Raw genomic sequence first — 72,089 nt, 5'->3', positions numbered from 1 at the left:
TGCATGCTAAACGTGTTGAGCGCTCGACATTGAAGCAGTCTAGGTCGTTGGATAACAAGGAATACATGTGGCTTGATGACGTTTTATATTTAATTTGATACGGCTCTAGCAGAACATTCAATCGATCAAACCATACATTTCGTTCAGTCTGACTCCGACTTTAAATTATACGACGATCGTTATAAAATAAACGGAAATGATAAACGTTCGGATTTTAAGCATGGCAATCCGAATGTTTTTCATGGAAAATTTAGATTACGCGGCGGCGGCGGGGGCGTCTCGCGGTGGGAAGCGGCTCCTCTGCCGTGCTCTGTGTGTCGTCGGGCCACCGACCGATGGCGACGGCGGCGTCTTGCGCCGTTGTTGGCGTACTCCTGGACGTTGGCCTAGCTTCAAGGAAGGCCAAAATGTTCTGGACTTCGGAGCGAGTCAAGCGGTCGACAGCGGCCATCCATGCTGCTGAGGAGGGCACTGGCACCCGCGCGGGGACAGGCGCTGTCAACGGCGCGACGGAGACATTTGTGCACGGGCACCGGCACGGGCGCGCACGTCAGTGCACGCGCAGGCGCATGCGCTGGCAGGTGCACGGGCACCGGCACGGGCGTGCGCGTCAGTGCACGCGCAGGCGCATGCGCTGGCAGGTGCACGGGCGCGTGAATGTCGGCGGGGACCTCATGGAACCCTGTGGGATCAAGCTCGGCGACAATGTGCGGCTCCCAGCCCATCAATGCCACGGGGATGGGCGCTGGCGCAGTCGGGTCGACGGGAGCCGCAACGGGAGCGGGGACAGGCGCGACGTCTTCCCGCAAGGCCAGTTCAAGCTCGTCCCAAAGCGTCTTATGTTCTTGAGACTCCGGCTGGGTGTCTTCCTCGTGAAACTGGAACACTAAGGGCAAACCATCGTGATGCGGCATGGCGTACGTTTAGGTCAGGCTAGTTGGAGGTAGACGACAGGAGAATCGAAGAGGAAGAGAGAGGATTGTAGCGATACCGCGTAGTGCGGGGTTGATTTTAAACTACGGCGCCGGCGACATTAAAAGTGGGAGCAGTTGGGACGACGGTGGGTGGCGGAGCCTGGTCAAAGGGCTCGCCTCCCGATGAGCCTGCACAGCGGTCTGCTCGCACGCCTCCCTGACAGCCGGCGCAGCGGTCTGCTCGCACGCCTCCCGCCGACTCACACGCTTGCTCGGACGGCACCTGCCGATGAGAAGCGGGGACTCGTGGCGGCATGTAAACGCCCACGGTTTCAATAGTGAAAGCGTTCGCCTTAACGTGACAGGTCTTTGTTCCAAAATACCTTGGCTCTTCATTTGTGCAGCTTGTCATAAGCAGCTTGTCTCAAATTGAAGAAAAAACGTACGAAGTAATATTTGTGCCATATCACGTGACCATGCTTAGTTTCAAGAATTTATGCTCACTTTTGGATTTTCTGAAATTTAAGATCCAGGATTCAAAACAATATCATAACCTGCATCATGCAATAAATTTTCAAGCCGTACATTTGTCCTATTTTATTTCTTATGAAAGGATTTGGTCAAACATTTTGCTTAGTTAGACTTCAGACAAGTTATATATGCAGAGTAAAAGGATAATCCCTCCGTACGAGTGCATTGCTTGATATATTAACTCATGTACTAGGCATGAACAAACGGGCTCAATTATGTGCTCATCCTGGTGTAGTAGTAGTAGTACTAGGCAATGCAGTTGACAGGTGACCTTGACGAGCGGCGACCGAGGGAATTGAACCGTGCTCGGCACGGTAGGTAACGTTGGCTAGTTACTAAAGCATCCCTCCGTTGTTCATCGGTAGTCATTATGGACCGGGGACATGAGGGGAATTTCCTAGGGCTGGAATTCTGGCCGCCAGATATTTCGACTTGAAACGCTGAGGCTCGACTGATTGGGTTGCCTAATGTGCGTACCACGCATGCCACCGAAGGACACGAGCCCGGTTTTTTTAGGATCAACACGAGCCAAGGTCTGGCTGGTACGCCGTTGGGTCCTACCATTCGAGAATACGAAAGGAACCTTTTAAATTGCCGAACGAATCTATTTGTATTACAATGCCCGTATTTTCCTTGCAAATACTAATCTCAACATGGTAATTGATTTATGACGAGTTGTTGAATTAGAGTGAGTTTGTGATATAGTGATCTCAACATGGATTTCACATTTCATGGTATCCCTAGTAAGTTTTCCAATGCAAATTCAAATTTAAAAGATGAACAATATGGAGGTGAGAAAACTTTGTATGTATCAAGCATATGACCACACACACACACACACACACACAGAGAGACACACACGCACGAACACAACAACAATCCAATAAGTATAGTGCATCTATTTTTCCAAACCATGCATGTATGACATGAATTCAAAAATACTCCTTCTATTCCTAAATATTAGTCTTTTAGAGAGTTCAACAAGTGACTACATACGGAGCAAAATGAGTGAATCTAGACTCTAAAATATGTCTATATACATCCGTATGTGCCAGTCCATTTGAAGCCTCTAAAAAGACTAATATTTAGGAATGAAGGGAGTAGAATGTAAGACATCCATGGTCCTCAGTTCAATATTTAAAATGAACATGAAACTGAAACATGAATATTAAGTCTAGTACTACAGTACATGCAAATGTTGTGTTTAGGCGGATCTATGATTCTCGGGGGTCAACCCCTCGACCTTAGATAAAATTGTGGAGCTCTGTTTAGGGTTGTTTAGATTATATTTGTCCCCACCCTCCCAACCACCGATTGGTTGTGCACCCCCCACCCCTCCTCCCCGGGAGAATATCATGTGCCCCCATACCTTAGATGCTATATGTCGATACGAGTTGCTTGGAGCTTGTAGATCTGAGATATAGCAGCTCACATGATGTGTCTTAATATTTTTGCAGGAAACCTTGATGAGTTTGAGAATTGCACACAATTTTTACAAAAACTACTTAGATGCCCTTTGATCCCATATCCAACGACCTCGAAGCTCGTATCACCATAGCATCTAAGATGAAGGAGGACATCGTATTCTCCTGTATGTAAGAATATCATGTGCTACCACACCTTAGATGCTCTGGTGATACAAGCTCTTCGGAGGCGTTGGATTTGTGACCCAGCACCTCCTCGGTGGTTCGATGGTTTTTTGCAGAAAAGCCCCAAAAGAGTTCGGCCACTGCTTACAAGCACAAAGACTGCTCAGATGCCATTGGATCTCAGATCAAACGACCTCCAAGCTCGTATCACCATAGCATCCAAGCTGCGATAGCACCTTATGTTTTCTTGCACGGGAGAGTATGAGGTGCTCCCGCACCGTAGATTCTATGGTGATACGAGTTCATTGAGATCTAACGGCCCACAGTAGGAGGTTTGAATGTTTTTCAAATATACGACTGATAGAGTTTGGGAAATGCGCAGAAAGTACAAGTACTACGCATGTGCCATCTGATCACTGATCTACGACCTAGATGCTCATATCACCGTAGCGGGTAATTAAGCTATGGGGAGCACCTAATATGAGCACCAGGGAGCCATTGGATCAAAGATGCAGCGGCACACACGAGGCCTGAATGTTTTATTTGCAAAAAAAACCTTTGGAGAGTTTGGAAATTGCGCATAATTACAAAGACTACTCCCAAGCCATTGGATCTCACTTCCAATGGTGTAAAAACTCGTATCACCATAGTATCTAAGCTGTGGGGTGGATGTGATATTCTATGCCGCTGTCATTTTTGTTCGTAAACTTGCAAAATACGTGTAACTCGTGCCGTTACTTGTCTAACCGCGCAAAGTGTTTGTTCAAAAAAACCATCCTACACTGAAATATCGGAACAACACACGGGGGTCCCACTTGTCATTAATCAAATTTGGACCTAAAACTAACAAATCTGAAAGACGAGATTCGAACTGGCAACCTGGACTACAAAGCATAAGTCGATAGCCTGAAAAAACGAACGGTTGTTGGCTTTGTCCCATAACTTGATTTTATACAGTACTTGTGTTGAGTAGAGTAGAGGGAGTGCCTCGTCAACACGTGCATGACCGTTGTCTCACTTACTGGTGGGTCCCAGGTCTACGATCTCAATCTCTCTTCTCTCCATCGTCTAACCTTTGCACGGGCACACACGAAGAGCGGCGCTAGCTTGCCGTGGTGTTATTACAACTAAAAAAAGCTTGGAAAAATAGAAGAATCGCCTAGAACAAGAGACGTTGTGGCTGGTCGAGACGGAGCTAACCACATCTATCCTCCGTGCCACGTTTGCATGATGAAGCTGTGTGGCTAGTGGGGTGTTTTCGACCGACTGGCTGGGTCCCGAGGTCGAACCATAGGTACTACGTCTGATACAGTATATTTTTACACGCACATTTTTCCTCCGTGCCGAGACGTGGCACACCCTACCGCGCAGTTTCGGGGTCCTCCCGGGTGGTGCACGCATATATTCTTCCTGACGTGGGACGCCCTACCGCGCATTTTCTGGGTCCTCCTCGGTCATAGCGCCGAAGCAAGTAAACGAGTCGTCAAATCATGAAAGACCACCTTTCCCGCCGAGTACATCAGTGAAGCACGGTGGCTAGCTAGTTGGGCTAGTTCGACCGATTAGCTAGGCCGCCGCCACATTTGTTTTTTCACCCCTTTTTTTATCTACTTGCCGGCAGGTAAATTTAAATATCCACCGCGGCGTTGCTCTGGTGTTTGGGTGCGGCAGGATTTTTAATTTTTTGATTGACGGGAGCAGGCGCGGCAAGATTTTTAATTTTTTGATTGACGGGAGCAGGCGCAGCAGCAATTAGTCACGATGACTCCGCCTGTAAAAACCCACTGCTCCCTGATGTGAGAAGTCGTCGACTAGTGTTTTACCGTGGTGAAAACCAAAAGATTCCCCGTCCCTCCGCCTTCCCGTAGATTGCATTGCCTTTCAGCCGTTTCGCCCCCTTTGCTTCCTCTCCCCATTGCTTCTACCTGGTGCCATGGCGGCGCAGCAGATCACGGAGTCCGAGGTGAGGCGCCTGACACAGGAGCTCCATGTCAAGGATGCGGAGCTCAGGGCCAAGGACGTGGAGCTCCGTGAGCTCAAGGAGGAGAGGAGTGCCATGCTCCTCCGTTATGTGCGGGAGTTCACGGAGCTTCAAAAGCGGCAGGCGTCCACCACAAAGATGCTCGAGGCGTCGGCGGCGTTGCTGCAGAAAGCGGGAGATACGATAGGCCGTCAGGGGAGCCGGCTGGAGCGCGAGCGGGCCGATCGTGACGAGGTCCAGGATCGCCTCAGCCACTTGGTGAACCAAGTTGCCACGCACGTGTTGCGGCTGCGCGATGCCTACCGTCGTGCCAGCGCGACGATGCCGGCCGTCGGGCTAAACCCGTTCGACCACCCGGTCGACTTCAACGAGCTGCGGCTTCCTGACCTGGTCTCCTTCTTCACCTATATCTCCGAGGAGCTGAGCCGTCTCCGCGCGATGGTGGGGGCTGAGCTGGACAAGGAGGGGTTGCGGGCTGCCGTCGCCGTTGCCGGGCGAATCCTTTCAGGGCTCCGTCACCGGAATCCATTCGTGCCATTGGACGCCGTCTTTGACGAGCTGGCTCCCGTCGACCGGGAGCGGGCTCTGCGGGCGGTTGCACCCTGCATCACCAACGTCGTGCGCCTCGAGAAGCAGAGGGACTTCGGTGGTGTTTAGGCGCCCTCTGCATGGGCATGTCCATGTCTCGGCGCAACATGACCGTTGGATCAAACTCAGACGGTGCAGATCAGTCACTGTAGCACAAAGCGTGTGGGTGTGTTTGGTTGCATTCTCATCTCAATATAGTTGTTTCCTCTTCGTGTATTTTTGTCAACCTACTAGTGTGGACTCATGCACCCTTCATGCACTCTGCCAAACACCCAAAAGTGGGTCGAGAAGGGAACTTTTGCTCCCATCCCGTGCACCCTTCATACACCCTGCCTAACACTATTCGTGCTTCATATGGTTCATGTTTCGTGGAGTACTGTAGCACCGTACTCTCCGTGCGCTGTGGACCTAGTTCTGTTAACATTGATCTCACCGTTCATTCTCGACCGGACAGTCGAAAAAGCGGTACTATGTTACATATAGGAGTAGTTGACATGCGCACAACATCATTTGTTATCGTCATATCTTACTACACTAGCAACAAGATTGTGTAGTACTGACGTATGAACCACTGCACATGCCTAGTAGTAGGAGCACTGTGTATGTTCAAGTGGCTGCCGTGTTTCGCACTCCTCCGTCGTAAGAGTGGAAACGCTTGCTGTAATCATTTTTTTCTTCAGAAAAACAGTGGACACGCTCTACCGTGCGGATCCTCCTCCAGCCATGCACTAAATTACTCACTTTCGCCGACGTGTGGGACAGCCAGCACCTGGGTCCACCAGCCATGCACTAAATTACTCCGTAGTAGAGTGACGGTAGACTACCCCGATCGAACCGCCGCAGTAATGCCCAATGAGCCGTCAAATCACAAAACCCCCTCCTTTCCAGCAGTAAGTTGGACGGACGAAGCAACCATCATTTCACTCTTCTCTCTCAGCTTCCTCTCTTGAAGAAAACCCCCACTCGCTTCGCTTCTCCCTCATCTCGTTCCTCCTTTCACTCTTCTCTCTCAGCTTCCTCTCTTGGATGGACGCCGGAGCACCGGCCGACGTGATGTCTATGGCTCTGGCCAAAACCGTCGAGGCTCATGGTACGAAGAAGCGCAAGCACCCCGCCGAGACTACCGCAGACAAGCTCAAAGCCATCGCCCTGTCCAAGCCCCCCTCTCCGGGATCCCTCATTAAGCAAGTCCAGGTAATGTCTCTTGTTGACGATCTTTTTCTCGATCTTGATCGTGTTTTTTCATCTAACACGCAGTACTAGTACTGGTAGTACAACTTTCTGGGTGATCTTGCATGTGATTTTAGTGTGCCAAATGACGGTTCTAAATTCCTCTTTTGACCAAAACATGCGAGAGGTTGACACTGATTTCTTATAGATTACTTTCAACTACTCCCTCTGTCCCAAATTTCTTGTCTTAGATTTGTCTAGATACGGATGTATCTAATACTAAAATGTGACTTGATACATCCGTATCTAGACAAATCTAAGACAAGAATTTTGGGACGGAGGGAGTACTTTATGAACATCAATGCTACCTTTTAAGAGGGTATATTTGCCTCAGTAACTTGTGTTATGGATATTGCATGTAATCCCTCTGCTCTCATGCCTTTGAAGACATGTTCTAGTGTCTTTGTTCACTCATTTCTGTGCGTATATGTAGTCATATATGGAGTATAATATCGAAAATCATCTTATATTTCTGAACGGAGGTAGTAATAAAATATGGTTTCTGTTTGAATTAGAACCAGGTCCGCGGTGGAGATGAAGTTCTCAAAGTCATGCCGTGTGAACTGGAAGACCTGATGATGAGTTCTACTGCTGAACTATCCAGCTGCTGTGTCCTTGTCGCCACGTGTCCTGAACTAGTGTTTTCCTGTAGCATTGTTGTCAGGCGTGTTCTCGAGGCTGTACTTGACCACAACAATTTCCTGGCTGTGCCTTCGATTACGAAGGGTGTGGTTCTTGTAAAGCTTCCCAACAAATCTGATGCGGCCTGTCTTCATCATCATGTTTATGAGTGGAAAGACCACTCTGTTAGGTTCTCCAAGGTTGACAAGATGGTGATGGTGCATGTAGACATCTCACACGAAGTCCATGGCCTAGTCAGTTATGCGGGGTTCATCCCGTAGGTCGGTGGCAAGAAATAGTCTGCAGAGTTTAGTTAGTGCAACTTTGCTTGTCTGTAGTAAGTACTATTGTTCAGTACTTGATTTGTGTTTGTGAACCCTGTATTGTTTATTAGTACTGCCGCTTTTGGTGTGTGAACGGTCTATGTTAATGTCTGTCCACTCAATTCAGTCTGTATATTTTGAAGTATCCAGATCATATTTTTTGTGAGGACGGTTTATCAATTATGGTTACACTCCAATATCTGTATGCATTGCAGGGTTTATCGCACCCACCAGGATTTCCAGTCCCATGGATGTTCGGTCCATACGATTTGTCACGACCTTTGGACTGTCCTGCTTGTGGGAGTAGGCGGGGCCCCTGCATGCCACGCGTAGTTGGACGATCAATCTTCTGTTTAGTACTTCAACATAGTGATTTCCTGGTAAGGATTCACTCGTGTCACATCAAGTAAATCTTATTGATTTACTGTCTAAATCTTATTGATTTAATGTCATGTTTTCTTTCTTTCCTGCAATTTTACGATGCAGGTTTTGCCATGTGACATTCATCACAGAATAAACCGTTTGGTTTGCTCTACGATGGCTATTTTTGCAGGTTTCACTTCTTATGTCGTGTCAGTAACGAAGGCACTGTCCATCACTTATATTACTGGAAAAAATTGGATCAGTCTGTTGTCTGAGTACAAGTTGAATCCCTATGATGAACTGCAGTTTGGTTTAACAAAAACGCCACAATTAGTCCTTCTCGCGTTTAAAAGAAATTAAGAAAAAAAAACTGGATCACGGTCACGGATCCTAGTCAAGTTAGAAAGCTGATCATAGCAGACCAGACACGATCGCCGCTGTCTCGCACAGATCGAGCACCGGCAGTTGCTCTAGCACTGACAGCGGCAGCAGCTCAGTCTGATCCAGCTGAGGATTGGGCACCGACCGCGTCAGCGGATCAGTCTGATCTACCGGAGGATCGGGCATCGACACCGGCACCTGCTCCGACACCGGCACCAGCTCTACAAGGAGCACCATCTCCGGCAGCAGCAGCGGCTTCGGCACCTGCACCAACACTTGCACTTGCATCTGCTCCGGCCCGTGCAGTTGCACCGGCAACAGACTGGGCTGCAGTTCGCACTTCATATACCAAAGTCCTTACAAAAACCGACATGTCCACCTTCTTGGTAAGCATTGGCCGCCCAAGTGCTTCGTTCTTTTTTCTTTCCATGTTGTTTCACATGATTCACTGTGTTGATCTAACTGTTTGGGTATGTCTTCTTGTTTGCAAACAGAGAATTCCTAGAGCAACGAGGGAGTCGTTCAACAATCCGGGCGACCGCGGCCAAGTTTCTCTTACCATGCGCAGCCTTGGTGTGAATGAACCTGCTCAATATACCGTAAGTACAAAGGATGGTCGCATGATGATTGATGCTAAAGGATGGTCAAGGTTCAAATCTAAATCATATCTTGCGGTAGGGGATGATGTCAAAATCGAACTTTCTCGGCAAGGAGAGCTGGTCCAAATCAACTTTGAAATTCTTCAGTAGCAGCACGCAACTGCCGAACTGATCTATCCTCCGAGAGATTTTGATGTAATAATCTGGCATGGTGAAACAAGTGTCCTGTGTGTATAAGTAGTACGACAGTATTATTTATCACATGGTATATCGTTGATAGAATTGCAACTCTGATTGCTGGTTAGGAACTGTCGTTCGATTTCATTCCAACAGCTGCCGTGCTTTATTCAATTTTGTGTATTCGCCTTGCGACAGCATCTAAAACCAGCGCCGTACCGATCGCTTGCAATATGAAAAGCGCTGAGGTAGAACACATGGGCCCCCAAACATGCAGGGTCGGCCTGCGGCCCAAAGTCCAGAACCGTGAGCCTATCTGAGTATTATATTCTCAGCTGAACCCCCATAATGCCCGTGCGTTGCAGAGGGAGTATATTTCTCGGCAAGGTGAGCCTGTGATATAAAAGATTTGTATATTTCTTTACAGAGGGAGTATCTCTCTGTCAAAAAATATATTTATGTGTAACTAGTTACTCCTGTCTTTCTACTTCCTTTCGCTGATATGTGGGGCAACCGGCAACGGGGTCCACGTGCCATATGCACAAATTAGAGTGCACAACTTCACGGTAGACACACCCCGGTCGTAGCGCCGCAGTAATGCCCAATGAGCCGTCAAATCACAACCCCCCTTTCCAGCTTTAGCAGTAAGCTGGACGGACGAAGCGGCAATATTTCACTGGGCCTGAATCCCCTTCTCCCTCGTCTGCTTGTTCAGAGAAAACCCCCTCTCGGCGATTGCATAGGGTTTTCTCATGGAGAACCAGGTACGAATTCTTCATCCATCCCCGATAAATCCAAGTCCCTTGGTCGCAGGTAATCCTAGGATGGCAGCCGCCGCCGTTGATGCATTTTTCTTCCTACTGAATCTAGTGTGTTTCATTTGCAGTGCCCAAAGTGCGAGTACCCTACAGGTTTCTGCGCCCTCGGCGAGACGCCACACTTGTTCCTTCTCATCCTAACACAGCATTTTGAAACGCGCACAGTATGTTCCTAGAATCCTCTTTTCTATCCGGGAGGGTGGGGTTTTTTGAACATGCTGTGTTCTCATATTATTTTTCCTGCAGTGTATTATTTGCTCTGCCAGAACACATGTACTCAAGATGCTCGGCCTTGCCATAACTGAATACACTAGTTTAATGGTCACAGTGAAGACAAGCCATGGATATAAGTTCCGAGTTGGGTTCATGAACCAAGAAGATCGCTGCTTTTTTATGGCCGAACTTGGATAAACTTTCTCAAGTGTTACGGACTGAAAGTTGGCGCACGAATGTTGATGGAAATAGCAGAACCTGGTCTCATCTTCACTGCGATCTTCCACCCCGACGTCGTTCCAATTGTTCATCCATGTTAGTTTTGTATCTGGTTCTTGCTTGTTGCCTCGATTACTTCTTAATCCACCTATTCTGTCTAACTAATCACAATTTAACTTTAGAAGTAGCAACGAATCTCTCACGAAGATGCTACTTCTAACTAATATTTTCTTATAATTGGTGGCACGTGTAGGTTTTTTCAGAGTTAAGCAGTCTGCTCGTTTGTTACTCTGTAATAACTCGGCTGTTACTAATGGCACTGAAGTTGACTGGATCGACATCCACAAGTTCCTACACTTTATTGATCGTCTTGAGGTCCTTGTGGGGCGTTTCAATGGTGGAAGGCCACGTGGGATATGTGTGCCACTGCTGCACTCGTTGAACAGGTCCAACTGTGTCGAGAAACTTATGGTACGAGCTGTTTTCTGTTATATATGTTGTTCATAAACTATTGCTTATACACAGTTTTACAGCTGTGATCTTCTTGAAACAGGAACTGCCGAGTTCTATTGTTCCTATACAGATGCCTGACCATGGTCGGGTCAGACTTGCGCTTGGTCACAACATGATGTTTATGTCGACCTACTCAATTCCCCTTGGAGGTGAAAAGATACTTATTCATGGGTGGTCTCAAATAATGAAGGCCCGTCCATCTTGGAGAATAGGACAGAAGATTATGTTCATGCTTTTCCATGGCTCTAAAGCGAATATCCTGTTTATTGACCACGTTGCGAGATGAAGCCGCTTTCAGAAGGTTGTGGATGCGCGGGGTGGCGCCTGGGCCTTGTCCTGGGGCTTGGCGGCCTCACCCTTGGTTAACTGTAGGCAAAGTAGCACTGTTCGAGGCGTGCTTTGTACGGTTGAACCTGTATAAGTACTCATACTGCTTTCAGCTTTGGTTGTTAAGTGCCCCTGCTGGTTTCAGTTAAGGTTGTTAAGTACTCCTGCTGCTTTTACAGTCTGTCGTGTTTCTTCAGTCCTGTCTTCCTCCAGCCGCCAAAACCAAACCAGCGCCGGCGGGGCCGCCTGCTTCCGCCTCCCACGGCTGGCTGCGCCTCAGCGCACGCATCGCCGCCCCACCGTCTCCTAAATCGTTAACGCCGACGTCCTCCGCGCGCTTTGGTGCGCTCGCCGCGGCGCCGCCCTCTCGCGTTGTCAACATGGTCAACAAACAACAGGAATCGGCAGAAGTACGTGGAGAGGATGACAGTAGGGGCCCACCACGTCAGCGTATGGAAAAATAAAATGCTTCCTCCTAGTGTTTTCCTGACATCTGGGACCCACGACATTGTGAGCGTATATAGTCAATAGACAAGAGAACAGCACAAGATCGGCTGACACCTGGGACGTAGCTACTCGAGCAGTATTTTTTTTGTTTGGTATTGTTGAGACGGAGCAGGGTTTGAACTGGGCTGTGGCCCGTCTAGCCCAGGCTTATATTTTATGTTCACCATGTGACCAGCCCAGCTATTTTTTCTTTGTGAAAATGAGCCCAGTTTATTTTTTCTGAAGAATACCCAATCCAGGCCTACTTATTTTTCTACGCCCTGATGGGCTGCAACTCTTTCAAGACGCCTGCAAATCTTGAAAGTAATATGAAATGGGTTGTAAATATAAAAACAGATGACAAATTGGCAATTACTTTATAATTTCTGAATTTTTTCACATTTTCAGATTCCTATTTCACTGGGCATTAACCTAATTTAAATATATCTTCAAAGTACTTTAAATCTGGCTCGACATTTCGGTATTAAAAATAGTTTGGAACCCACAGAAATATGCGAAATTGGCCCTGGCCAACCAAAAAAACGACTGCAATAAATTGCATAAGAAGTTGCCATGAGCTATATATAAATTATTAAAAAAAGAGGGAGTGGTCTGACTTGTGGGCCTGTTTAGTTGACGCGTATGCAAGATTTTTTTAGTTATTATATACGTCAACAAACGATTCTAGCAGACGTAACCGTTGGATGTCAATCCAACGGCCGTCGTGTTTCTTCAATCTCTGATCTTCTTGCTCCAGCCGCCAAAGCAGCGCCGGCGGGACCGCCTACTCCCGCCTCCCGTGGCCGGCTGTGCTGCCGCGCAGGCCTCAGCGCCCCCTACTACTCCCACCGCTGGCCAGGGCATCCCTCTACTCACCCACACCCCCTGTTATTCTGCGGCGACGGCAGCCTCACACCGCAGCCGAACCGGTGAACCCTCGTACTCCTCTCCGCGCGGGCTTCCACTGCCGCGTCTTCCCCGGCTCCGCGTCGTCCCCTTCCTAGGCCTCGCCGTCGTCCACCGCCGTGGTGCTCTCGGCGCGGCGTGGTCAATGTGGTCAACGACCGACTTCCATCGGAAGAGTACTGTACGTGGAGAGGCTGACAGCTGGGTCCACGGCAGCCGCAAGGAAGTGCCTCCTTATTACGCGGAAAATAATTATTCCTCCACCTGACAGCAGGGACCCACCGGACGGGCCACCAGTATTTTCGGAAAAAAAATGTTTCCCCCTGACTGCTGGGACCCACAGGACGGGCCACCGTATTTCGCGAAAAAAACGTTCCCCCCGCTGTCAGCTCGGACCCACCGGAAGTGCCTCCTTATTACGCACAAAAAAATGAATACCCCCTGCTAGCTGGGACCCACCTTGGTGGGAGGCTGACTTGTGGGCCTACTAAGTTGACTGGGACGGAGGCCTTTGTCAACTTTAGTCAATATATGAACGATTCTAGCTCCAGTGACCGTACGATGTCCATCCAACGGCCGTAGTGCTTCTTCAACCTCTGGTCTTCTTGCTCCAGCCGCCCAAAGCAGCGCCGGTCGTGCCGCCTGCTCCTGCCGCCCGTGGCCGGCTGTGATGCCGCGGAGGCCTCACCGCCCCCTACTACTCCCACCGCTGGCCAGGCCATCCCTCTACGCACCCACACCCCCTGTTATTCTGCGGCGACGGCAGCCTCACACCGCAGCCGAACGAGTGAACCCTCATACTCCTCTACGCGTGGGCATCCACTGCCGCGTCTTCCCCGGCTCCGCGTCGTCCCCTTCCTAGGCCTCGCCGTCGTCCACCGCCCTGGTGCTCTCGGCGCGGCGTGGTCAACGTGGTCAAGGAATGGCTTCCATCGGACGTGGACTGTACGTGGAGAGGCTGACAGCTGGGTCCACGGCCGCAGCAAGGAAGTGCCTCCTTATTACATGCAAAATAATTATTCCTCCACCTGACAGCGGGGACCCATCGGACGGGCCACCGTATTTCGCGAAAAAAACGTTTCCCCCTGACTGCTGGGACCCACCAGCTACATCTTCGCACGCAAGGAAGTGCGTCCGAAAAAAATGATTCGCCCCCTGACTGCTGGGACCCACCAGCTACATCTTCGCACGCAAGGAAGTGCGTCCGAAAAAAAACGATTCGCCCCCTGACTGCTAGGACCCACCAGCTACATCTTCGCACGCAAGGAAGTGCGTCCGGGCAAAAAAAACAAAACGATTCCCCCCCTGACTGCTGGGACCCAGCAGCTACACCTTCGCACGCAAGGAACTGCGTCCGAGCAAAAAAACAAAACGATTCGCCCCCCTGACTGTTGGGACCCACCAGCTACATCTTCGCAGGCAAGGAAGTGCCTGACAGTCGGGACCCACCTGGTCGAAGCGTACGTAGCGTTGTCATTTTGGTCGCGAACGTGTACGTACATATATACTGGTCGATGTAGAGGCGCGCACGTGTCGTAGTAGAGGCGCGTACGTGTCGTAGTAGAGGCGCGCACATAGCATGTACACGTATGTACAGCGGCCAGGGTGCAAGAAAGAAAATATGGCCACGTACGTACATACGGGCAGGGTCTCGAACGCCTACTCGCGCGTATGTACGGCCAGGGCTCGTGTACATGGCTGGGTCGGAACGGAGAAACAGCGTCGTCGTCGTGTTCATGGGGAGGCAACGGAATGCGTCGTGTTCATGGGGAGGCAACGGAATGCGTCGTGTTCATCGGGAGGCAACGAAACGCGTGGGAGCCAACCGGCTGGGTCGGAACGCAATGCGTGGTCGTGTTCATCGGGAGGGCTTGGACGAAACAGGCAATGGAAATGAGGCCTGGCGTACCGCAAAACGGAGGAAACGGCCTTGTGTTCGACCGGCCATGTTCGAAACGGGATCCTGTTCATCAGGAGGGGTCTGACGTACCGCAAAACGGAGGAAACGGACCTCCTACGGTCGAAATGGGGGTCCTGTTGATCGGGAGGGGTGTGGCGTACCGCAAAACGGAGGAAACGGACCTGTGTTGGAGCGCTACGGTCGAAACGGGGGTCCTGTTGATCGGGAGGGGTGTGGTGTACCGCAAAACGGGACTCCACAGGATACTGTTCATCTCCACCGTCGACCTCCTTCAGCCTCCACGGGCTACCGTCGACCTCCTCCGGCCTCCAGGGGCTCCTGTTCATCCAGCCTCCACCGCGCGCTACTGCACCGGCTACTGTTCAACCACCCCTCGACGGGCACCCCTCCACCGTCTACTGTTCATCCAGCCCTCCACACCACGGGGTCCTGTTCATCCAGAGGCAATGCCACCGCTCACTGTTCATCCAACCCCCCCCCCCCCCCCGCAACGCTCACTGTTCATGCAATCGATCGGCTTCAGTTAGCAGCAGTAGCGAAGGAATCGCTCGATCGGGTTCAGTTAACAGCCATCGATTGATCGCTCGGGTTCAGTAACGCGTAGCCTGCAATGCAATCGCCCGGGTTCAGTTAGAGCCCAACGCCTCGCTCGGCTTCAGTTAGAGCCAACGCCTCACACACACGCGCGTACGTGTACGAGAGAAACGTGCATCGCTCGGCCCCCGACCTCCCACCGTCACCGGGAACTCCCCGAAATTTTCCTCCCCCTTGCTTCTACCACGGTTTTTCCATCATGGACGGCCCAAAGAATGTCATGCAGCTGCGTCTCCGGCCCGCCCAGGACGAAAAGCCCATTTTCTGTCAAGATTTTTTGTCATAGAAGTAGGAGCCCATCACATCTATGATGATACCGGGTTTTGTCACAATTATTGTCATAGAAGTGTCATATGTATGACAGGAAAAAAATTCGTTCGGCCCAAAATGTCACGGATGTGTCTTTTTTTGTAGTGTTGTGGGTCATCAAGAATATTTTCAAGCCTAGACAAGTTATCAACCACGGGGTTCTCAGCTCCCTTTCTATCAGTGATATCTAAGTCAAATTCTTGTAGCAAAAGAACCCACCTAACGAGTCTAGGTTTAGCATCTTTCTTTTCCATAAGATATTTTATAGCAGCATGATCGTTGTGAACAATTACTTTAGAATCAACAATGTAAGAGCTGAACTTATCACAAGAAAAAACAACTGCTAAAAATTCTTTTTCAGTAGTAGCATAATTGCGTTGGGAACTGTCTAGAGTTTTACTAGCATAGTGAATGACATTTAATTTCTTATCAACTCTTTGTCCTAGAACAACACCAACAGCATAATCACTAGCATCACACATAATTTCAAAAGGCAAGTTCCAATCAGGTGGTTGAACAACAGGTGCAGAAATTAAGGCTTTCTTAAGTGTTTCAAAGGCTTCTACACAATCATCATCAAAAACAAACGGAACATCCTTTTGTAAAAGATTTGTAAGAGGCCTAGAAATTTTAGAAGGAAGACCAATTATTTCATCCTCACTAGGCAATTCTTTCTTATGATGCTTTCTACTAAACTTAGAAAAATTAAACTCATGAGACTCATCACCAAAACTTACACCGACGGTTTGTTTCTCACAATCTCTTTTGGCATTAACGGTGTTCAAGCAAGGTATACCAAAGATAATGGGACAAAAGTCATCTTGTGGGGAACCAAGAACAAGAAAATTAGTAGGATATTTTATTTTCCCACACAAGACTTCAACATCTCTAACAATCCCAAGTGGTGTGATGGTGTCTCTATTAGCAAGTTTAATAGTAACATCTATGTCTTCTATTTCAGTCGGTGCTATATCATTCCTAATTTCTTGATATAAGGTAAAAGGAATAGCACTCACGCTAGCACCTATGTCACGTAAACCATGTTAACGGTGATCTCCTATCTTAACTGAGACAACAGGCATGCCAACAACAGGTCTATGTTTATCTTTTTCATCGGGTTTGGCAATTCAAGCAGTTTCATCACAGAAGTAAATAACATGCCCATCTATATTTTGTACAAAGAGATCTTTAACCATAGCAACACTATGTTCTACCTTGATTTGTTCACCCAGTTTAGGTGTTCTAATATAGCTTTTATTGACCATAGTTGAAACTTTAGCATGTTTCTTTATCCTAACAGGGAAAGGTGGGTTTTCAATATAAGCAGTAGGAACAACTGGATCAACATTATAAATAATAGTTTCATCTTTAGCTATTACCGGTTCTTTAATTTTTTCTTTAATAGGTGGATGATATTTAAACCACTTCTCCTTAGGGAGATCAACATGAGTAGCAAATGATTCACAAAAGGAGGATACTATCTCAGAGTCAAGTCCATATTTAGTGCTAAACTTTTGAAAAGCATAGGTATTCATAAAAGATTTAACACAATCATACTTGAGCTTAATACCTGACTCTTTACCTTAGTCGAGTTCCCAATCTTCAGAGTTGCGTTTAAGTCTTTCTAAAAGATCCCACCTGAATTCAATAGTCTTCTTCATAAAGGAAAGAGTACAAGAAGTATCAAGCATGGATTGATCATCACGAGAAAGCCAAGCATAAAAATTCTGAATAATAATTTCTCTTGAGAGCTCATGATTGGGCCATGAATATAACATTGACTTAAGCCTCCCCCAAGCTAGAGTGATACCTTCTCCTTCACGAGGCCAAAAATTATATATATAATTCTGATCACGATGAACTAGATGCATAGGATAAATTTTTTGGTGAAATTCCAATTTCAATCGATTCCAATTCCAAGATCCAATATCATCGCATAGCCTATACCATGCCAATGATTTTACCTTCAAAGATAAAGGCAAAACCTTCTTCTTAGCTTCATCTCTGGGTAAACTTGCAAGCTTAAATAATCCACAAATTTCATCCACATATATCAAGTGCATATCAGGATGTTCGGTTCCATCTCCTGCATAAGGATTAGCTAGCGGTTGTTCTATCACAGCCGAAGGAGTTTCATAACCAATATTTTCAGTAGGTGCAGTAGGTTGAGGGGTGAATAATTGTGGTTCTGGTCGAGGTGAATATACCTTGAACAAACCCCTCAAAGGATTGTTCTCCGTAGTAACAAGTGATAATAAATTTCAGCATGTAGTAATAATTTTTCCTTACCGATTTCCACTTACCAAGAGCGCTTCACTCCCTAGCAACGGTGCCAAAAAAGAGCCTTGATGACCCACAAGTATATGGGATCAATCATAATCCTTTTGATAAGTAAGAGTGTCAAACCCAACGAGGAGCAGAGGGAAATGACAAGTGGTTTTCAGCAAGGTATTCTCTGCAAGCACTGAAATTATAAGTAAGGAGTAGTTTGATAGCAAGATAATTTGTAACGAGCAAGTAACGGTAACGGTAACAAAAGTGCAGCAAGGTAGCCCAATACTTTTGAGGCAAAGGAAATGCCAAAACAGTCTGTTATGATAAGCAAAGCGTTCTTGAGGGTACACGGGAATTTCATCTAGTCACTTCCATCATGTTGGTTTGATTTGTGTTCGCTACTTCGATAATTTGATATGTGGGTGGACCGGTGCTTAGGTGGTGTTCTTACTTGAACAAACCTCCTACTTATGATTAACCCCCTCGCAAGCATCTGCAACAACGAGAAAAGTATTAAGAATAAATTCTAACCATAGCATTAAACTTAATCATTCCCTTACGGAACAACACATAAACTAGGGTTTAAGCATCTGTCACTCTCGCCACCCATCATATAACAACTACTCCACAATGCATTCCGTTAGGCCCAAATATGGTGAAGTGTTATGTAGTCGACATTCACAATACACCACTAAGGGAATCACAACATACATACCATCAAAATATCGAACACATATCAAGTTCACATGATTACTTGCAACAAGATTTCTCCCGTGACCTCAAGAACAAAAGCAACTACTCACAAATGATAATCATGCTCAAGATCACAGGGGTATTAAATAGCATAATGGATCTGAACATATAATCTTCCACCAAATAAACCATATAGTAATCAACTACAAGATGTAATCAACACTACTAGTCACCCACAGGCACCAATCTATAGTTCCGATACAAAGATTGAACACAAGAGATGAACTAGGGTTTGAGAGGAGATGGTACTATTGAAGATGTTGAAGGATATTGCTCTCCCCAAGATGGGAGAGTTGTTGGTGATGATGATGATGATGATTTCCCCCTCCGGGAGGGAAGTTCCCCCCGCGGAATCGCTCCGCCAGAGGGCAAAATAGCTCTTGCCCAAGTTCCGCCTCGAGACGGTGGAGCTTCGTCCTGAAAGTCTTCCCCTTATTTTTTATAGGTCAAAATGGCTTATACACCAGAAGAGGGGCATTGGAGGTGGGCTGAGGAGGGCACAACCCACCAGGGCATGCCTGGGCTCCCTAGCGCGCCCAGGTTGGCAAGGGTTGTGCCCACCTGGTGGGCCCCCTCTGGTACTTATTGTTGTCTACTACGCAACCTTCTTCTTGTAGACTCGTGTTGGGCCTCCAAGCGCAGAGATTTGTAGGACAGTAGAAAATTTCTCTCAAGTGGATGACAATCCGTGGGAGGCGTAGGATGAAGATGGTCTCTCTCAAACTACCCTGCAACCAAATAACAAAGAGTCTCTTGTGTCCCCAACACACCCGATACAATGGTAAACTGTATAGGTGCACTAGTTCGGCGAAGATATGGTGATACAAGTGTAATATGGATGATAGATATAGGTTTTTTAATTTGAAAATATATAAACAGCAAGGTAATTAGTAACAAAAGTGAGCAAAAACGGTATTGCAATGCTTCGAAACAAGGTCTAGGGTTCATACTTTCACTAGTGCAAGTTCTCTCAATAATGATAACATAATTAGATCATATGGCACTCCCTCAACGTGCAACAAAAGTCACTCCAAAGCTCCTATCGCGGAGAACGTAAGATGAAATTTCTTGTAGGGTACGAAACCACCTCAAAGTTATTCTTTCCGATGAATCCATTGGGCTATTCATATAAGTGTCACAAACAGCCCTATAGTTCGTAGTAAAATAACACCATATGACACACATCAATCAACCCTAATGTCACTTAGATACTCCAATGTCACCACAAGTATCCGTGGGTCAATTATATGATATGCATCAAACAACTTTAGATTCATAATATTCAATCCAACATAAAGAACCTCCAAGAGTGCCCCAAGATTCCTACCGGAGAAACAAGGACGAAAACGTGCATCAACCCCTATGCATAGATTACCACAATGTCACCTCGGGAATCCGCGAGTTGAATGCCAAAACATACATCAAGTGAATCAATAGAACACCCCATTGTCACCACGGGTATCCCACGCAAGACATACATCAAGTGTTCTCAAATCCAATACTAGTATTCAATCCGATAATAGTGAAACCTCAAAGGTAAAACTCAATTCATAACAAGAAGGTAGAGGGGGAGAAACACCATATGATTCAACTATAGTAGCAAAGCTCGTGGTACATCAAGATCGTGCCAAATCAAGAACATGAGAGAGAGAGAGAGATCAAACACATAGCTACTAGTACATACCCTCAGCCCCGAGGGTGAACTACTCCTTCCTCGTCATGGAGAGCGCCGGGATGATGAAGATGGCCACCGGTGATGGTTTCCCCCTCCGACAGGGTGCCAAAACGGGCACCCGATTGGTTTTTCGTGGCTACAGATGCTTGCGGCAACGGGACTCCCGATCTAGGTTTATTTCTCGGGGTTTCTATATTTATAGGAAATTTTGGTGTCGAGAAGAAGTCAGGGGGTCCACGAGGAGCCCACAAGACCGGAGGGCGCCCCCAGGGGGGTAGGGAGCGCCCTCTACCCTTGTGGAGGCCTCATGTCTCTTCTAGCCCAACTCTTTTGCTTCGGGGGCTTCTTCTGATCCATAAAAAATCACCATAAATTTTCAGCTCATTTGGACTCCGTTTGATATTCCTTTTCTGCGAAACTCAGAAACAAGGAAAAACAGAAACCGGCACTGGCACTGGGCTCTATGTTACTAGGTTAGTCCCAAAAATCATATAAAATAGCATATAAATGCATATAAAACATCCAAGATAGATAATATAATAGCATGGAACAATAAAAAGTTATAGATACATTGGAGATGTATCACTTATTTGCTCCAATAATTCTTATATATTCCATAAGAAATCTTTGTGAAGTTTCAGCTCATTTGGAGTTGTGCAGAATAGGTAGCCTGATGTAGCTTTTTCAGGTCCAGAATTCCAGCTGTCAGTATTCTCCCTCTTAGTGTGAACCTTGCATATTATGAGAGAAAAGGCATTAGAATTACTCCAAAAGGCATTATTATGCATAAAAACAATATAAATAACAGTAGGAAAACATGATGCAAAATGGACGCATCAGACCTATGCTCGGATTGGTCTTGAGGCAGGCCATGGGGAATTTTACGTCCTACCCACCACCCACTTAGTAGCCACAGTCGAAGATTTAACTGACATGCTGAACTACGCTTCTAAGGAGGCCGACGACATGGATGAAGATGTCGATGCCACGACACATACTGCTACTACCCCTCCCACTACTGGATGATGGACGACCACCTCCACCTACGATGTCTGTATGGTGAACACCCCCAATGATAAGGGTGATGGCACCAATGGGAAGAACGGCAACGGCACCCCCAGAAAAGATGGCGATAAGCCCGGCGAGGGGCCGCCCAAACATCGACGACAGCGTAGACGATCCAAGGGGCGTAGGGGCAGGGAAAGCAACACGGGCACCAGAGAAAATGATACCCCGGACAATATGGAAGACCTCGGCGACCACGTTGCCCCCGAGCAACAGATCGATGACTCGGAGGGCACGAGGATCGGTATGACCCCGAGGACCTCAATGACTCCAAGAACAACAACCACCTCCCTCTCTCCGAAGAGGAGGTCAGCCTCGGAGCTGAGGATTTCATCGTCCCTGAGGACCCGCTGGATCAAGAACGGTTCAAGCGGCAACTTATAGCCACTACACGAAGCCTGAAGAAGAAGCAGAAGCAGCTGAAAGCTGAAAGATTAGAGATAAAAACATTTTGTGAGGTGTATCCATCCCACCAACAAAAATGACTTAGAGTTCCCAATACTTTCCATGCTAGATATGCCATAGGCGGTTCCCAAACCGAAAATAAAGTTTATTCCTTTTTCCACCATTCTTTCACTTTCCATGGCTAACCGTATCCACGGGTGCCCTCCATACCAACACTTTCCAAGGAATTATTATTTGACAACATAAAGTAAATTCATTTTTGCATTTCGGGACTGGGCATCCCTAAAACCTTCGCCTTACTCTCGTGCAACGACAAATGAATAAATACTCATCTTGAGAATAACACATCCAGCATGGAAAATATTAGCCACCTGTTACCGTTCCGTGAGCGAAACAAACACACAAAAGAGAAGTTTATTTTGAAAATTAGAGATGGCACATGCAAATTTGCTTAGAACGGCAAAAGACCGCATATAGGTCGATATAGTGGACTCATGTGGCAAAACAGGTTTAAAGGATTTTGGATGCACAAGTAGAGATCATACTTAGTGCAAAGTGAAGGCTAGCAAAAGGTTGGGAAGCAACCAACCAAGAAACGAATAATCTTATAAGCAAGCATTAAGCATAATTAACACCGAATAATGCACCACGAGTACGATATAATTTTCATTGCATGATTATTAGGGAATCACAAACCTTAACACCAATATTTTTACTAGAGCACAATTACTCATCAACATAACTCACATATCACAACATCATATCTCAAAACTATTACTAAGAATCAAGTTTATTTTGTCCAATGATCTTCATGACATTTTCTTTTTCTTTATCCTTCTTGGATATCTATCACTTTGGGACTAATTTTCATGTGTTGCTTTTCATAAGCTCAAACAAATATAAGTGAAGATCATGAGCATAACAATTTTATTTCTCTCAAAATAATTTAAGTGAAGCAAGAGAGAATTTCTTCAAAATTTTACTAACTCTCAAATAAATCTAAGTGAAGCAAGAGAGTATTTCTTCAAAAAAATACTAAGCACACCATGCTAAAAAAGATATAAGTGAAGCACTAGAGCAAGTCCTAGCACATAAAAGATTTAAGTGAAGCATAGAGAGAAATTCTAACAAATCATGACATAATTTTGGCTCTCTCTCAATTAGGTTTGTCCAGCAAGGATTGATGACTTAAAACACAAAATAAACCAAGCAAAGACACATATCATACAAGACGCTCCAAGCAAAACACATATCATGTGATGAATAAAAATTTAGCCTCGAGTAAAATATCGATAGTTGTTGGAAGAAAGCGGGGATGCCACTCGGGGGCATCCCCAAGCTTAGTTGGTTGCTCATTGGTTGAACAACCTCCCCAAAAAATCCATAGGGAGATGGGAAGAGCTCGGGGATGCTTTCCGAGCTAACTTTCAAGGCACTTATGTTCGGCCTCCAGATGTCGATGACCCGAGCCACGTGGTCCAACAGCCTGGTGAGTCAACCCGGAAATTTTGGAATCGGTTCTTGACTAAGAAGAACCAAATCATCGACTGTCCGGATGTTGAGGCGATAGCCGTGTTCAGACACAACATTCAGGATGAATGGCTAGCTCGTCAGCTCGGCCAAGATAAGTCAAAGACAATGTTGGCCCTTACCTCACTCATGACCCGCTTTTGTGCGGGCAAAGACAGCTAGTTGGCTCGTAGAAGCAACAACCCCGAAGACCCTGGCACCTCACAAGTCCGGGACAGAAACGGGAAACCACGACTGATGCGGCTTGAAGCTACGTCGGTATTTCCCCAAAGAGGAAGGGATGATGCAGCACAGCGGCGGTAGGTATTTCCCTCGGTTATGAGACCAAGGTTATCGAACTAGTAGGAGAACCAAGCAACACAACGTAAACAGCCCCTGCACAAATACTCGCAACCCGACGTGTAAAAGGGGTTGTCAATCCCTTTCGGGTAGCGGCGCCTCAAGATAGGCAAACAGACGTGAATAATTTGTAGTAGATTGATAGATCGAACACGAAATAATACTCGCAACACAATGTATTTTTGTATTTTTGGTTTAATAGATCTGAAAATAAAAGAAAAGGAAAATTAGATCGCAACGGCAAATATATGAGAAAGAGACCCGGGGGTCGTAGGTTTCACTAGTGGCTTCTCTCGAGAAAAATAGAAAACAGTGGGTAAACAAATTACTATTGGGCAATTGATAGAACATCAAATAATCATGATGATATCCAGGCAATGATCATTACATAGGCATCACGTCCAAGATTAGTAGACCGACTCCTGCCTACATCTACTACTATTACTCCACACATCGACCGCTATCCAGCCTGCATCTAGTGTATTAAGTTCATGGAGAAACGGAGTAATGCAATAAGAACGATGACATGATGTAGAAAAGATCTATTTATGTAGAAATAGACCCCGATCATTTTATCCTTAGTAGCAACAATACATAGGTGTTGGTTCCCCTTCTGTCACTGGGATCAAGCACCGTAAGATCGAACCCACTACAAAACACATCTTCCCATTCCAAGATAAATAGATCTAGTTGGCCAAACAAAACCCAAATATCGGAGAAGAAATACGAAGCTATAAGCAATCATGCATATAAGAGATCAAAGAAACTCAAATAACTTTCATGGATATAAAAAGATAGATCTGATCATAAACTCAAAGTTCATCCGATCCCAACAAACACACCGCAAAATGAGTTACATCATATGGATCTCCAAGAGACCATTGTATTGAGAATCCAACGAGAGAGAGGAAGCCATCTAGCTACTAACTACGGACCCGGAGGTCTACAAAGAACTACTCACGCATCATTGGAGAGGCACCAATGGAAGTGGTGAACCCCTCCGTGATGGTGTCTAGATTGGATCTGGTGGTTCTGGACTCTGCGGCAGCTGGAATTGATTTTCGTCGACTCCCCTAGGTGTTCTGGAATATTGGGGTATTTATAGAGCAAAGAGGCGGTCCGGGGGCACCCGAGGTGGGCACAACCCACCAGGGCGCGCCTGGACCTCCTAGCGCCCTGGTGGGTTGTGCTCCCCTCGGAGCACCCCCAGGCGCTGCCTTGGCCCATTGGGTGTCTTCTGGTCCATAAAAAATCTTTGTGAATTTTCGTTGCATGTCGACTCCGTTTGGTATTAATTTCCTGCAATGTAAAAAACATGCAGAAAATAGCAACTGGCACTTGGCACTATGTCAATAGGTTAGTGCCAAAAAATGATATAAAATGACTATAAAATGATTATAAAACATCCAAGATTGATAATATAACAGCATGGAACAATCAAAAATTATAGATACGTTGGCGACGTATCAACGACACAACAAGAACAAGCGCCGGCACAACGATGGTGAAGCTGAGGACATAGCAGCAAATGTCGGATTCAACAACTCAAAATCGGGACCGCGGAAGAAGCCCTCTAAAGGGAACAGGGACGACCCGACCGCGCTCGACAAAAACCTGAATAGGCACTGCCAGATCCACGGCACCCCAGAAAAGCCCGCCAACCACAAAAACCGTAACTTCTAGGTGATCAAACAGGCTGGCAAACTCACAGCCGAGGAGCAAGGCGAGGGCCCCCGCAGCAAGGATGATGATCTTGCCACGCACATACCCAAGAAGGAGAGGAAGCGCAAAACATGCAAAAAAACAGCAACTGGCACTTGGCACTATGTCAATAGGTTAGTACCAAAAAATGATATCAAATGATTATAAAACATCCAAGATTGATAATATAACAACATGGAACAATCAAAAATTATAGATACGTTGGAGACGTATCAGCATCCCCAAGCTTAATTCCTGCTCGTCCTCGAGTAGGTAAATGATAAAAACATAATTTTTGATGTGGAATGTTGCCTAACATGTCATCTCATATTCTTTTCTTTATAGCATGGACATTTGGACTTTTATGTGATTGAAAGCAATAGTCTAGTTTTGACATGATAACTTAAATACTCAAGCATACCAACAAGCAACCATGTCTTTAAAAATATCAACGCTAAAATAAGTTATCCCTAGCCCATCATGCTCAATCATTGATCCATTCATGAAACACACTCATATATTAGCTACACCCAATTCTCAAGTACGATCATCGTGCCTCCTAGTTGGTGCTTTTATAAGAGAAGATGGAGACTCAAATTCAAAAAATAAAAATTGCATAAAGTAAAAGAAAGGCCCTTCGCGGAGGGAAGTAGGGATTTGTAGAGGTGCCAGAGCTCAAAGCGAAAAACTTAGAGATAAAAACATTTTGGGAGGTGTGCCTTTCCCACCAACGAAAACTACTTAGAGTTCCCAACACTTTCCATGCTAGATATATCATAGGCGGTTCCCAAACGGAAAATAAAGTTTATTCCTTTTTCCATCATACTTTCACTTTCCATGGCTTGCGGTATCCACGGTTGCCTTCCATACCAACACTTTCCAAGGAATTTATTATTTGACAACATAAAGTAAATTCATTTTTCATTTCGGGACTGGGCATCCCTAATAACTTTGCCTTACTCTCGTGCAATGACAAGTGAATAAACACTCATCGTGAGAATAACACATCTAGCATGGAAAATATTAACCACCCCTCACCGCTCCGCGAGCGGTACGAACTCATAAAAGAGAAGTTTATTTTGAAAATTAGAGATGGCACATACAAATTTGCTTAGAACGGCAAAAGAATACCGCATATAGGTAGATATAGTGGACTCATGTGGCAAAACTGGTTTAAAGGTTTTTGGATGCACAAGTAGAGATCATACTTAGTGCAAAATGTAGGCTAGCAAACGATTGAGAAGCGAACAACCAAGAAACAATTAATCTCATAAGCGAGCATTAAGCATAATTAACACCGAATAATGCACCACAAGTAGGATATAATTTCATTGCATGACTATAGACATTTGTGCTTGCATAGGGAATCACAAACCTTAACACCAATATTCTTACTAAAGCATAATTACTCATCAACATGACACACATATCGCATCATCATATCTCAAAACTATTACTAAGACTCAAGTTTATTTTGTCCAATGATCTTCATGGAAGTTTTTATTATATCCTTCTTGGATATCTATCACTTTGGAACTAATTTTCATGTGTTGCTTTTGATAAGCTCATACAAATATAAGTAAAGATCATGAGCATAAAATTTCTTTCTCACAAATTAATTTAAGTGAAGCAAGAGAGAATTTATTCAAAAAAAATTACTAACTCTCAAATAAATCTAAGTGAAGCAAGAGAGCATTTCTTCAAAAATACTAAAGCACACCGTACTAAACAAAGATATAAGTGAAGCACTAGCGCAAATTCATAGCTCATAAAAATTTAAGTGAAGCATAGAGAGCAATTCTAACAGGTCATGGCATAATTTTGGCTCTCTGAAATAGGTGTGTCCAGCAAGGAATCAAGACTTAAAACACAAAGAAAAAAAAAGCAAAGACTCATATCATACAAGACGATCCAAGCAAAACACATAGTATGTGACGAATAAAAATATAGCTTCGAGTAAAATACCGATGGTCGTTAGAAGAAAGAGGGGATGCCACTCGGGGCATCCCCAAGCTTAGTTTCTTGCTCTCTTTGGATAATAGCTTGGGTGCCGGGGCATCCCCAAGCTTAGGCTCTTCTTACTCCTTATTCCTTCATCCATCGTAAGATAACCCAAAACTTCAAAACTTCAATCACACAAAACTCAACAAAACCTTTGTGAGATCCATTAGTATAAGAAAATAAATCACTATTATAAGTAATGTTGCAACCTATTCATATTTTATTCTTGCATTATATCTATTGTATTCCAACTTTTCTATGGCAAAAACTCGTCAGAAAAACCATAGAATCATCAAAACAAGCACACAACGCAAAGAAAAGAGAATCCGTCAAAAACAGAACAGTCTGTAGCAATCTGAATTGTTCGAATACCTCTATAACTCCAAAAAAATTGGAAAAAAGGACAACCTGAGCAATTTGTATATAAACCTAAAGTAAAAAAATTAGAGTTTTTCGTCGCTTCTGTGATTTTTTAAAATTCTAACCTTGGACGCAAAAGTTTCTGTTTTTCAGCAAGATTAACAACTATCACCCAAGAAGATCCTAAGGTTCTACTTGGCACAAACATTAATTAAACATTAAAAACACAATCATAACAGTACCATAATTGTGCAAACACTCAAGAACAGAAAGCAAAAAGCAAAAATAAATTTTATTCCTTGGGTTGCCTCCGAACAAGCGCTATAGTTTTATGCCCTTAGCTAGGCATAAAGCAAGGATCTAAGTTTTGTCATCTTTGTTTTGAGATCCATAAGATGCCCTCATGATTGATTCATATAGTGGCCTAATTCTTGTTCTAGGAAAGTGTTCCATACCCTTCCTAAACGGAAATTGAAACTTAATATTGCCTTCTTTCATATCAATCACGGCACCAATAATGCGTAAAAACGGTCTACCAAGAATAATAGGACAAGACAGATTGCAATCAATATCAAGAACTATAAAATCTATGGGCACATAATTCCTATTTGCAAGAATAAGAACATCTTTAATTCTTCACATAGGCTTTTTAATCATAGAATCTGCCAAATGCAAATTTAATGAGCATTCTTCAAGATCGGTAAGACCAAGCACATCACTTAAAGATTTCGTAATTGTAGAAACACTAGCACCCAAGTCACACAAAGCAAAACACTCATAATTTTTAATCTTGACTTTGATAATAGGTTCCCATTCATCATGCAATTTTCTAGGAATTGAAACTTCTAATTCCAATTTTTTCCAAAGCTTTCATCATAGCATCAACAATATGTTTAGTAAAAGCTTTATTTTGTTCATAAGCATGGGGTGAATTTATCATGGATTGCAACAAATAAATACAATCAATCAAAGAGCAACTATCATAAATAAAGTCTTTGTAATCAAAAGAGTGGGCACATCACTAGTTAAAGTCTTGACCTCTTCAAACCCACTTTTATCAATTTTCTCAACAAGATTTTCACCCTCCGAATTACCGGGACGCCTTCTAGCTAAAGTTGACTCTTTTCCAGTCCTTTTTCATCAATCTTAACTTTACTAAACAAGGAATCAATAGAAGAAACACCAATCACTTTAAGATCATCATTTTTATCTTCTAACGAGATTGGTTTAGCAGCTATTTGATTTACTAGGGTAGCTTGTGCATCGGATATTTTTCCTAGCAAACTTTCGGCAAAAGCATACTTAGATTGGAGATTGCAAACTTCTCTACTAATATCATCAAATTGTTTTGTTATAGCATCTAGCACAACGGAGTGCTCCTTAAGTTCCGCGGTAAAATACTTATTATGCTCAAATTGTGTAGTTATATATTCCTTGGTACTTTTCTCAATTTTAAGCAAAATATTGGGGTAAGGGACATCATAATATTTTCTTTGAGACATAATGACTATGCAAACAAGAACACACACAAAAATAGATCCGGCAAGAAAAAGGCGAACGAGAAAAAGAGGGTGAATAAAACGGCAAATTTTTGTGAAGTGGGGGAGAGGAAAATGGAAAATAATGTAAATCGCGAGGAGATGAGATTTGTGATTAGGAACCTGGTATATGTTGATGATCCTCCCCGGCAACAGCGCCAGAAATTCCTTTTGATGCGTCTTGAAGCTACGTCAGTATTTCCCCAATGAGGAAGGGATGATGCAGCACAACGGCGGTAGGTATTTCCCTCAGTTATGAGACCAAGTTTATCGAACCAGTAGGAGAACCAAGCAACACAACGTAAACAGCCCCTGCACAAATACTTGCAACCCGACGTGTAAAAGGGGTTGTCAATCCCTTTCGGGTAGCGGCGCCTCAAGATAGGCAAACGGACATGAATAATTTGTAGTAGATTGATAGATCGAACGCCAAATAAAATAAATAAGAATAAAATGCAGCGAGGTATTTTTGTATTTTTGGTTTAATAGATCTGAAAATAAAAGCAAAGGAAAATTAGATCACAAAGGCAAATATATGAGAAAGAGACCCTGGGGTCGTAGGTTTCACTAGTGGCTTCTCTCGAGAAAAATAGAAAACAGTGGGTAAACAAATTACTGTTGGGCAATTGATAGAACATCAAATAATCATGATGATATCCAGGCAATGATCATTACATAGGCATCACGTCCAAGATTGGTAGACCGACTCCTGCCTGCATCTACTACTATTACTCCACACATCGACCGCTATCCAACCTGCATCTAGTGTATTAAGTTCATGGAGAAACGGAGTAATGCAATAAGAACAATGACATGATGTAGACAAGATCTATTTATGTAGAAATAGACCCCGATCATTCTATCCTTAGTAGCCACAATACATACGTGTCAGTTCCCCTTCTGTCACTGGGATCAAGCACCATAAGATCGAACCCACTACAAAACACCTCTTCCCATTGCAAGATAAATAGATCTAGTTGGCCAAACAAATCCCAAATATCGGAGAACAAATACGAGGCTATAAGAAATCATGCATATAAGAGATCAAAGAAACTCAAATAACTTTCATGGATATAAAAAGAAAGATCTGATCATAAACTCAAAGTTCATCCGATCCCAACAAACACACCACAAAAAGAGTTACATCATATGGGTCTCCAAGAGACCATTGTATTGAGAATCCAGCGACAGAGAGGAAGCCATCTAGCTACTAACTACGGATCCGAAGGTCTACCAAGAACTACTCACGCATCATTGGAGAGGCACCAATGGAAGTGGTGAACCCCTCCGTGATGGTGTCTATATTGGATCTGGTGGTTCTGGACTCTGCGGCGGCTGGAATTGATTTTCTTCGACTCCCCTAGGGGTTCTGGAATATTGGGGTATTTATGGAGCAAAGAGGCGGTCCGGGGGCATCCGAGGAGGGCACAACACACCAGGGCGCGCATGGGCCTCCTAGTGCACCCTGGTGGGTTGTGCTCCCCTCGGAGCACCCCCAGGCGCTGCCTTGGCCCATTGGGTGTCTTCTGGTCCATAAAAAATCTTTGTGAAGTTTTGTTGCATTTTGACTCCGTTTGGTATTGATTTCCTGCAATGTAAAAAACATGCAGAAAACACCAACTGGCACTTGGCACCATGTCAATAGGTTAGTGCCAAAAATGATATAAAATGACTATAAAATGATTATAAAACATCCAAGATTGATAATATAACAGCATGGAACAATCAAAAATTATAGATACGTTGGAGACGTATCAACGACGCAACAAGAACAAGTGCCGGCACAACGGTGGTGAAGCTGAGGACACGGCAGTAAATGTCGGATTTAGCAACTCAAAATCGGGACCGCGGAAGAAACCCTCTAAAGGGAACAGGGACGGCCCGACCGCGCTCGACAAAATCCTGGATAGGCCCTACCAGATCCACGGCACCCCAGAATAGCCCGCCAACCACACCAACCGTAACTCCTGGGTGATCAAACAGGCTGGCAAACTCACAGCCGAGGAGCAAGGCGAGGGCCCCCGCAGCAAGGACGATGACGAGCCTCGCAGCCAGAAGCAATTCCCTCCTGAGGTAAAAACTGTGAACATGATCTTGCCACGCACATACCCAAGAAGGAGAGGAAGCTGTCGGTGTACAAAAGTAGGGGCTCTCCTTTTAACCCCTTTACTTGTGCACGGGCAGTCAGAGCCGCGTGTCGCGGCCGCACATAGCAGGGCAGAGGAGGGAAGCCGGAGAGAAGCCGAAGCACAAGACAACCGAGGCAATGCCAAGACCAGAAATACAAAGAGCAAAGGGGCGAGGTGGACCCCCCCCCCCCGGCAGGACCCTTGCTTGGACGACCTCCGCGGTCCCGGCAAGAGCTTTGCCGGGGCAACTTGCCCAACGCCAGCAGAGCGAGCCACCCTTGAGCCCAAGGGTTCCAAACACCGTCAACAACTACATTGGAACCAGGGCTCGGGAGGCACCTCCGCGGTGGCCTGCAGATCTTTGTCAAGATCATAAAAATACGGGATCAGATGAGGACTAGAAGATGACGGCCCTCTACGGGATCCTAGCCGAGGAAATCCACAAGACCCCCGGCAAGCGCCTTGCCCGGGACGACCGCAGCGCCACGGCAAGACCCTTGCCCCCCCCCCCCGGCAAGACCCTTGCTGAGGGCATCAGCAGGGCCACAACTAGGCCCGCACCAGCCAAGACTCCACCACAATCCCCATGCAGCTGCTACCTCAACCAGCTGGGCAGGATCCTGCGTGGCGACGAGCGACCTCTACACCGACCCAGCAAGCACCTGCGTGGTGGCATGCAGATCTTCATGAAGGCTCCACCACCGCGCCACCTCAGCAGCCTGCCTGCCTACATGGCGCTGCACACATCGCTGGCCTGGGCGCGTGTCGAGGCAAGGCACAGCAGCGACGGACAGGACGGGCCTCGTTCCCGCCCCCGATAAAGCGAATGGACACCTAAGTAGCGCATTTAATGTGCTTTGTCCCGTAATGCCGGGCGATAAGCTCGCGCACTGTACACCTTTCCACCTCCTGTGTGCCACTATGGTGACCCCTTTTCGACTATAAAAGGAGGCCCGAGGCATACTGAAGAGGGATTCGGCTCTTTGGAACTACGCAGCCACCGTAGCTAGTTCGAGAGCTCAAGAACACTCTGAAATACACACCAAGGCAGGACTAGGGTATTACGCATCCTCGTGGCCTGAACCTGGGTAGATGATCTTTGTGCTAGCTCCTAAACCTACTCTTCTCACAACCCCGCGCCCGCCAACCGTAGAAGGGATTCCGGTGATCCCATAGGTGTCGTTTCCCCGACATCTTTGGCGCGCCAGGTAGGGGGCGCAGTTGTGAGAATCTGGTTTAGCGGCCATCTTAGTAGTTCCTCGTGGCCATGGCTTCTAAAGAACAAGACGGCCAAGAGAACGGCGCTACCTGCAAGCGCGAAGGGCGCCAGTGCGGCGACAGGAAATCTAAGTCATGCCAAACTTTAAATGTTTCCTTTTTATATAAGGTTATTCCCCTCGGAGATCTCGTTCTTTGTATGGAAAACCTGCACGCAATGGGGCCATTCCGCTATTGGCAATGCCCTTACTCTCTTTCGAGTCCGCTCAACAGCTTAAGCGGCCGCGTCGAGAACGGCACGGTAGCCTTCCGCAATTGGCAACACTCTCGATTCTGACTCGAGTCAAGCTCGATAGTTTGAGCGGTCGCGTTGAGAGTGGTAAGGTGGTTTGCCTGGCAGCAAGCACACCCGGCAGGCCGTCGGGGATCTGTCCTCCAGGCACCGTGCCCTGGGTTTATGCGCTGGCAAGCCTACCCGATTAACGTAGGGTGAACATACAAAGGGGGGATTGAACAGGAAAGTAACATGCATAATATCAAAAGCACTACAGAGTTATATTACATCACTTGTTGCCGCAATTCTAACTAAAGATAAAAATTGTCTTGGTTGTGAACCTGCAGCAACGAAAAGAAACGGGGCGCCTAGTCCCGGCGCTGGCCCTCTACCCTCCGGACTCCATCGATGCGGCTGATGACAGGCTTGATACGCTCCTTGAGCGGCGCGAGGTCCACATCCTCCAGCAAGCTCTCCAGCGCGGCGTCGAAGTCGAGGGAGGGGTTCCAGTACACCACCTTGGTGAGAACCTTGGTCATGGCGCCCCGGCAAAGCCTCTGGGCCTCATTGGCCAGGAAAGTCGCCCTGGTGGAGCTGAACTGCTCCAGGGCCCCAAGAACACCCTCGAAGAACAGGGTCAGCTTGGCGTTGTGTGACACCCAAGTTTTTATTTGGATTTTTCAAAAAACAATTATTTGACTTGAGGGAGGTGATTTAAATTTTTCTTCAAAAGAACTCTCCCTTTCAAAATTTTTTTTATGGCAAAAGTTTTATTTGGATTCACCCAAGATCTGTTTTTGGGTCTTGGAGGTTCTTGCTTTTCATTTGGACTCAAGACAAAATACTTTTCAATTTGGAAAAATGCCTTTTGAAAATCTCTTTGAAATTTGCACTATGGCTTTTGGAATAATCCTTTGCCACTTTCAACAATTCCCTCTTGCCATGGCCTTAGTGCAAATACTCTCTCCTAACCCTTCCCTCACCTTTGGATCATGATTTGCATCAAATCCAGCAAGTTGAACCTCCCCATGTGATTATTTCCATTTAAATCTTATTCAAATGAATTTCTGTCTTCTTTTCTAGCCATTGGTGATTTACAAAGGAGCTACACTTTCTGCTTTGATTTTTGCCCCCAAACCTTTTCCCCTCCTAGTCCTTTGAACCCTCAACCAAGATCCATGAAGATCCACTGGTCTTCAGTTCAAATTTTTCAAACTACACTTGCTGCAAGTTTGGACCAGATTTGTCAAATTTGGTGAAATTCATTCAAAACCTTTCTCCAAAAATTCCAAGTAAAATCAGGCAGCCTCTGGGTGCATTGAGTGGTCACCTCACCAAGTTACAGCCCCAGAAAAAATTTCTCATTGCCAAATCATTCTGTCGAACACCTGCAGTGCATTGTCAATGTCAAGTTTCAGTTAAGTTCAGAGAACATTGCAGTGCACTGTCGTTTTCTTCAGAACCCGGCGTCGATCTCACCAGTGCCACTGTGTCGCCTTGCTCCCCGTCCCCTCCCTCTTGTTCCTGCACCGCACGAACGCCTGGCACCTTGCGGACGTCGGCGACGAGCAGCAGAAGGTGCGCCGCCCCGTGACCGACGCCAGCGGCGGCTTTGCGGCCGCCAGCGGGAGGCACGGCGCTGACGGCGCCACCCAGCGCCGCCCAAACCACCGGAGCTCGCCGCGTGGCCTTCCACTCCCCCGAACGCGCTGCCACCCTCGTCGTGAACCGCAGGGCGCGGAGCGCGCTCTCTGCCGCCGTCGAGCCCGTGCGGTCATCTCACCGTGGACCGACGCCATTACGCCAAGACCAACTCCGTTTAGCTGTGGAATGACACCAGTAACCTCCACTGATGCTGCCTGGCCACTCAAACCTCCTGCCAATCCACTGCATCGCCGTAATCGCTCGCCGGAGATTCTCCGTTCACGGCCACCCCGTCGATCCGCCTATAAATAGAGGCCCCGAGCTTCAACTCGAGCACCCACCATCCCTGCACTCCACCTAGAGCACGCCTAGCCACTGGAAGAGCCCCGAGGAGGTCTCCTTCCTCGACTCCGGCCGCCGCGACCCGCCACGGGATCCAGCTCGATTCGCCCCCGTGTGTGCACCTCCGCCTCCCTTCTCTTGCCAGTAGCTTCACCATGCATCCCTCTTTCTGACCCGCGCTTCAATTCGAAGTTTGCAGCCCTCCACCGGAGTTCTCCACCACCACCCGAGCCGCCGCCCGCCGGAGAAAGTGTCGCCGTCGACGTGGTGCTCCCCGTTGGTCGAGTCCACCACCCACCGACGCGGAAGAAGACGCTGAAGCTCTTGGTACCCTCCGATCCTCCTAACTCGCCGTGGTTCGACGCCGGCGTCCACCGCAGTCTTCGGGCGCCGGCGAGCTTTTCAAACCTGACATGTGGACCCCGCATGTCAGCCTCTGTTCTATTCTTTCGCGAACCGTTTTCTGTTGGCGCCTTCGGGCAAAATACGCTTTCCCTCTTTAGCTAGCGCATTTCATTCCGAAGCGTTTTCTGTTTTCTCAGTTTAAACCCTGGAACTTTTCTGTTTCATTACAGATAAGTCCCTGGACAGAAACCTTTATAACTTTTTAATAAAAAGGGATTTTTGAGTGATTCTTTTTCTGACAGTCTTAAAATTTTGTCTAGTTTTTTATGGATTTATTTGAAAAATATTTGGAGAAGTTTCTGTGCACCCATTGGTTTTCACGTTAGTGCCCGTTTTCGTGATTGCCGTAGGTTCCGGAAGAGGTGACGGAGCCGCGAACTTCGCCGAGCTAGACTCCGACTTCTCCGAACCAGGCAAGCATGTTTTGAACATTTGATATGACAGGTGTTTTGCATGTTTGCGTGGAAGTTTGTGCGTGGCATATGAGTGTCGGTAAAAACCTCGTTGCTTGTAAGGCAACTACCCGCATGTTCCAAAGTTGCGATGATCTCTGATGAGAGATGGCCTAATCATGTGGTGACATGAAGGGCAGCAAGGTGGTACTGTTGTAGCATACCAGCCTTGCGTCATCCGACTTTCTCCGACGTTAACGTGGACGGAGTCACGTTATCGTTCTTTTCCCCGCATGTTCCATAGTTGCGATGATCTCTGATGAGAGATGGCCTAATCATGTGGTGACATGAAGGGCAGCAAGGTGGTACTGTTGTAGCATACCAGCCTTGCGTCATCCGACTATTTCTCGACGTTAACGTGGACGGAGTCACGTTATCGTTCTTTCCCCCTTCCGTGCTACCACATGTTTCATTTGCCAGGATGCGGTTTAGTAAGTTGGTAACCTCTTTCCGTGTACACACCAAACAGAGAGGCCGGGATGATGGTACCTTGGCCCAGGATTAAAGCCAGTCATCCGGTCAGGGGGCATGGGTGTTTCCGGTTGGGACCGAGAGGGGGGGCACCCCCTTAGAGCGCGCGTATAGAAATTTGATCCCATGCTACGCGAGGTTGTAGCCTCCCCGTCTCAAGGTTTTTCTTGAACGTTGCCGAGGGTGATCCCTGGCTTCGGAAGGTTGAATTGGGTGTGTACTGGTTAGACGTGTTTCTTCCAAAACACCGTAGACGGAACTAGTCCCCGTGACTACTGAAATCCGTTGGCTGTGGTTAAGTACAAACTCTGCAGAGTCAATTCCTTCCAAGTCATCGTATCCATGATCTAGTGTAATCAGTATATCCATATCTATCCGCGTGGAAAACTTGTCCCCGGTGAACAAGCTCAAGTGGTAAATCCAGTTTATTGTTATTCCTGTGGATGGACTAACTTTATATTTGTCTCGTGCTTGTGATAATTTATGTTCCCGAGCTATTGAGTTATTAAGCTACAATATAAGCCCTTTATGTGACGTCGCGCAGACGTCCGACTGTGGCGTGTTCTTGTTTCTTACTTTAAATATAAGCCCTTTATGTGATGTCGCTCCGACGTCCGACTGTGGCACGCACTGCCTTTGTTTTCTGTTATAAGCCCTTTATGTGGTGTCGCCCCGACGCCCGACTGTGGCAATTACTATTCTGCATTTTCCTCTCGAGGAGTCATTCAGACACTCATTTGGCACCAGTATTACTATTCTGCATTTTCCTCTAGAGGAGTCATTCAGACACTCGTTTGGCACCAGTATTACTATTCTGCATTTTCCTCTCGAGGAGTCATTCAGACACTCGTTTGGCACCAGTATTTCTATTCTGCATTTTCCGCTCGAGGAGTCATTCAGACCCTCGCTTGGCACCGGTATTACTATTCTGCAGTTTCCTCTCGAGGAGTCATTCAGACCCTCGTTTGGCACCCAGTATTTATTATCTCTATGTCTGAACGCACTGGTTAATTGTTCATATGCTTCATGTTTACATTTGTTATATCTTATGTCCGAACTGTCTTGCGAGTACTTTCATAGTACTCACCTGGCTTGTTGATTTGGCCAGATGTTGACGAAGGCGATCTCTTGGATGAAGAGTTTGATAGCGCGTCCGACGCCTAGAGGAGTCCCAGTCAGTCCTGCGCGATCCCGGATTTTGGTCACTTGTTTTATATACGCTTCCGCCACCCGCAATAAGTCTCCTCGAGCCTCACTCCGACGCTCGAAGAGCTGTAGTCTTCAGGAGTCATATCACTCGCTTCGCGGTGATATTTCCACCACCGTTATTATCGTGAGTTAGTAGTTTGCCACCCTATCCGCCGTCTTGTTTTACCGGCGTGCATGTAATAATTGTTGGGCAGTCTCCGTTCAACCTTGTATTATATTTAGTACTCCTGGTATTTTTCTTCTGTGACCAAGATATTGTCTACCAGTGAGAAGGAATTCTTCCTTACTGGTCCGTAAAAGGGATTGGTCTCTCAATAATTATTTTATTGAAAAACCGGTCGTGACAAGCTTGGTATCAGAGCCAGGCTGACTGTAGGAAGCCACTAGGTGCGATCGCTAATCGGTTATTAGCGTCTTTTGTGCTTTTTCAGCATTTTGCAATCGTAGCTATTTTCTGTTGGTCATCATAAATTTATGACATGACTACTCAGAATTTTTGCCTACTTTTGTAGATGGCTGGCAGCAGCTGTGAGAATCGAGTGTTCACGAATGTGCCCGAGGGGTTTGTCAAGCTCCTCGTCTCCATCACCAAGCTCGCGATCGGGCCAGCAGCTCGCCCGGAGTTCACGCTCTACCAGCACAAGCTCAGTGACGACGTGTCTATGCACCAAGCTGTGGTGCAATTCAAGGGAGGACGTTCTGCAGCTCGCCACTTCCGTTTTGTGGGAAGGGCCATGCCTACGGAGAGGCATGCCATGCAGATGGCTGCCCGTGAGGCGATAGCTCGCCTTCGGGACATCCTTCCTACGATGAAGACTCGTCGCTACCGCTACCTCCCATGCCATGTGCCATACACCAGCCACTATGCGTTCGCCTGCCATCGGGGAGAACGAGATGAAGCCATCGAGATGGTTGTGGAGTATCTCAAGGCTCTGGAGGAGTCTTTCGACAACCTCGTGGACGATCTTGTGGCTGCCCGCATGGACTTAGTCCGGGGCGGTCCTGCCAGCAGGAAGGAGCTTCTCAACACGGCGCCGCCTCTGACATTCGTCTCGTCTTCAGCCTCGTATGCACCGGCCGTTTTGGCCACTGCTCGCCGTCTGCCTACCACTGAGGAGTTCGACCGAGTCATCGCTCCTACTCCAGTCAGAGCCGCACCGCCTGCCGCACCCGCTCTACCACCAGTCGCCCCCGCACCATCACCGCAGCGCAGCGTTACGCGCCAGGAGCCAGCTAGAGAGGAGGTGGAGGTTGATTCTCCTGGACCGCTGAGTCTTGCCATCGGCAAGGGAAAGGAAATCTTCACCATCTCCGACTGAGAGCGCCGAGTAGCCGCGTGTTATGTCTGCTTGTATGATGTGCTGTTTTATCTGTACGCTAGTTTGTATTGGTGTGTTTGCTGCCTTCCGGAGTAGTACGCTAGTCTAAATAACATGTCAGGAATGTGTACGCGCATCCTGAGTGCTGTATCGTGTGTTTGCTTTTCGCGTGTAAGTTTTATGTTAAGCAGTTCTTCTCCGTGCAAAATCATTTATGTTTTCTTGAAAAACCTTGAAGTCTTTTAAATTGTTGCCTTTGCAAGATTTTCCTTGTGCTACACAGTTTTTCTCATGGGTTTTGCAAAATGATACCCCCAGACTGGAAAAATGTCTCGCCCGTGGACTCGCTCTATGCCCAATCAGCCAGAAGAGGTTTACGGGACACAGACTAGCAACAATTTCACTCAGGGTCAGTCCAGTCAACAAGACAGCGAAGCAGCCCTGTCTCAAGTATGCCGTCTCTTCGAGCAAAGCCAGCAACAGCACCAAGAGATGATGAATCATGTCATCAACATGGGAAACCACCGTGAACCCTATCAACCACATTCCAAGTTATCTGAGTTACAGAAGACTCGCCCCTCAACTTTTGCTCACACCGATAGGCCACTGGAAGCCGATGATTGGCTTCGTGACATTGAAAGGAAACTGATTATTGCTCAGTGCTCAGATCATGAGAAGGTGCTTTATGCACCACACTACCTTACTGGAGCAGCTGCAGCATGGTGGGAAAACTTCCTACACATGCATCCTAGTGAACACAACATCACCTGGGAAGAGTTCAAGGAAGGCTTCCGTGGGGCACACATCCCCAGGAGCATCCTAAAGATCAAGAAGAGAGAGTTTGATGACCTGAAGCAGAGAGGCATGTCAGTGACAGAATACAATGGTCAGTTTACCCAGCTGTCTCGTTATGCCTACGACGAGCACATGACAGAAAGCAAGAAGATGGAAAAATTCCTGGACGGCCTGGCACCAGCACTAAGATGCCAACTGATTGTGCACACCTTTCCGGATTTTAAAACTCTGGTGGACAAGGCCATCACCTTGGAGAATGAGCGCCGTAGTCTGGAAGATATCCGTAAGCGGAAGAGGGACAAGACGACTCTTGCTCGCAACAACCGAAGGCAAGACTGAGGTCCCAAGGACAGACGCAAGGAGATCCACGACTACTGATCCAAAGCCCGTCGGACAGTTTCATGCCAGGGACAAGGAGTACACGTACCGTCCAGGGGTCACCTGCTATGCTTGTGGTCAAGAAGGGCATTATGCTAAGCAGTGCCCAAAGCCAAGGAACTCGGCACCCAAGCCAAACAATGGTGGAAACAATCCAGCCCCCAAGCGCAACAATTTCAACCCCAACAACAACCACAGGAAGGGTCACCTGAACCATGTGACCAGGGAAGAAGTGCAGAATGCCCCAGACATCATGCTCGGTACGTTCCCTGTCAACACAGTACCTGCCACGGTTTTGTTTGATTCTGGAGCTTCCCATTCGTTCATTTCGAAGAGTTTTGTTTTGCAACATGGTTTTCCAATACTTCCCTTGGAAAAATCTATGATCATCAAGTCCCCCGGAAATAAGCAAATCGCTCAGGGTTACTGCCGAGGAGTGGTCATTGAGTTCGAAGGACTACAATTCCACGCGAATCTCATCGTGTTGGAGAGTAAAGGACTGGATGTCATTTTAGGGATGGACTGGTTGACCACCAACAAAGGATTCATCGACTGTTTCAATCGGACAGTGATTCTCACTCACCATCACGGCAAGACAATAAGAGTTTCCGCTCAAGAAAGGCCACGATCACAGCAACCAAAACTGAACAAAATGGACATTGCAGAACTGAGAAAAGTTCCAGTGGTATGCGAGTTTCCTGATGTGTTCCCTGAAGAACTACCAGCCATGCCACCAGACCGAGAGATAGAATTCAGCATTGAACTAGCACCCTCAGAATTGGTGGAGTTGAAGAAGCAGATAAAGGAGTTATTGGACAAAGGATTTATTCGAGCCAGCTCCTCACCATGGGGTTCGCCAGTGTTGTTCGCCAAGAAGAAGGATGGGACACTGATACTGTGTATAGACTATCGAGCCCTCAATATGGTCACCATCAAAAAAAAATATCCGATGCCACGGATAAATGATTTGTTTGACCAGCTCGCACAAGCCAAGGTATTTTCAAAGATTGATTTGAGATCGGGATACCATCAACTGAAGGTACGGACAGAAGATATCCCCAAGACAGCTTTCACTTCCAGATATGGGTTATACGAGTTTACAGTGATGCCTTTTGGACTAACGAACGCCCCCGCATATTTCGTCCACCTCATGAACAAAGTGTTCATGAAATTCATGGACAAATTTGTGGTGGTATTCATTGACGATATTCTGGTTTACTCAAGGACACCAGAAGAGCATGCTGAGCACCTCAGAATTGTTTTGGGAGAATTGAGGAAACATCAGTTGTACGCCAAATTTAGCAAGTGCGAATTTTGGCTAAGACAAGTTGGTTTCTTAGGCCATATACTGAACCAAGAAGGCGTGGCCGTAGACCCAGAAAAAGTCAAGGCCATACTGGACTGGAAGCCACCCGCCAACGTTACTGATGTGCGGAGTTTCCTAGGAATGGCCGGATATTACAGAAGATTTATTGAAGGATTCTCCACTGTGGCAAAACCTATAACACAGTTGCTCAAGAAGGACAAGAAATTTGTATGGACGGAAGCATGCGAGAAAAGCTTCCAAGAACTCAAGAAGAAGCTGACAACCGCACCGGTCTTAACTGTGCCAGACATACACAAGAGTTTTGAAGTTTATTGTGACGCGTCCCGAAAAGGTCTCGGATGCGTACTAATGCAGGATGGCAAAGTTGTCGCATATGCCTCCAGGCAGCTGCGAAAACATGAGGAAAATTACCCAACACATGACTTGGAGCTAGCAGCAGTTATACATGCACTCAAGGAGTGGAGGCACTTTCTGTTGGGAAATCGCTGTGAAATATATACGGACCATAAGAGCCTCAAATATATTTTCACACAGCCAGAGCTAAATTTACGCCAACGACGCTGGTTGGAACTGGTCAAGGACTATGATGTCGGTATTCACTACCATCCAGGGAAAGCAAATGTAGTGGCCGATGCCCTTAGTCGGAACCCCAGCCCGGACAATGACGGTCCGCAAAACTTGAGGCCTGAGTTTCAGAAAGAGTTCGCTAGGCTCAACATGATGTTAGTCGCTGAGGGCACCGTATCAAATCTGGAGATACAACCCACCCTGGTGGAACATATTAAGAAGGCTCAACAGGGACATCCCAGCATCGAAGGCATAAAGAAGAAAATGAACCTTGGTAAGGCTTCAGAGTTCGTCACAGACAGTGAAGGAACATTATGGTACGGAGACAGACTTTGCGTACCTAACATTGAGGAACTCAAGCAACAGATCTTGACGGAAAGCCACACCGCTCCATACTCGATCCATCCTGGAGGAACCAAAATGTACAAGGACATTCAGGAAAGATTTTGGTGGCACGGTATGAAAAGAGATATAGCCACATTCATTGCTTGTTGCGATTCATGTCAGCGCATCAAGGCCGAGCATCAAAAGCCAGCAGGGCTACTCCAGCCAAACAGGATACCGGAGTGGAAATGGGATGAAATAGGAATGGACTTCATTGTCGGATTACCCCGATCACAACGCGGAATGACGCCATATGGGTCATCACAGACCGACTAACCAAGGTTGCTCATTTCATTCCCGTGAAGACTACCTACTCCACACAAAGACTGGCCAAACTTTATCTCTCCCGTATAGTTTGCTTGCACGGAGTCCCAAAGACTATAATATCAGACCGAGGCACACAATTCGTCTCCAAATTTTGGGATCACCTACAACAAGCTCTGGGCACCAACTAGCTTTCAGTACAGCATACCACCCTCAGACTGATGGACAAACGGAACGTGTAAACCAAATCCTAGAGGATATGCTAAGAGCCTGTGTGCTCACCTATGGATCCAGTTGGGAAGAGAGTTTGCCGTATGCCGAATTTGCTTACAACAACAGTTACCAAGCCAGCTTGCAAATGGCACCCTTTGAAGCATTGTACGGACGAAGGTGTCGTACCCCACTGAATTGGTCAGAAACAGGTGACAGCCGTATCTTCGGCCCGGACATGCTTAAAGAGGCCGAGGAGAAAGTTAAACAAATCAGGGACAGACTCAAGACAGCACAGAGCCGACAAAAGAGCTACTATGATCAGAAGCATCGTGAGGTCAGCTTTGAACCCGGTGATTCCGTATACCTCCGAGTATCTCCTATGAGGGGTCTGCAACGGTTCAAAATTAAGGGGAAGCTAGCCCCAAGATTTATTGGACCATTTTGTGTAAAGGCACGAAGAGGCACGGTAGCCTACCAACTAGACCTACCCAAGGAGCTGTCAGACGTCCATGACGTATTCCACGTCTCACAGTTGAGGAAATGTGTGAGTAACCCGGAGAAGCATGTACCTCATGAGAACATTGATATGCAACCAGATCTCACCTACAGAGAAAGACCAGTAAAGATTTTAGAAGAGTCTGAACGGAGGACCCGTCAGAAAACGACAAGATTTTTCAGGGTTCAGTGGAGCAACCACACTGAGGATGAAGCTACATGGGAAAGGGAAGATTTCCTCCGGGCAGAGTATCCATATCTATTTGAGGATCAGCAGAAATCTCGAGGACGAGATTTTTCCTAAGGGGGTAGGTGTTGTGACACCCAAGTTTTTATTTGGATTTTAAAAAAAAATTTATTTGACTTGAGGGAGGTGATTTAAATTTTTCTTCAAAAGAACTCTCCCTTTCAAATATTTTTTTATGGCAAAAGTTTTATTTGGATTCACCCAAGATCTGTTTTTGGGTCTTGGAGGTTCTTGCTTTTCATTTGGACTCAAGACAAAATACTTTTCAATTTGGAAAAATGCCTTTTGAAAATCTCTTTGAAATTTGCACTATGGCTTTTGGAATAATCCTTTGCCACTTTCAACAATTCCCTCTTGCCATGGCCTTAGTACAAATACTCTCTCCTAACCCTTCCCTCACCTTTGGATCATGATTTGCACCAAATCCAGCAAGTTGAACCTCCCCATGTGATTATTTCCATTTAAATCTTATTCAAACAAATTTCTGTCTTCTATTCTAGCCATTGGTGATTTACAAAGGAGCTACATTTTCTGTCTTGATTTTTGCCCCCAAACCTTTTCCCCTCCTAGTCCTTTGAACCCTCAACCAAGATCCATGAAGATCCACTGGTCTTCAGTTCAAATTTTTCAAACTACACTTGCTGCAAGTTTGGACCAGATTTGTCAAATTTGGTGAAATTCATTCAAAACTTTCTCCAAAAATTCCAAGTAAAATCAGGCAGCCTCTGGGTGCATTGAGTGGTCACCTCACCAAGTTACAGCCCCAGAAAAATTTATCTCATTGCCAAATCATTCTGTCGAACACCTGCAGTGCATTGTCAATGTCAAGTTTCAGTTAAGTTCAGAGAACATTGCAGTGCACTGTCGTTTTCTTCATAACCCGGCGTCGATCTCACCAGTGCCACTGTGTCGCCTTGCTCCCCGTCCCCTCCCTCTTGTTCCTACACCGCACGAACGCCTGGCACCTTGCGGACGTCGGCGACGAGCAGCAGAAGGTGCGCCGCCCCGTGACCGACGCCAGCGGCGGCTTTGCGGCCGCCAGCGGGAGGCACGGCGCTGACGGCGCCACCCAGCGCCGCCCAAACCACCGGAGCTCGCCGCGTGGCCTTCCACTCCCCCGAACGCGCTGCCACCCTCGTCGTGAACCACAGGGCGCGGAGCGCGCTCTCTGCCGCCGTCGAGCCCGTGCGGCCATCTCACCGTGGACCGACGCCATTACGCCAAGACCAACTCCGTTTAGCTGTGGAATGACACCAGTAACTTCCACTGATGCTGCCTGGCCACTCAAACCTCCTGCCAATCCACTGCATCGCCGTAATCGCTCGCCGGAGATTCTCCGTTCACGGCCACCCCGTCGATCCGCCTATAAATAGAGGCCCCGAGCTTCAACTCGAGCACCCACCATCCCTGCACTCTACCTAGAGCACGCCTAGCCACTGGAAGAGCCCCGAGGAGGTCTCCTTCCTCGACTCCGGCCGCCGCGACCCGCCACGGGATCCAGCTCGATTCGCCCCCGTGTGTGCACCTCCGCCTCCCTTCTCTTGCCAGTAGCTTCACCATGCATCCCTCTTTCTGACCCGCGCTTCAATTCGAAGTTTGCAGCCCTCCACCGGAGTTCTCCACCACCACCCGAGCCGCCGCCCGCCGGAGAAAGTGTCGCCGTCGACGTGGTGCTCCCCGTTGGTCGAGTCCACCACCCACCGACGCGGAAGAAGACGCTGAAGCTCTTGGTACCCTCCGATCCTCCTAACTCGCCGTGGTTCGACGCCGGCGTCCACCGCAGTCTTCGGGCGCCGGCGAGCTTTTCAAACCTGACATGTGGACCCCGCATGTCAGCCTCTGTTCTATTCTTTCGCGAACCGTTTTCTGTTGGCGCCTTCGGGCAAAATACGCTTTCCCTCTTTAGCTAGCGCATTTCTTTCCGAAGCGTTTTCTGTTTTCTCAGTTTAAACCCTGGAACTTTTCTGTTTCATTACAGATAAGTCCCTGGACAGAAACCTTTATAACTTTTTATTAAAAAGGGATTTTTGAGTGATTCTTTTTCTGACAGTCTTAAAATTTTGTCTAGTTTTTTATGGTATTTATTTGAAAAATATTTGGAGAAGTTTCTGTGCACCCATTGGTTTTCACGTTAGTGCCCGTTTTCGTGATTGCCGTAGGATCCGGAAGAGGTGACGGAGCCGCGAACTTCGTCGAGCTAGACTCCGACTTTTCCGAACCAGGCAAGCATGTTTTGAACATTTGATATGACAGGTGTTTTGCATGTTTGCGTGAAAGTTTGTGCGTGGCATATGAGTGTCGGTAAATACCTCGTTGCTTGTAAGGCAACTACCCGCATGTTCCAAAGTTGCGATGATCTCTGATGAGAGATGGCCTAATCATGTGGGGACATGAAGGGCAGCAAGGTGGTACTGTTGTAGCATACCAGCCTTGCGTCATCCGACTTTCTCCGACGTTAACGTGGACGGAGTCACGTTATCGTTCTTTTCCCCGCATGTTCCAAAGTTGCGATGATCTCTGATGAGAGATGGCCTAATCATGTGGTGACATGAAGGGCAGCAAGGTGGTACTGTTGTAGCATACCAGCCTTGCGTCATCCGACTTTCTCCGACGTTAACGTGGACGGAGTCACGTTATCGTTCTTTCCCCCTTCCGTGCTACCACATGTTTCATTTGCCAGGATGCGGTTTAGTAAGTTGGTAACCTCTTTCCGTGTACACACCAAACAGAGAGGCCGGGATGATGGTACCTTGGCCCAGGATTAAAGCCAGTCATCCGGTCAGGGGGCATGGGTGTTTCCGGTTGGGACCGAGAGGGGGGCACCCCCTTAGAGCGCGCGTATAGAAATTTGATCCCATGCTACGCGAGGTTGTAGCCTCCCCGTCTCAAGGTTTTTCTTGAACGTTGCCGAGGGTGATCCCTGGCTTCGGAAGGTTGAATTGGGTGTGTACTGGTTAGACGTGTTTCTTCCAAAACACCGTAGATGGAACTAGTCCCCGTGACTACTGAAATCCGTTGGCTGTGGTTAAGTACAAACTCTGCAGAGTCAATTCCTTCCAAGTCATCGTACCCATGATCAAGTAGTGTAATCAGTATATCCATATCTATCCGCGTGGAAAACTTGTCCCCGGTGAACAAGCTCAAGTGGTAAATCCAGTTTATTTGTTATTCCTGTGGATGGACTAACTTTATATTTGTCTCGTGCTTGTGATAATTTATGTTCCCGAGCTATTGAGTTATTAAGCTACAATATAAGCCCTTTATGTGACGTCGCGCAGACGTCCGACTGTGGCGTGTTCTTGTTTCTTACTTTAAATATAAGCCCTTTATGTGATGTCGCTCCGACGTCCGACTGTGGCACGCACTGCCTTTGTTTTCTGTTATAAGCCCTTTATGTGGTGTCGCCCCGACGCCCGACTGTGGCAATTACTATTCTGCATTTTCCTCTCGAGGAGTCATTCAGACACTCGTTTGGCACCAGTATTACTATTCTGCATTTTCCTCTCGAGGAGTCATTCAGACACTCGTTTGGCACCAGTATTACTATTCTGCATTTTCCTCTCGAGGAGTCATTCAGACACTCGTTTGGCACCAGTATTTCTATTCTGCATTTTCCGCTCGAGGAGTCATTCAGACCCTCGCTTGGCACCAGTATTACTATTCTGCAGTTTCCTCTCGAGGAGTCATTCAGACCCTCGTTTGGCACCCCGTATTTATTATCTCTATGTCTGAACGCACTGGTTAATTGTTCATATGCTTCATGTTTACATTTGTTATATCTTATGTCCGAACTGTCTTGCGAGTACTTTCATAGTACTCACCTGGCTTGTTGATTTGGCCAGATGTTGGCGAAGGCGATCTCTTGGATGAAGAGTTTGATAGCGCGTCCGACGCCTAGAGGAGTCCCAGTCAGTCCTGTGCGATCCCGAATTTTGGTCACTTGTTTTATATACGCTTCCGCCACCCGCAATAAGTCTCCTCGAGCTTCACTCCGACGCTCGAAGAGCTGTAGTCTTCAGGAGTCATATCACTCGCTTCGCGGTGATATTTCCACCACCGTTATTATCGTGAGTTAGTAGTTTGCCACCCTATCCGCCGTCTTGTTTTATCGGCGTGCATGTAATAATTGTTGAGCAGTCTCCGCTCAACCTTGTATTATATTCAGTACTCCTGGTATTTTTCTTCTGTGACCAAGATATTGTCTACCAGTGAGAAGGAATTCTTCCTTACTGGTCCGTAAAAGGGATTGGTCTCTCAATAATTATTTTATTGAAAAACCGGTCGTGACACGTTGGGGCTCACGTTGCGCTCCGGGGTGTACCTCACATTTGGCATCCCCATGGTCGCCAGCTGCGTGGTGATCCTGCCGGCGACGTCTTCGTGGCAGCCGATCCAGTGTGTCTCGCCCTCCACAAAATCCTTGTGGTTGGCGGCTTCGTTCTTCCGCTGCTACTTTTCGGTGTCACATCCTGCATTTTGTAACATGTCATTTGCATTAATAAAGCATGAAAATTTGGATCAACAAAAACTTTTGCATTATTTGGCTTTTATTTTGGAGTTGGTTTTCTTTGTGTGGTTTTTCAAGTGCTCTTTAAAGTCAACTACTCCACCTTCTGTACTTCATCTCCTTGCCCCAAACTTCTGCCCAATGATCATGCCGTGTGTATAGTGCAATATAGTATTTTCTTACAAAAATAATTTGGCCAAATAGTATTTTTTTAAATTAGTTTTCCAAAAACCCCTGAATTGAGGTTTGCACTACAAGTACTTGATTTGGGATATGAAAAATATTTCAAAGAGTATATTTGAAACTGATATAGGATTCCCATAAACCACAAATATATAATTTTAAAAGTTATTTTCCTATTTTATTTAAAAGCTTTTTCTTAAGGCCAGAAATGGTCTTTAATAGGGAAAATTTATTTTATTGTTTCAAAAATATTTGACAAAAATCAGGGAAACTCAATGGACATATATTTTCCATATATAAGAGTTTCAACACATGGTCATGTTCAAAATATTGGACAAAACCTCCCAAAACCATTTCTGCCCATTTCAAGGATTTGAAATATTTCTACAGGAAATATTTTCATAAAAATCCAAGGAAAATCCAGCAAGTCACAAATGCATATTGTGATCACCTTGCAAAGCCTCATATCAATCAAGGTCATTTTGGTTCACCAAAATGCCCCAAAACCCTCTATGACCAGAATCAAATTTGAACAACTTTGTACTACCAACTATCTCTCCTTGACCCCAACTTTTGTGAGCATGTTCACATGACCAAATGAGGCCACTACACCAAGTGGTTCATCAAGGGGAAGTGATTTGCTCAACTAGATCTACACAAGTTCATTTCTGCTAATTTCTAGGGTTTACAAAAGTTGCATTGGCAACTTTGCCAAAATAAGCTCCAAATTGGTGGAAGGCCCTAATTATATGTGTCATTTCACCCTGTGGAGTCTCATGGCAAATGGAAATCATCTACTTGCCCAAACCATTATCAAACACCTTCTGACACTTTTCCAAAATGCCATTTTTGACCTCTTCCACTAATCTCCATGGGCTCAACTTTGTACCATAGCTTCTCCTGACCCTCTTCTACCTCCAGTAACTTTCCCCTGGCCATTGCTCAATGATTGAGGGGTGAAACACCCCCATTTACCTCCCTGGACAGCAGCTTCTCTCTCTCCCTCAACCTCCCTCCTCACTCCAGTGGCCACCCAGGGCATCCAAAGCCCCTCCCCCTTTCTTTACTCCCTCCTAGACCTTCTGGACATGCTTGGGGGCGCCCAGACTACTTAGAAAATGGCATACCAAGCCATTTGGGCGCTCTGGAGCATGCTACAGTGCGGCCAGGCACTGTAGCCGCCCCCTTCCAACCGCCTCCGGCCACCTCAGGCCTCCCCAGCGCGCCCGACGATGCGCCTCGACGTCTGCGACACGCCACGCTTCTGTCCCCCTCCTTCCTCTCTCTCTCTCTCTCATGCCCCTGCTCGCACGCGCACCGGCCGCCCGAGAGCTCCAGTGAGCGAGCTCACACGCGCGGCTTCTCTGACCCCTCCCCGCTCTCACTCTTCACTCCTCTCGCGCTAAACCAACACCACGAGCGCCCCAGACACCTCTTTGCGAGTCCTCGTGACCCGTAGCAACCGCAACAGGCTCGCCGGCACACGGGTCCTCGGTGGACCGTCGCCCACCTATTTAAGGGCCTCCCCGAGCTCTCCTCACCACTCGCCCTCTGCACCACCAAATCATCCCCCTGCACCCCCAGTTCCTCTCTAGAGCCGCCCGAGCTCGAGATCGAGCTCGAGCTCCACCGCTTTGGCTTGCCGGATTTCGTGAGGTACAGGCCGTCCCCGCCTCTCTCTCCTCTCGATCTGGAACCCCCGAACACCACTGATCGCTTCCCCCTGTTTCCCGCTTGTTTTGCAGTCGGAAACGGCTGGAACCACCGCCACCCGAAGCTCCTCCGCCGCGTGACCTCATGGCCGGTGAACCAGGTCACCCCGGCGACCAACTCCACCTCCACCCGAACAGCGACACGACGCTCAGCCCAGCCGTGTCCTCGCCCGACCTCGCCGTGCCCTGCATCGTCGCCGGTGAGCTCGCCGACCGTCTGGACTCGGGGTTAGGGATGACAGGCGGGCCCCGCCTGTCAGCCTCTCCCCTCCATTGCCTCTCTCTCTCACTGACGCCTGGGCCCCGCCCGTCAGGTTTAAACCTGGCGTGCACGCGTGCACCAGTGCGCTGGGCCGCCTCTCGGACTGGGCCTGCTGCGCTGCGGCTGTTCTGCCCAGTTGCACAGTGCTCCTTTTCCTTTTTCTTTTCTGTTAGACTTGCAAAAATTCCACAGGATTAAATATTCATCCAAATGCAATAATTCCAACTCCCATATTTTTCTAAATCCCACCTATTTAATGGTATAACTTTCACTCATGTCCAAACAACTTTTATGCACTGTTCATATTCAAATTCAAATTTGAATATATTTAAACCCCTCTGAAAATCTGTTTCTCTTATTCTACCACTCCAAATCCAAAAACTAGGAATTTTCCCCTTCTTAGCTTTCAACCTAGTATTTAACCAAAATAAGTTGACATTTTTCTGAGCACTTTGGTTTTTCTGTTTTATTATTGCCTTATTTTTCTCGTTATTATTTTGCGATGATAGATTGCGTTGCTGACGAAGGAGTTGGACCAGAAGACTTTGAAGACCCAAAAGACTTTGCTGAGCCAGGCAAGCAGCCCTTTGGCCATGTCTAAGAAACCCTTTTTATGTATGTCATATGGCACTTTTATTACTTGCATCGAAGTCATGATAATGTGGTGACCACTTGAGGTGGTTTGCCCCTGCTGCTTTTCTCGTTGACACTTGCATGATGCATGACCCTACCTTTCTATCAGGGTTATGCGAGTGGGTGTAGTTAGGATGCTAAGTAGCTGCTACGCAACTGGGTTGGGTATAGGCATGGTGATGGAAGCAAGATTGTTTTCAAAAACTTTTTGAAAACCCCATCGGGTGCCACTTATGCCCGAGGGAGATAATGAGTTGGGTAACCACTTGATGACGAAGTGGTGTACCGAGGCAAGTGTGTGTTGTTTTCAAAACGGATTGGTTTAAGTTGCGACTGTTATTCCAACCTTACATGCGCAACCACTCTAACCTTATATGGGAAAGGGCATTATTGATTACCTAGGCCGATACTAGCTTGGAGCCCGCATTACTAGTGATGGGAGAGTTGTTGTTGCGCTCTCTCGGGACGGGGTCATGCCAGGTAGGGCGGCCATGACTGTTTTCACAGGGCACTGGACACACCGTTGGTACCCCGTGCTTGTGATGTGAGACGATTAAGGAGCGTGGCTCCACGAAAGTGTTATGTGTTAATGTTGGGCACGGGGGTTACTACCAATAGAGTGGACTCTATGCTAGTGTCGTCTAGGCAAAGATAGTGATCAGGTGCTTACCCCGGGTACTTGAGGTACCGCGGGTCGTGGATGACACGGAAGTTCCACGGATCTTGTGGGTAAAGTGTGCAACCTCTGCAGAGTGTAAAACTATTCGAATAGCCGTGTCCACGGTCAAGGACAGTTGGGTAACCGCTCTTGGGCTACGTCCACATGTTTGCAAACCAGTGTGTGTGTTTGGATAAGTGGGAAGAACTACTTGGGTTAAATCAAAGGACTTGACATGATTGAGTTGGGTTGATGCCCACCCCATTTATGTTGATATCTGTAACCAGTCCCTATGGTTACTTGAATTCGTATGATGCATGTTTTACCAATTATTGAACATGTCATAACACAACAAAATTAGCTTTCTGCAAAAATTTACCTATGCCATGCATTGTTGTATCTTGAGCCAAAACATGGGTTGCTTGCGAGTACATTCAAAGTACTCATTGACTTGCCACTGGTTATTTAATTGGCCAGGCATGGAAGAACAGGAGTTCGAAGAAGAGTTCTTTGGAGACGAACATGCGAACTAGGACATTTCCCAGTCAGAATGCCTGTAGGGTCAAGGCAGATGGCATGGGTTCTACTTATCGACGAAGATTTCCGCTGCTTAAGTTTATTTGGTATTCAGCCCTTGTGGCTTTATCTATGTAAGACTTGACCATAATGGTCATAATTTGTGTAAGACGATATGTATGGATGTAAGACTCTTGTTATTCAGCTTCTGTGTGTTCAGTGAGCATTGATCTCTGGGATCACTGTACACGTGCATTCGGTGATCACGACTTATGAGTCGGGGTCCCCACATTCGGCCTCCAGATCCTTGGATAGGGTCTCCTCCCGGGCCTTGCCCTCCGAGAGTGTCTCCTCAAGACCCTCTAGCTTCCTCTTCAGGTCTTTGATGGAGTCATTGGCCTTGGAGAGCTGCTCGGCCTTGCCGAGGACTGCGCCCTGCGCCTCCACCAGGGCACCGTTGAGCGTGTCCTTCTCCTTGGACAGCTTCAGGACCTGGTCCTTCAGCTCGTTCCGCTCCACCTCCAGCTCCTTCACCTTGCCGGCGTAAACCAGAGCCTGGGCATTGAGTGCCTCCTTGTGCCTCTACTCCAGCTCCTGGGTCCGCTGCACGACGAGTTTCTCCACCTCTGCGTCCTTCCCGCGGAGCACTATGGCAAGCCTCTCCTCACGTGCGGCAAGGTCCTCCTCCTGGGAGTTTAGCGCAGCCTGCTGCAGGTGCCGAGCGGCCACGGCCTGAGCGGCCTCCTGCTTCGCCAGTTCCTGGGCCTTCTCGATGTCGGCCTGCTTCATGACGAGCGCCAGGTCGCGCTCAGCCAGCGCGTCCTGGGTGGCCTTCAGATCCTTGTGGGCCTGGCGGAACCAGGCCTGCGCCTCGGCAACGCGCCCCTCGAGGTCCACCTCCGCCTTGTCCACCACCGCCATCCTAGACTTGGCCTTGTCCAGGCGGGCACGGTGAAGCGCCTGGAGCTTCTAGAAGTTGGCACTCATGGCCCGGAGGAGCCGCTCTTCCTGGGAACCGCCGCCACCAGTGCTCGGCTCGTCAACGACCTCAAGCCCGGCGGCGGCGAGCACTTCATAATCGAACACCTCCCCTTCGACGGGCGCCCCGGTGCTCGCCATCCCTGAGAGGTGGACGAACAGGTCGTCGCTCACCCTCAGGTACCTTCCTGAGCCAGAGGCAGCGGAGGAGGAAGGTTGGTTGTCAACCACCTCCTCCTTGGCAGCGGCCTTGCCGGCCTCCTCAACAGGCCCCTTGCCGGCCTCCTCAGCAGCAGCCTTGCCGGGCTCCCCGGCAGGCCCCTTGGTGGCATCCTCAGCGGCACCCCTGGCGGCCTCCTCGGCGGCGATCTTGTCGGCCTCCGCCGCGGCGTCCTTGGCGACATCCTCGATGATGGTGTCTCTGTCCTCCGGATCCGCCGAAGGAGGATCTGGATACCGAGAAGGGGATGAGGCAAAGCCGAGACCAAGATTCAGAAAGAACAGAAAAGGAACAGGGACAGAAGGTGAGTGACTTACCTGTGCCGGGCTGGGAAGCAGAGGTCCCCTCCCCGCCAACGTTTGGCGCCGAGGCGAAGCCCCCAGCGCCTGAGTTTGCCTCCTCCTCCTCCGTGTGCATGGGCTTGGTGCTTGCCGCCCTTGCCGGGGACGCCCCTCGGGGCGGCATGGTCGATGGGGGCGGCGTGTTGGGGGTAGCCCTCGGCGGCTCCTCCTGCTGCCATCCTGCTCCTACAACCAAGGCAAGGTCAGCACCAAGAGATCGTTCCCCCAACACACGTTGACAAGGGGTGAGTGATGAACTTACGCTGGGGTCTGTGCTGGGGGCTTATGTCCGGGCTGCTCAACACCACCAGCGGTGTACCGGAAGCGCCTGCCAGGGGCTGGCCGCTCGCCGAAGCTCTGGCCCTCTTCACCCTCTGGGCTAGTGTCTCTGCATCCCTGCAAAGATAGAAACAAATCAAGATAAGCGGCACGGTTTGAGGAGGCAGAGATGGCAAGAAAAAAGAGAGCAAGATACTTACTCATCCTCCACCTCCTCTTCTGTTGCCTTCCTCTTCCTCCTTGGGCTGAGGGACCCAAAATCAAAGACGACCTCCGCGTCGACATCTGCCGGAGGAGGGGAAGCTGATGGAGTCCGAGGGCGCTTGGACGAAGAAGAGGCAGTTGCTTTCCTCTTCGCCACCGCGGCCTTCACCAACTTCTTCACCGTCGCGGCCCTTGTCTGGCGCGCGGACCCCTCCTAGGCTTGCCGCGGTTGCACGGCCCTGCCGGGCTGGACCAGCTCGCCGGAGGTGGCCCGCCGCAGGACTCGCCCTCTCCTCGGGGCTAGGGGATCGACAGCCTTGGCCTCCTCCGACAATGACTCGTCGACCACATCCTCGATGAGAGGAGCCCCGGTGCCAGCACTGCTGGCCTCCCCAGCGGACTCCGCCCACTGGGCAAGCTCCTTTTCCTCCGCAGCCGCCGCGGCCTTGTCCTCCATGACGCCGGTGCTGCCGGCCTCCTTGGCGAGTTCTGCCTCCGCCGCCCTGGCGGCGATGTAGTCCAGCTCCGCCTGGGTGGTGTCCTGGACGAGCCGCGGTTCGACGCGGACCTACTTCTCCTCCAAGGTGTCAAAAAACTCCTGCACCTGATCCGCCGGTGGCTCGGCCCAACTTGGGACGAGGCCGTGCGCGTTGAACTCCAGCATCATGGCGATGATGTCGTTTTGGTGCGAGTTGTTGCTCAGCGGGACCACGCTCGCCGGCAACCCAAACAAGGGCCCCTTGGCGACCTTGTCGGCCTTTGCAGCGGCCTTCGCGGCCTTGCCAGACCGCTCGACCTTGCTGTCGCGGTTCACGTCGAGCTGGAAGAGCCGCTGGCAGAAGTGGGCGTGCCCCATCACCGTGAGGTTGTGGTCCAAGCTAGGGCGGAGCCTCATGATGTAGGCGGCGTTCGTGAAGAGCCAGGCCGGCCTCCCCTTGTTGTGCAGCGAAGCGATTCGGCGGCGGATGAAATCTGCCCCGATCATCTCAAGGGTGAGCCCGGCCTCGGTGAGACGAAGAATCCTGGTAGTGGCGACCGTGAGCTTCTTGTCGTTGACATCGACATCACTCTAGTCGTTTCTGCGGACCGGCGGTGCGTGCCGAACCCGGCAAAAGTCCTGCGGATCCTTCTCTTCAATCCAGCACCACCGGCCCCGCCACTCCTCCCACCTCTCCTTCTGGGCGCCGTCCGGGTATGTCTTTTTCTCCTGGGTCCTTGGGATCCAGGCGACACAACCGGACATGGCGCCCCCCTTTTGGATGCGAGGGAAGAAGTAGTGACGGAAGAGCGCCGTGTTGGGATGCACTCCGGCGAAGCCCTCACAGAGATGAGCGAAAAGGGCCATGCACGCCACAGCATTCGGAGTAAAATCCAGAAGGCGGAAGCCATAGGTATGCATGACATCGTTGAAGAAATCAAACAAAGGGGGACAGAGCCCGCAGGAGAAGTAACCGACGAAGAATGAGTACCAATTCGGGCCGGCTTCGGCAAAGGCGGCGGGAATGACGCGCGTGGCCGGATGCCCCGTCGTCTCGCTTCCCATCTTGCACCTCCACAGGCGCTTGAAGTAATCCCGGAGTTCGACCGCGTCAACCGTCGACGGAAAGTAGGCGTGCTGTGTTCGCCGCACCGCCAACTCGCTCTCCGGCGGCTGCTTCTCCCCGGCGTCATTGGCCACCCCCTTGCCTCTGCTGGTTTTGGGCGCCATGGCAGTTGGGGAAGACAAAGGCGCGGCGGCGACGAGCGGGAGCAAGAGCTTGAGAGGGAGGAAGAAGGGGACGGCGGTTCCAAGATTGGAGAAGGCGCAGGGGGTAAATGAGCAGCGCGCCCGCGGTTATTCCTTTTTACAGGGAAGGCGTGGGCCGCCTCTTTTCCCATTAACTGCAATGTAACGCATGCGTGCGGGAACCGCCCCACGCATGACCCCCACGTCACGCATGACCCTCCACGTCGCACGTTCAACGCGGGTCTTGGGGAAGCGCGACGGACAAAAAGTTACTGCGGTAAAGTCCACCACACCTGCCCGCGCACCGTTCTAGGCCTGGCCCAACAACGCGTCGCACTTATGTGTGGCCCAGACCCGGGGGCTCCTGTCGGTGTAAAAAAGTAGGGGCTCTCCTTTTGAGCCCTTTACTTGTGCACGGGCAGTCAGAGCCGCGCGCCGCGGCCGCACATAGCAGGGCAGAGGAGGGAAGCCGGAGAGAAGCCAAAGCACAAGACAACCGAGGCAACGCCAAGACCAGAAACACAAAGAGCAAAGGGACGAGGTGGACCCCCCCCCTCCGGCAAGACCCTTGCCAGGACAACCTCCGCGGCCCCGGCAAGAGCTTTGCCGGGGCAACTTGCCCAACGCCAGTAGAGCGAGCCACCCTTGAGCCCAAGGGTTCCAAACACCGTCAACAACTACATTGGAACTAGGGCTCGGGAGGCACCTCCGTGGTGGCATGCAGATCTTTGTCAAGATCATAAAAACACGGGATCAGATGAGGACCAGAAGACGACGGCCCTCGGCGGGATCCTAGCCGAGGAAATCCACAAGACCCTTGCCGGGGACGACCGCAGCGCCACGGCAAGACCCTTGCCGCCCCCCCCCCCCCCGGCAAGACCCTTGCCGAAGGCATCAGTAGGGCCACAGTCAGGCCTGCACCAGCCAAGACTCCACCGCCATCTCCATGCAGCTGCTAGCTCAACCAGCTGGGCAGGCACCTGCGTGGCGATGAGCGACCTCTACACCGACCCAGCAAGCACCTGCGTGGTGGCATGCAGATCTTCGTGAAGGCTCCACCACCGCGCCACCTCAGCAGCCTGCCTGCCTACATGGCACTGCACACATCGCTGGCCTGGGCACGTGTCGAAGCGAGGCAGAGCGGCGACGGACGGGACGGGCCTCGTTCCCGCCACCGATAAAGCTAATGGACACCTAAGTAGCGCATTTAATGCACTTTGTCCCGTAATGCCGGGCGATAAGCTCACACACTGTACACCTTTCCACCTCCTGTGTACCACTATGGCGACCCCTTTTCGACTATAAAAGGAGGCCCGAGGCATACTGGAGAGGGATTCGGCTCTTTGGAACTACGCAGCCACCGTAGCTAGTTCGAGAGCTCAAGAACACTCTGAAATACACACCAAAGCAGGACTAGGGTATTACGCATCCTCGCGGCCCGAACCTGGGTAAACAATCTTTGTGCTAGCTCCTAAACCTGCTCTTCTCACAACCCCGTGCCCGCCAACTGTAGAAGGGATTCCAGTGATCCCATAGGTGTCGTTTGCGAGACAGAAGCGCACGCTTTGGGACGTCTACACGGTAGAGCTAGTGGCCCCGAATTCAACCCATGGTCGGCGTGCCCGATCTCCTTTGATCGCATGGACCGTCCAACCAATATATGTCATGGAGGATCAGCGACCCTGGTGCTTGACCCTATTATCGATGGGTATCACCTAACTAGAGTCCTCATGGATGGAGGAAGTATCCTCAATCTGATATATTCAGATGCAGTAAGGAAAATTGGTATTGATCCATCAAGGATCAAACCCAGCAACACCACCTTTAAAAGGAGTAATCCTAGGCGTCAAAGCCCGCTGCTCAGGCACTGTGACTTTGGAAGTAGTGTTCGACTCGCGCGACAACTTTCACAGCGAAGATTTGATCTTCGACATCGTCCCTTTCTGCGGTGGCTATCTCACACTTCTTGGCCATACGGCGTTCGCTCGCTTCAACGCCGTCTCCCATTATGCATATCTGAAGCTAAAGATGCCCGGGCCCAAGGGTGTTACCACTGTTAATGGCAACACGGAGCGCTCACTCCGGACCGAGGAGCGTACAGCGGCTCTGGCAGCCTAAGTCCAAATCGGCAACGAGGGGCTGAAGTACTAGCCCGCTGTCAAGGCGTGAGAGGCAAGCAAACGGGCCCAAGCCCTATATTAGCTCCCGGAGGCTCCCTACGCTCAACGCAAATTGGGACAAACACCCCACAGCATGCCCACCCTAGCCGCAGTGCCTCGGATGCACAACTTCGTGCTTAAAATACCATGGGCAACTACGGGGACTAACCATCGAAGGGCCAAGTGTTTGGCTTAACCAAGCTATGGTCAAACATGTCTTCGGCAATCATAGGTACCATCTAGGACCTATCCAACATCAAGCTAATACGTTGTTGCGACTTCTCAAGACCCTCTCTCAAGGGCCCGTTAGCCGATCTCTATTCCCCCAAGGATTTCTCCCTCCTCTCAATAGCAAAGGCGCGGACGTGCAGTAGGGCATAGTAGGGACGTCAAACCAGGCATAAAGGCCCTGCGTAAACCTTTCCTCTGTAAAATTTATTTTTAAAATAAAGTACTCTATCTGTAACAGTTTCTCCGACAGTTCAGATTGTATGGTTAGATGTCACGAGTTCATCGGAAATAAAGACCATTCTTTACGGTCCCATTGCAGTCATTCATGTTGCATAACTCTTTCCGCTCTTCGACGCTGAAACAAACTAGTTCGGTACATGTTTTCTTTAGATGCAATCGGCTCATAGACCGGGGGCTCAATTATAAAACCCGCCCCAAGCATCACCCCATCACGAGTTTCTATTTCATGTGCTTGGCGTCTCGGATATTCCATTATATGAATTAGTTCCGAATTATGTCTTGGGTCAATAGTTGGGTTTCCCGGCTCCTGCGTTTACCCTCTTATGTTCCGCATGTTCAGCTAGGAGTGTAAAGGGAGAACTGCTGTGATTGTACTTCCAGCTCGCCTGGTTAAGTACCTCAATGGAGAAAGCTGAAAATTGACTGTCATAATAAGCGAGAACTAGTTGGCGGTCTAATGACAAGTGTTAAACCAAAAATCGATGGAGGTTTCACCGTGTTATACGATGGATTCATCTTCACACAAACCAGGTGATGAGGGTCTATACCTCGGTTCATCCGAACATCACAAAAAACTAGGGGCTAGTGACTAGCCCCCGCAGTCAAGCTCCTATGGCTAGGTGAAAGCACTAAAGCCGCATAGTCTGATTGCCTCGTTTCCCTTACACACAACGCCTCCGGGCACCGAGACGTCGGCTAAGGGTCACGGTATGGAGGTCGAAACACCCCTTGTAGCATCTACAAGGGGGCTGAAGCCGACGACTGGTAACTTTCAGATTAAAACAGCTGCACAGGGGTCAAAATAAACAAAAACAGACAAAGTATGATACACCATACAAAGCAACCGCATTATAAAGCACAAAATTTCAATTGTCATCTGATACATGATAGCACGCACATTCATAAATTACATCTTTTGAGTATTGAGCCTCTATCGCCCGAGCACCACCCATTACGATGGGAAAATACTGCTAGGGGCACCGATGCTCATTTCCAAGGGGTCGGGGTCCGCTAGCCATCTCGACCGGCTTGATCTTCGACCAGTGCACCATGGTCTTCGTGAAGGCCATACGAGCTCCCTCGATGCATACTGACCGCTTCAAGACGTCAATCGAGGACGCGGCGTCGCATAGCTTCCGCACTAAGCCGAAGTAGCTGCTCGGCAGCGGCTCTGAGGGCCATAGCCAGACACAGATTCCTTCATGGCCAGCTCTGCCATCCAGTGCAACTCCATCAACTGCTTCATTTAATTGATCGGGAGGGGAGGGTGCTTGGGCGCCTGGAACTGCGCCCAAAACAGCCTATGCTCGGCATCGCCCTCCCTGGACACAAAGTGCCTTGCCGCTGTCACAGCCCTAGCTCAGCCCCTGTTGTCTTTGCTTGATCATCATGCCATCATGTTTAAATTCCATTTCAATTTGAAATGGGGATGTTCAACCCTAGCACCAAATGAATCTCAACTAGGTTCAAATTCAAATATTTTCAATGAACCCAAAGTGCCTCCAGAAAAGTTCATGATTTTTTATGAAGGTGAAAACCTCTGCCAAAAATGATGAACATATTTCTAGGACATTCTGGATTTTTGAATTAACTCATATTGTATTTGAATTGGGGCATTTAAATCCTATAAATATTTTAAATGCTCTAATAATTCTAAAACTAGTTGAGGGCTGTTGGGAATAATTTCAATAGTGCCCACAAAAGTTTGCAGAATCTTATAAAGTGATTTAGTATTTTAACTAAATCAAAAACAACCAAAGAAATAGGAAACACAAACAAATACAGAAAGCAGAGAGAGTTTACCTGTCATGGCCCAGCACTGTAGCTGGCCGGCCTAGCCCACCACCGAGACGCCAGTCGTCCGCTACCTCTTGCCAGAGGGACGGGAGCGCGTGGCCGCAGCACGCCAACACGCGCCAGCCACCTCCTGCCTGCCTGCATCCACGGGACAGCGCAACACTGCAGATCTCCTCCTTGGTGCCGTCCTGATCGATCCGGCCTCTCATTCCTCCCTCTGCTCTCTCCCTCGCCTCCCGTATCCATGGCCGAACCTCGCCCGAGTTCGCCGTCACCATAGCCGTGTCCACAGCCATCCCCGAGCCTCTCCCATGTGCCCACGAGATCCACCAAGAAGCTATCGTCCTCTCTGCGGAGTCACGCGGCGCCGGACGCCCCCGAATACCCTCACCGCCGTCTTCTTCAACCTCGGGTCACCGAGATCGCCGGCGACCGTGCGCCTGCTCCGACGCTTCCCCGAGCTCGCTGACGCCGCCGAACGAACCGCTGCGAGCTCTTGCATGGATCCCCTCCTTCCTCCCCTTCGATTTTGAGCCATAGACGTCGTCCCGTTGACGACCGTAGCCGCCGCCGCTTGAGCTCGTCGCCTACGCAGCTCCGATGACCAAATGGTCACCCCGGCGAGTCCAACTTGCTCCCTGCAACGCTTAGTGACCCGCTAGACCTTCGCCTCGCTCGTTTACGCGTCGCAGCACCAACCCCACACCCACCCGAGCTCCGGCCGCCGCGGAAGTGGTCGCCGCCGTCGAACCCGACCACCGCAGCTCCGGCCACCATCACCACTCGACGCAGACGAGCGCCCGCTACACGTAGGTGCTCTCTGCTGTCCATTTCACCGCCGGAGCACGAAACCCGTGCCTCACCGCCGCGTTTGGCCTTGCCAGCGGCTAGATGCCGGCGAGTTTGACCCTGCCGACCAGAGGTTTGACCTCCCCGGGCCCATGACATGTGGGCCCAGGCCCCTAACTAATTTAGGCTTAGTATTAGTTTAGTGTTAATTAAATCTGTTAGATAGATTAGACACTGACACGCGGGCCCCACAGGTCAGGTTTGACCTGGACCGCCTAGTTGACTCACTGACGTCATCCTGACCTAGTGTTGACGTAGTAAAGGTTTTCTGGAATTTAAAATAAATCAAAAATGATTTATGAATTTCAGAAAATAACCTAAACTTCTAAAAATCATAGAAAATCAACCGTAGCTCAGATTGAAATAATTTATATATGAAAAATGATCAGAAAAATCCAGTCTATCCATGTGTACCATTTTCATGCATGTTAGAACAACTTATGGCTGCTGTGTAGGATAAATCATATAAAGGGCATTTAAACCTTCACATATGGAGTTTGAATTTGAAACTAGGGTTTGAACCAACTTCATTTAACTTGTTGCTAGTTGCATTAGCTCAATCAACAGCATATTGCCATGTCATAATCATGCATCATAATTGTTGCATTGCATTGATTGTGTTCCTCCTTGTTTGCCGGTATTTGTCCCCTCTCAGTAGATGCGGTTCCGACGATGAGATCGATGACACCGATGAAGAACTATACTATCTTCAAAAGTGCCAGGCAAGCAAAACCCCCTTGTTCATTCTGATGCAATCCCACTCTCTCACTCATGCTCCCTTTTATTGCATTAGGACAACAATGATTCAATTGTTACATGTTGTGGTAGTTGAACCCCTTTCTTCTGCATGACATGTCTTTGCCACAGTAAATAGTTGAAACCCACTAGCATGAGTAGGAGTTGTTTGAGCCCTGATGTGCCTACTCATTCATGCTTGTTGTCATGCCTGCTACGGCTTAGAGTTGAGTCGGGTCTAATTCATCGGGGATGAATTGGAATGTTGTGAACATGTCTTACTGTTGAGAGCTAAGTGTGTGAACACGATTTGGTAAAGGTAGCGGTGAGAGGCCATGTAGGAGTACATGGTGGGTTGTCTCATTGAATCCGTCCTCAGGAACTGAGTTATGTGTCTGTGATCCATGAACAGCTACTACCACACATTGGGCTCCGGGCACTCCAAGCTCTCTCGACTTATTAATCAACCTGATCTCTGCCCGGGAGTTGCAACTAATTTCTGGTGTTTGTAGGCAGTGCTAGTAGTCTACCAAGTGGCACCCGGTATAGGTGGGCTTGGGACAGACTAGGTGTAGTGGCATGGTGTGCCAAGCGTCGCCCATTTGGTGGGCTTGGGAACCCTGCTCACATCGTTTGGGGTCATGAGCGACACCCCGGCCGGATCTCCTTGCGGAGGGAACCCGAATAGGCGATAAACCTGGACTAGAGACTTGCATGGTTAGTCAGGTTGTGGCCGATACCCTCGCTAGGCTTCCGCTTGAAGGTTTCTGAGATACATGACATGTACATGGCGGTAAGTGGTGAGAGCGTGTGTGAAGAAGTACACCCCTGTAGGGTTATAAATGATCTATTCGAATAGCCGCGTCCGCGGTAAAGGACCTCTGGGTTGCTTATACAGTTCATAAACAAGTGAAAGTGGATACTCTAAAATGCGCAAGATAAGCGTGAGTGCTATGGATGGCCTTCTCGTAGGGAGACGGGAGCGGATCCATAGTGGTGTATTGATATGGTGAATATGTGGACTCGTGTGCGCCACCTCAAAAGAGTTACTTGCAGTCCTAGTACAGGATAGCCACTAAGTCAAAGCTGGCTTGCTGCGGTTAAACTCCACCACCCCCTTTGTTGATACTGATGCATAAGTAGATAGTTCTGATGTAAGTCTTGCTGGGTACATTTGTACTCATGTTTGCTTAATTTATGTTTTTGCAGAGAGACTTCAGTCTCACTAGTAGTTCCGCGTGGACTTCGACGTTTAGCTTGTTACCTCAGCTACGATCTTGTACCTTGGGAGGGTCATGTAGATAGTCAGGCTTCTCAGCCTTTTTCATTTGTAGTTGTCTGTACTCAGACATGTAATGCTTCCATTGCTTGTATGCTCTGTATGTTGGGTCATGTGATCCATGATTGTAATTCTTACTATGTATGACTCTTTGGAGCCTTCAGAATAAATCCTTTGAGTCGTAGAGTTTTCTTGTGATGCCATGTTGTATTTGCACATATCGAGCATATTGTGTGTATGATTTTGAAATGCTTGGTATGTGTGGGATCCGACAATCTAGTTGTTTATTCTTGGTAGCCTCTCTTATGGGGAAATGTCTCCTAGTGCTTCCACTGAGCCATGGTAGCTTGCTACTGCTCCGGAACACTTAGGCTGGCCGGCATGTGTCCTTCTTCATTCCTATGTCTGTCCCTTCGGGGAAATGTCACGTGTTGTTCCTTTAAGTCCTTGTAGCTTGCTATGACTTGGTTTCATACGTTGATGACCGACACGTTCATTGCTGGGTCATGTATGCATGTCCCTGTTAGTTAGTGCCACTTTGGATTCACGACTAGTCATGTCAGCCCGGGTCCTCTGTCATATGGATGCTAGCAACACTATCATATACGTGAGCCAAAAGGCGCAAACGGTCCCGGGCCAGGTAAGGTGGCACCCGTGGGAATACCGTGCGTGAGGCCGCAAAGTGATATGATGTGTTACATGCTAGGTCGGTATGACTTAGGATCGGGGTCCTGACAACCACATCTGCCGCACTCCTTGGGAGATCCGCTAGCGGTTGGGGAACGCCACACTCGCGTGAGCACAGCGCACCTGTGACCGCCAAAGACACTTTGAAGTAAGTACGGCTTACCATCTGCAATAAGCTTCACTCGGTAGAGTTCTTCTCAGGCGCCTCGCGTCTCCGTCCTCGCCTCCTGGATCACCAGCCTCACGGAGGATAGCTCGATGGCTTGACCCTTGTTTTTCTACTCAAGGTCCTGATACGTCTCCAACGTATCTATAATTTCTTATTGTTCCATGCTATTTTATTATCAATCTTGGATGTTTTATAATCATTTTATATCATTTTTTGGTACTAACCTATTGACATAGTGCCAAGTGTCAGTTGCTATTTTTTCCATGTTTCTTACACCGCAGGAAATCAATATCAGACGAAGTCCAAATGCCACAAAACTCCACGATGATTTTTTATGGGCCAGAACGAAGGCAATGGGCCCTGGTTGCACCTAGGGTGTGGCCCGAGGGGCGCACAACCCACCAGGGCGCGCCAGGAGGCCCAGGCGCACCCTAGTGGGTTGTGCCCACCTCGGGTGCCCCCCGGACCGCCTCTTTTCTCTATAAATACCCCAAAAATACCAGAACCCTAGAAGCGTCGACGAAATATTCATCCAGCCGCGCAAAGTCCAAAACCACCAGATCCAAGCTAGACACCATCTCGAATGGGGTTCACCACCTCCATTGGTGCCCCTCCGATGATGCGTGAGTAGTTCCTTGTAGACCTTCGGGTCCGTAGTTAGTAGCTAGATGGCTTTCTCTCTCTCGCTGAATTCTCAATGCAATGGTCTCTTGGAGATCCATATGATGTAACTCTTTTTGCGGTGTGTTTGTTGGGATTTGATGAACTTTGAGTTTACGATCAGTCATATCTTTTTATATCCATGAAAGTTATTTGAGTTTCTTTGATCTCTTATATGCATGATCTCTTATAGCCTCGTATTTCTTCTCCGATATTTGGGTTTTGTTTGGCAACTTGATCTATTTATCCTGCAATGGGAAGAGGTGCCAGTAGTGGGTTCGATCTTACGGTGCTCGATCCCAGTGACAGAAAGGGAACCGACACGTATGTATTGTTGCTACTAAGGGTAAAAAGATGGGATCTATATCTACCGCCATAGATAAACGGATCTTGTCTACATCATGTCATCGTTCTTATTGCATTACTCCGTTTTTCCATGAACTTAATACACTAGATGCATGCTGGATACCGGTCGATGTGTGGAGTAATAGTAGTAGATGCAGGCAGGAGTCGGTCTACTAATCTTGGACGTGATGCCTATGTAATGATCATTGCCTGGATATCATCATAATTATTTGAGGTTCTATCAATTGCCCAACAGTAATTTTTTTACCCACCATTTGCTATCTTTCTCGACAGAAGCCACTAGTGAAACCTACAGCCCCCGGGTCTTCTTTCTCATATATTTGCTTTGCGATCTATTTTATTTGCACTTTTTATTCAGATGTATTAAACCAAAAATACAAAAATACTTTGCTTCACTTTATTTTATTTGAGATCTATTTATTCAGTCTATTCCAACTTTCTCCCGTCAACACGCAATTTCTGGCGCCGTACCCCGAAAGGCATTGACAACCCTTTTAACATGTCGGGGTGCAAGGTGTTGTTATTTCTGTGCACGGGCTGTTTACGTTGTGTTGTTTGGTTCTCCTACTGGTTCGATAAGCTTGGTTTCATTTCTGAGGGAAATACCTACCGCCGCTATGCTGCATCATCCCTTCCTCTTTGGGGTAATACCGACGTAGCTTCAAGCGACATCAAAAGGAATTTCTGGCACCATTTCCGGGGAGGATCTTCAACATAACCAGGTTCCTAATCACAAATCTCATCTCCTCGCAATTTACATTATTCGCCATTTGCCTCACGTTTTCCTCTCCCCCACTTCACAAAAAATTTGTCGTTTTATTCACCTCTCTTTTTCCGTTCGCCATTTTCTTGCCGGATCTGTTTTTGAGTGCAATCTTGTTGTGTGGTCATCATGACTCAAGAGAACACCAAGTTATGTGATTTGTCAAATACCAACGACAATGATTTTATTGGCACTCCGCTTGCTCCTCCTGCCACTAGTGCGGAGACTTGTGATAATAATACTACTTTGCTGAAACTTGTTATGAAAGACTAATTTTTCGGTACTCCTAATGAGGATGACGCGTCCCATCTTAATACCTCATGGAATTATGTGATATGCAAAATAAAAAATGTGGACAATCATGTGGTCAAGATGAAATTATTTTCATTCTCTTTGCGTGATTCTGCAAAAAAAATGGTTCTATTCTTTGCCTCGTAATAGTATCGATTCTTGGAATAAGTGCAAAGATGCTTTTATCACTAAGTATTTTCCTCCCACAAAAAGTATTTCCCATAGAACCCAGATCATGAATTTCAAGCAACTTGAACATGAGCATGTTGCACAATCAGGATGAAAATGATGCTAAGGAATTGCCCAACTCATGGGTTAAATCATTGGATGATCATACAAAAAAATTATGTGGGATTGAATTTTGTTTCTCGTACTCTTTTAGATTCCGCCGCGGGTGGTACTTTTATGGAAATTACTTTGGGTGAAGCCACCAAATTTCTTGATAATATCATGGCAAATTCTTCACAATGGCATACCGAAAGAGCTCCTGCAAGTAAAAAAGTTAATTCCGTTGAAGAAATTTCTTCTTTGAGTGATAAAGTTGATGCTCTTATGAAATTGGTTGCTATTAAAAGTGCTCCTATTGATTTTAATGATATTCCTTTGTCTACTTTGATTGAGCAAAATAGTGATGCCATTGATGTGAATTTTATCTCTAGAAATGATTTCAACAACAATGCTTATAGAGGTAATTTTAATCCTAGGCCTTTTCCTAGTAATTCCTCTAATAATTATGGTAATTCCTATGGAAATCAATCTTACAATAATAATAGGAACACCTCTGACCTTGAGAATAATATTAAATAATTTATCAACACACAAAAAGTTATCAACACTTCCATAGAAGAAAAGTTGAATACGATTGATGATTTGTCTAGAAGTGTTGATAGAATTGCTCATGGTGTGGAAAATCTCAAGATGAAAATTTTTGTGCCTAAAGTAGATGAATCAATTAAAGTTCTTTATGTTTCTATGGATGAAAGTAAGAAAAGAACTTCTATGCTTAGAGCTAAAAGAGAATTTTTAGAGAAAGCTTTTTCTAGTGATTATTCTTGCAAAGATAATGAAGATCTTAAAATGATTGGTGTTTCTTCTATTGATTCCTTGTTTAGTAAAGTTAATAATGATTAAAAAGGGACTAGAGAAGAGTCAACTTTAGGTAGAAGGCGTCCCAATATTTCAGAGGGTGAAAATCTTGTTGAGAAAATTGATAAAAGTGGGTTTGGAGAGGTCAAGACTTTAACTAGTGATGTGCCCACACTTTTGGATTACAAAGACTTTAATTATGATAGTTGCTCTTTTATTGATTGTATTTCTTTGTTGCAATCCAAGCTAAATTCACCCCATGCCTATGAAGAAAACAAAGCTTTTACTAAACATGTTGTTGATGCTATGATGAAAGCTTTGGAAGAAAAGTTGGAATTAGACGTTTCAATTCCTAGAAAATTGCATGATGAATGGGAACCTACTATCAAAGTCAAGATTAATAATTATGAGTGTTTTGCTTTGTGTGACTTGGGTGCTAGTGTTTCTACAATTCCGAAATATTTATGTGATGTGCTTGGTCTTACTAATCTTGAAGAATGTTCTTTGAATTTGCACTTGCGGAGTCTACTATTAAAAGTCTATGGGAAAAATTAATGATGTTCTTATTCTTGCAAATAGGAATTATGTGCACATAGATTTTATTGTTCTTGATATTGATTGCAATCCGTCTTGTCCAATTATTCTTGGTAGACCGTTTTTACGTACTATCGGTGTCGTGATGATATGAAAGAAGGCAATATTAAGTTCCAATTTCCTTTGAGGAAAGGTATGGAACACTTTCCTAGAACTAGAATTAAGCCACCTTATGAATCAATCATGAGGGCATCTTATGGATCTCAAACCAAAGGTGACACAACTTAGATCCTTGTTTTATGCCTAGCTAAGGGCGTAAAACTATAGCGCTTTTGGGAGGCAACCCAATGAATAAAATTTATTTTTGCTTTTTGTTTTCTGTTCTTGAGTGTTACACCATTATTCTACTGTTACGATTGTGTTTTTTGTGTTTTAGTTAGTGTTTGTGCCAAGTAGAACCAATAGGATCTTCTTGGGTAATAGTTGTTTGATCTTGCTGAAAAAGACAGAAACTTTGTGCTCACGAAAATAATTGTTAAAATTCAGGAGAACGTGATAAAATGCCAATTCCTTTTGCATAAGATAAATATACAAATTATTCAGATTTTCCTAGTTTTTCAGAATTTTTGGAATTCCAGAAGTATTCGAACAAATCAGATTTCTACAGACTGTTATGTATTGACAGATTCTGTTTTCTTTGTGTTGTGTGCTTATTTTGATGGCTCTATGGTTTTCTTTGATGATTTTTTTTCATATAAAAGTTGGAATACAGTAGACATAATACAAAAACAAAATAATAATTGGTTTGATACAGCACTTATAGTAGTGGTTTATTTTTCTTACACTAACGGATCTCACGAAGGTTTTGTTGAGTTTTGTGTGATTGAAGTTTTCAAGTTTTGGGTTATCTTATGATGGATGAAGGAAGGATGTAAGAGCCTAAGCTTGGGGATGCCCTGGCACCCCCAAGCTATTATCCAAAGAGAGCAATAAGCTAAGCTTGGGGATGCCCCGAGTGGCATCCCCTCTTTCTTCTAACGACCATCGGTATTTTACTCGAAGCTATATTTTTATTCGTCACATACTATGTGTTTTGCTTGGAGCGTCTTGTATGATATGAGTCTTTGCTTTTTTTTCTTGTGTTTTAAGTCTTGATTCCTTGCTGGACACACCTATTTGAGAGAGCCAAAATTATGCCATGACCTGTTAGAATTGCTCTCTATGCTTCACTTAAATTCTTATGAGCTATGGATTTGCGCTAGTGCTTCACTTATATCTTTGTTTAGTACGGTGTGCTTTAGTATTTTTGAAGAAATGCCCTCTTGCTTCACTTCAATTCTTATGAGCTATGGATTTGCGCTAGTCCTTCACTTATATCTTTGTTTAGTACGGTGTGCTTTAGTATTTTTGAAGAAATGCCCTCTTGCTTCACTTAGATTTATTTGAGAGTTGGTAATTTTTTTTGAAGAAATTCTCTCTTGCTTCACTTAAATTAATTTGTGAGAAAGAAATTTTATGCTCATGATCTTTACTTATATTTGTATGAGCTTATCAAAAGCAACACATGAAAATTAGTTCCAAAGTGATAGATATCCAAGAAGGATATAATAAAAACTTCCATGAAGATCATTGGACAAAATAAACTTGAGTCTTAGCAATAGTTTTGAGAAATGATGATGCGATATGTGAGTCATGTTGATGAGTAATTATGCTTTAGTAAGAATATTGGTGTTAAGGTTTGTGATTCCCTATGCAAGCACAAAAGTCAATAGTCATGCAGTGAAATTATATCCTACTTGTGGTGCATTATTCGGTGTTAATTATGCTTAATGCTCGCTTATGAGATTAATTGTTGCTTGGTTGTTCGCTTCTCAATCATTTGCTAGCCTTCATTTTGCACTAAGTATGATCTATACTTGTGCATCCAAAAACCTTTAAACCAGTTTTGCCACATGAGTCCACTATATCTACCTATATGAGGTATTCTTTTGCCGTTCTAAGCAAATTTGTATGTGCCATCTCTAATTTTCAAAATAAACTTCTCTTTTGTGAGTTCGTACCGCTCGCGGAGCGGTGAGGGGTGGTTAATATTTTCCATGCTAGATGTGTTATTCTCACGATGAGTGTTTATTCACTTGTCATTGCACGAGAGTAAGGAAAAGTTATTAGGGATGCCCAGTCCCGAAATGAAAAATGAATTTACTTTATGTTGTCAAATAATAAATTCCTTGGAAAGTGTTGGTATGGAAGACAACCGTGGATACCGCTAGCCATGGAAAGTGAAAGTATGGTGGAAAAAGGAATAAACTTTATTTTCTATTAGGGAACCGCCTATGATATATCTAGCATGGAGAGTGTTGGGAACTCTAAGTAGTTTTTGTTGGTGGGAAAGGCACACCTCCCAAAATGTTTTTATCTCTAAGTTTTTCGCTTTGAGCTCTGGCACCTCTACAAATCCCTACTTCCCTCCGCGAAGGGCCTTTCTTTTACTTTATGCAATTTTTATTTTTTGAATTTGAGTCTCCATCTTCTCTTATAAAAGCACCAACTAGGAGGCACGATGATCGTACTTGAGAATTGGGTGTAGCTAATATACGAGTGTGTTTCATGAATGGATCAATGATTGAGCATGATGGGCTAGGGATAACTTATTTTAGCGTTGATATTTTTAAAGACATGGTTGCTTGTTGGTATGCTTGAGTATTTAAGTTATCATGTCAAAACTAGACTATTGCTTTGAATCACATAAAAGTCCAAATGTCCATGCTATAAAGAAAAGAATATGAGATGACATGTTAGGCAGCATTCCACATCAAAAATTATGTGTTTATCATTTGCCTACTCGAGGACGAGCAGGAATTAAGCTTGGGGATGCTGATACGTCTCCAACGTATCTATAATTTTTTATTGTTCCATGTTGTTATATTATCAATATTGGATGTTTTATAATCATTTTATATCATTTGTTTGCACTAACCTATTGACATAGTGCCAAGTGCCAGTTGTTGTTTTCTGCATGTTTTGCGCTTCCTCTCCTTCTTGGGTATGTGCGTGGCAAGATCATGTTCACAGTTTTTACCTCAGGAGGGAATTGCTTCTGGCTGCGAGGCTCGTCATCGTCCTTGCTGCGGGGGCCCTCGCCTTGCTCCTCGGCTGTGAGTTTGCCAGCCTGTTTGATCACCAGGAGTTACGGTTCGTGTGGTTGGCGGGCTTTTCTGGGGTGTCGTGGATCTGGCAGGGCCTATCCAGGATTTTGTCGAGCACGGTCGGGCCGTCCCTGTTCCCTTTAGAGGGCTTCTTCCATGGTCCTGATTTTGAGTTGTTGAATCTGATATTTACTGCTATGTCCTCAGCTTCACCACCGTTGTGCGGGCGCTTGTTCTTGTTGCGTCGTTGATACGTCTCCAATGTATCTATAATTTTTGATTGTTCCATGCTGTTATATTATCAATCTTGGATGTTTTATAATCATTTTATAGTCATTTTATCTCATTTTTTGGCACTAACCTATTGACATAGTGCCAAGTGCCAGTTGCTGTTTTCTGCATGTTTTTTACATTGCAGGAAATCAATACCAAACAGAGTCGAAATGCAATGAAACTTCACAAAGATTTTTTATGGACTAGAAGACACCCAATGGGCCAAGGCAGCGCCTGGGGGTGCTCCGAGGGGAGCACAACCCACCAGGGCGCGCCAGGAGGTCCAGGCGCGCCCTGGTGGGTTGTGCCCACCTCGGGTGCCCCCCGGACCACCTCTTTGCTCTATAAATACCCCAATATTCCAGAACCCCTAGGGGAGTCGACGAAAATCAATTCCAGCTGCCGCAGAGTCCAGAACCACCAGATGCAATCTAGACACCATCATGGAGGGGTTCACCACTTCCATTGGTGCCTCTCCAATGATGCGTGAGTAGTTCTTTGTAGACCTTCGAGTCCGTAGTTAGTAGCTAGATGGCTTCCTCTCTCTCGCTGGATTCTCAATACAATGGTCTCTTGGAGATCCATATGATGTAACTCTTTTTGCGGTGTGTTTGTTGGGATCGGATGAACTTTGAGTTTATGATCAGATCTATCTTTTTATATCCACGAAAGTTATTTGAGTTTCTTTGATCTCTTATATGCATGATTGCTTATAGCCTCGTATTTCTTCTCCGATATTTGGGTTTTGTTTGTCCAACTAGATATATTTATCTTGCAATGGGAAGAGGTGTTTTGTAGTGGGTTCGATCTTACGGTCCTTGATCCCAGTGACAGAAGAGGAACCAACCCGTATGTATTGTTGCTACTAAGGATAAAATGATCGGGGTCTATTTCTACATAAATAGATCTTGTCTACATCATGTCATCGTTCTTATTGCATTACTCCATTTCTCCATGAACTTAATACACTAGATGCAGGCTAGATAGCGGTCGATGTGTGGAGTAATAGTAGTAGATGCAGGCAGGAGTCGGTCTACTAATCTTGGACGTGATGCCTATGTAATGATCATTGCCTGGATATCATCATGATTATTTGATGTTCTATCAATTGCCCAATAGTAATTTGTTTACCCACTGTTTTCTATTTTTCTCGAGAGAAGCCACTAGTGAAACCTACGACCCCCGGGTCTCTTTCTCATATATTTGCCTTTGCGATCTAATTTTCCTT

The sequence above is a fragment of the Triticum aestivum genome, chromosome 2D (assembly GCF_018294505.1).
Source record: "Triticum aestivum cultivar Chinese Spring chromosome 2D, IWGSC CS RefSeq v2.1, whole genome shotgun sequence".
Taxonomy (NCBI): Eukaryota; Viridiplantae; Streptophyta; class Magnoliopsida; order Poales; family Poaceae; genus Triticum; species Triticum aestivum.
Note: the sequence above shows the minus strand (reverse complement) of the source record.